A 72,089-nucleotide genomic window follows, 5' to 3' on the forward strand; every position below is an offset into this window, starting at 1 on the left:
TGAGACCTCAGTATTAGGGTAGTTGAAGGGAATATGCATATATATGTGTATATGTTTATGTATATATATATATATAAGTGAATGTGTATGTATGTATATATCTATGTGTATGTGTATGTACGTGTATGTATATGTATATATATGTGTGTGTGTTTATATATGTATATATATATACATATATATATATATGTAAAAGAGAGAGAGCAGACACAGGGTGAGTTGAAGATGAAGGAAAGATATCTAAAAGAAATAAAATGAAATTAAGGGATGAGAGAGCAACATACTGAGAGAGGGAGATAGGGAGAGATAGAATGGGGTGGATTATCTCGCATAAAGGTGGCAAGAGGAAGCAGTTCTGTGGGAGGAGGGGAGAGGGCAGGTGAGGGGGGGAATGAGTGAACCTTGCTCACATCAGATTTGGCCTGAGAGGGAATACCATACATACTCAGTTGGGTATCTTACCCCACAGGAAAGAAGAGGGAGGAAGATAAAAAAAAAATAAAAGTGGGGGATGATGGAGGGGAGGGCAGATGGGGGTGGAGGTAATCAAAACAAACACTTTGGAAAGGGGACAGGGTCAAGGGAGAAAATTCAATAAAGCAGGATGGGTTGAAAAGGAGCAAAATGTAGTTAGCCTTTCACAACGTAAGTATTGTGGAAGGGTTATACATAATGATACACATGTGGCCTATGTTGAATTGCTTGAGTTCTTGGGGAGGGTGGGTGGGAAGGGAAGAGGGGAGAGAATTTGGAACTCAAAGTTTTAAAATCAGATGTTCAAAAAAAAGTTATTGCATGCAACTAAAAAATAAGATACACAGGCAATGGGGCGTAGAAATTTATCTTGCCCTACAAGAAAGGAAGGGAAAAGGGGATGAGAGGGGAGGGGGGTGATAGAGGGGAGGGCTGACTGGGGAACAGGGCAACCAGAATATAAGCCATCTTGGAGTGGGGGGGAGGGTAGAAATGGGGAGAAAATTTGTAATTCAAACTGTTGCGAAAATCAATGCTGAAAATCAAATATGTTAAATAAATAAATTTAAATTTAAAAAAAAATTTAAAAGGTAAAATACAAGTTATCAACCACTAAAAAAAAAAGAAAAAAAAGAATTATAAAATATATCATAACAGATTTAAAAATAACAACAAAACCCTATGAAATCCCACAACATACAGCACATCATCCCAAGGGACCTGTAAAAAAAAAGAAATACTTTGCCAAAAATGAGTAAGACTACTAGATATGCATAGAGCACACAGGAAATGGGTCAAAATCCTACAGAGATGCTTTTGGACTAAGCAGACATCACTTTACTAAGCAGCAGCAAATGCTCATAACAGATAAATGTCACTGAATTTGTCAGATTTAATCAAAAGCAGTTTCTGGAAATAATCTGCAAACAAAGATACAAGAGTAGCAGGAAAAAGCCCTCATTTATCCACATGAACTCAATCAACAATATGTGGACAAAGAAATGTTGAACACATCACTGAGTTAGGTGAATTTGTTAGTGGTAACATGATAGCCTATGATGGATATTCAAGATCAGGTCATTGCTACAGGACTCCATAGAAAGATCATTAGGAAGCCCACACAGTAATCAGTGTAGCTCATGCAAGGAACCTGCAAGGACTGGAATACATCACTGAAGGACATAACCTAGCCCAAACCTAGTATGACATGCCCTCATACTTAGAATTGTCCAACAGAAACTCTCTGTCTTTCATAACCTAGCAGAGAAAAATTTCTCATACTATTAAAAAAATTCAAAAATCACGGAGAACTAAATCAACAAACCATACTGTAACTAGAATATTTGCATTGAATTAAGTTGGTGCTTACAATCTCCGAAGCTTTTTAGTCCATGTAGATTACAAAACAAGTATTTAGAGTGGCTATGTGTATTGAAAACTTGTAAAAATCCAAGACAACTAAATCATTAAACCATACTGTAACTAGAATATTTTCATTGAATTAAGGTGGTGCCTACAATCTCCAATTAGTCCATGCAGATTACAAAACAAGTATTTAGAGTGGTTATATGTATTAAAAACTTGTAGAAAACTAAGTATAGTCACCTGGGTGAGATTAAAATCACATGGGAACAATATGAGGCACAAATTACTCATTTTATCTTGTATTTTACTGCATATGTACCAATGATGTTGTCAATGAACCTGTAGGAGACTAGCTAACATCCTAATATTTCTAATTCACCTCAAAAAATGTTTTTTTCCCACCTGCACAGTAGCCTATCATACATTCAATATACAGGATTAATAGTAGAATAGAGGATTCTTAGATCTGAAAAAGAATAAGTTTGTTATAGCACTAATGACATTCAGACAGGCCTCTAAGACTGAAATACAAAGCAGTTGTGATCTGCATTGATAGAAGGAATTTCTTCCTTGGCACTTCCCTATATCAGTGAAATCACAGGTCCATTTTTCCCCCCAAAATCAAGTTCTGCAATGTGAAAAAGTAAAATAACAGTCAGAACACAGAAAAAACCCCAAAGATTTAATTATGCGTATGAACCAATTTTTGTGATTGTGTTGTATCATTTTGTGCTTTATTTCTTGATATAGTTTTATATGTAGGAAATGGAGTTTCTATAGCTTAATAAACCACCTAACCTGTATCAGCAGAGCACATGTTGGCATAGTGGTGTGCTGCAAGCACACTGACCATTTTTCTTTTAAAGTTGCATCATGTCAAAGCATCTTCTTTGAATTCCAATTTACCTCTTGATGATTCAGGTATTTCAATAAACCTAATCCTATAAGTAAGGATGTCAAATATTCATTCCACCAAGTGAGCTAGTCTACTGTGCCTAACGATGTAGAAAGCTTTTTAAAAGATTGTTTATTTAAGTTGCTAAACATTTGTCCCAAAATGTGAAACAGCTTTTTGTATGTGATTTCCCCCCATCCCACCCTCCCCCAAAAAAGGTAAGGTAGGAAACAAGAGGACAAAAATCTCTGTTACTAAACTTTCTCTACCTGGGGAAATTTTAAGAAGACAAATTGTTTATAATGCTTAATGCCAATTGTTTACTGTGATGTTTTGTATAATTAGGAAAGTCTGGCACAAAATGTTGTGTGCATGTTCTTTTGCCTTTTTTCTAAGATATATAGAAATATAAGATATAAGATATAAAATCGATATCCTAGAGAGTGAAGGTGGTGGTAGGGAGTCCCTTAATGTTTTGCCTTTCCCCTCTAGCAAAAGTAACTTTTGAGAATGTTGATTAATAATGCCCAAAATAAAGAAAACTGAAAAAATAGAAATTGCAGCAAAACTACAAGAGTTCAAAGAAAAGATCTTATAGTCAAACGTGAATTGAGAGGTCACAACAAGTGCATGTCATAGGGTACTCTCTTTATGAGTAATTTTTAAAAGTGACTTGATATTTAAAAGGTAACTGTACAGAGAACAGTAATCTACAGCTCTGCTCTCCATTAAGCCTAGGTACTCTGTATTGCCAAATTTATTTGCATTTTGGGAGGGGAAAAGAGAAGGGGGGGAGAAAATTTTGAACTCAAAAACTTGTGAAACTGAGTGTTGTAAACTAAAAAGAAAAAAAAAAGAAAAACATAGTTTTAAAAATTATTTGCATTTTGTTTTTATTTTTATTACTATTATTGATTGACAAATGAACAAAAACATAGAGAGAGGAAGACCTGGATCTTCTATTTTATGTCATCACTCTAAGAATAGTGCAATTATGAGCTATGGGATCAGAATTTTGCATAAGCTGTGAGAACATGGTTTCTGTGTCAGTTGGTTTGACTTAATGATTTGCCTTAGTTATTTGGGAAAGCCCTGAGAATGAGGTAGAGTATCAAGAAATGACTATAATGATTTTAATAAAAAACAAAAGGCATCAATAATGCTAGAAGGTGATCTTGGGTTCTTGGTGGACTAAAAGCTCCATGAGTCAACAGCATCATTTCATGACTGAGAAAGCTCCTGTAATGACAGACAATACTATAAATAGCATAGTGCTTATGCCTAGGACATGGTTCCACTTTGCACCATCTGGTATGTATTCAGTTTCAGGTCCCATGCTTTAAAAAGGCCGTTAATACAGTGAGGAGCATTTTAAAGAGAGAAATCAAATTCAGGAAATGCCTTGAGTGTGTGCTATACAAAGGCTGGTTAAAATGAACTGGGGACATTTAGCCTGGAGAAGACTTGGGGAGAATTCAATAATAATCAGGTGTTTGAAGGGCTATGTCATGGAAGCCTTGCCCCAGGGGGTAAAATAGGAGCAGTGGGTAGAGTTGCCAAGAAGCAAATAAATGTGGGCTACAGGTCAAGAGAAAAAAAACATCATACCAATTAAAGTTGTCAAAATCTGAATGACCTGCTTCAGGAGGTAGTAGATTCCCCTAACTGGAGGTCTCCAAGCAAAGGTTCAATGACCATTTACTTCTGTTCTATTTTAGAGGTGATTCCCATTCAGAGATGGCTCAACTAGGGAGCCTCATAGGTCCACTACAAAGAACTCTCTCCACCCATTCAAAGGCAGCCTCATTGTTCACCTTCTCAAAGATGCTCTTTGGGAGCATCTCAAGGGCAAGAACTGGCTCTGGAGTCAGTAGACATGGGTTCAAATCACATCTGTGGTGCCTACTGCCTGAGTAACGTTGGACAAGTCACTCACCCCACCCACCCACATCCTGCCCCTGACATCAGATTTCTCATCTGCAAAATGTGGGAAGTGTTCTAGATAACATGAGGTAACAAACTCAGAAAGTAGGAAGGGCAGTAAATCATACATAAGTATCTCTGTGGTTGCATATTAACTTAGGAAACCACAAATCAACACTATCTATGTTTCATTGTATTCTTTTGTGTGTATTTTTTGTTATTTGTATTTTCTTAGATGTTTCCCAATTGCATTCAAGTCTGCTTTAGGCCCCATTTGGGAATATTGTGGGCTGAATATAGCCTGTGACACTTCTGGTATAGAAGATCTCTAAGATGCCATCTCCATCTGTGATGGTAGAACTTTTTACTTTCTAGGCTCTGTATTATCAAGGTGCATCTGGTATCTGGCCTTCACTTCCTTCACTAGGCCCTCAGTCATTAAGCCTAATAAATATCTCACACTATATAAGGCTTAATTCTAACTAGGATTAGAATGAAGTTATCTTATAAAACTAATGGGGGGGTGGAGCCAAGATGGTGGCTGGAAAGCAGGGACTTGCATGAGCTGCCCACCAAGTCCTTCCCAAAACCTATAAAAATGGCTCTGAACCAATTCTAGAACTGCAGAACCCACAAAATAGCAGAAGGAAGCAGGGCTCCAGCCCAGGACAGCCTGGATGGTTGCTGGGTGAGGTCTATTGCTCACGGAGCTGGGAGCAGAGCAGAGCAGAGCAGAGCCCAGCATGGGCCAAGCGGACCAACCAGACGAGGAGTCAGGCAGAGTGGGTCCTAGTGCCCTAAATCAGTGAGCTGCAGCAGTTACCAGATTTCTCAACCCACGAACACCAAAGACAACAGAGCAAGTTTGTGGGAAAAGCTTCTGGGGATAGGGTGATAGAGTTCTCAGTTCAGCCACCCGCCCCGGGGGGCAGTGGAGGTGGGGCAGCTACGGAACTACAGCTGCAGTTGCTTCCAGCCCCAGGCCCACCTGATGGGAGGAATTAAGTAGCAGATCAGAGCAAGAGTGCAGAGCTTGCTGAAAATCAGAGTCCAGTCCTGGTTGGAGGTTCTTGGGGAAGGAGGAGTGCTGGTGTGGCAGAGCTGGCTGTAATAGCTCTGAAAACAATAGCACATCCCCTCAAGCTTGGAACAAAGTACTCTTTACTCTACAAGCAGTCATACCCCGCTGAAAAACTCAAGGTTCAAGTAAGTTGGCTGGGAACATGACCAGGCAGTGAAAACACAACCAGATTCAGTCTCAGACTTTGGAATCTTTCTTTGGTGACAAAGAAGACCAAAACATACAGCCAGAAGAAGTCAACAAAGTCAAAGAGCCTACAACAAAAACCTCCACGAAAAACATGAACTGGTCTCAGGCCATGGAAGAGCTAAAAAAGGATTTGGAAAAGCAAGTTAGAGAAGTAGAGGAAAAATTGGGAAGAGAAATGAGAAGGATGCAAGAAAACCATGAAAAACAAGTCAATGACTTGCTAAAGGAGACCCAAAAAATACTGAAAAATATACTGAAGAAAACACCACCTTAAAAAATAGACTCACTCAAATGGCAAAAGAGCTCCAAAAAGCCAATGAGGAGAAGAATGCCTTGAAAGGCAGAATTAGCCAAATGGAAAAGGAGGTCCAAAAGACCACTGAAGAAAATACTACCTTAAAAATTAGATTGGAGCAAGTGGAAGCTAGCAACTTGATGAGAAATCAATAGATCCAGGAGAGATAATTTAAAATTTTTTGGACTACATGAAAGCCATGATCAAAAAAAAAAGCCTAGATATCATCTTTCAAGAAATTATCAAGGAGAACTGCCCTGATATTCTAGAGCCACAGGTCAAAATAGAAATTGAAAGAATCCACCAATCACCTCCTCAAATAGATCCCAAAAAGAAATCTCCTAGGAATATTGTCACCAAATTCCAGAGCTCCTAGATCAAGGAGAAAATACTGCAAGCAGACAGAAAGAAACAATTTGAGGATTGTGGAAACACAATCAGAATAACCCAAGATCTAGCAGCTTCTACATTAAGAGATCAAAGGGCTTGGAAAACAATATTCCGGAGATCAATGGAGCTAGGATTAAAACCAGGAAAATTGAGTATCATGCTCCAAGGCAAAATATGGATTTTCAATAAAATAGAGGACTTTCATGCTTTCTCAGTGAAAAGACCAGAGCTGAACAGAAAATTTGACTTTCAAACACAAGAATCAAGAGAAGCATGAAAAGGTAATCAAGAAAAAGAACAAGAAAAAGAAATCACAAGGGACTTACTAAAGTTGAACTGTTTTGTTTACATTCCTACATGGAAAGATGATGTGTATGATTCATGAGACCTCAGTATTAGGGTAGCTTAAGGGAATATGCATATATATATATATATATATATATATACAGATATATATATATATATGTATATATATATACACACATACATATGTGTGTGTATGTATGGATATATGTATGTGTGTATATATATATATACATATATAGAGGGGGGGCACAGGGTGAGTTGAAGATGAAGCAATGATATCTAAAATAAATAAAATCAAATTAAGGGATGAGAAAGGAATATATTGAGAGAGGGAGAAAGGGAGAGATAGAATGGGGTAAATTATCTTGCATAAAAGTGGCAAGAAAAAACAGTTCTGTAAGAAGAGATAGAAAGCAGGTGAGGGGGAATGAGTGAATCATGCTCTCATCAGATTTGACCTGAGGAGGGAATACCATACACACTCAATTGGGTATCTTACCCCACAGGAAAGGAGGAAGAAAATAAAAAAGGAGGGGATGATAGAAGGGAGGGCAGATGGGGGAGGTGGTAATCAAAAACAAACACTTTCAAAAAGGGACAGGGTCAAGGGGGAAAACTGGATAAAAGGGGATAGGTTAGGAAGAAGCAAAATATAGTTAGTCTTTCACAACATGAGTATTGTGGAAGGGTTTTACATAAGGATACACATGTGGCCTATGTAGAATTGCTTGAGTTCTTGGGGAGGGTGGGTGGGAAGGGAAGAGGAGAGAGAATTTAGAAGTCAAAGTTTTAAAAACAGATGTTCAAAAACAAAAAAAAATTAGTTTTTGCATGAAACTAGAAAAGAAGATACACAGGCAAAGGGACATAGAAATTTATCTTGTCCTACAAGAAAGGAAGGGAAAAGGGGATGGGAAGGGAGTGGGGTAACAGAAGGGAGGGCTGACTGGGGAACAGGGCAACCAGAATATATGCCATCTTGTAGTGGGGGGTCGGGTAGAAATGGGGAGAAAATTTGTAATTCAAACTCTTGTGAAAATCAATGCTGAAAACTAAATAGATAAAATAAATTTTAAAAAAAAATTATAAAAAAGAAACTGATGCAATGATATGAATAAAACCAGGAAAATAAGTTATACAGTGACCAACATTATTGTAAAGGGAGATAACTCTGAGAGGCTTCAGAACTCTAATCAATGTAGTGATCAGTCATGACTACAAAAGACTGGTGAATAATATTTCCCATCTCTTGTCAGAGAAGTCATGGACTAGAGGTATTAAAGACATCAATTTTCAGACAAAAAAAACTAATTGAGGCATTCAGCCATCACTAATTCTGACCACTCCATCAGTATTGATTTAGATCAAGGTAGGCAAGGTTGTGGTCATGCCTTGTTTGTTACCAATGCCTTTAATTAAATAACTAAAAGACTTGGAGCTTTGTTCCCCAAAAGAAATCTTGAGTCTCATCATATGACCTAAAAGCTTCAGTCTCAAGACACTAGTTGTGTGAACTTTGGCAAGTCACTTAACTTCTGCCTCAGTTTCCTCATCTGTAAAGCTATCCCTACTTTATCCCAGATTTATCCCAGAGTTATTCAGAAGATAGAATGGGATATGTAAAGCATTTTACAACCCTTAAAGTACTATATAAATGCTAATTATTATTATAGAATTATAACAGCCCCTTGTTCGTTAATGAAGGACCTATTCGAAGCTTTTCCCATGACAGGGGCTAGGGAAAATATAGCCTTAAAAACAACACACAGAATAATTGGATGACCCCAAGCCTCCCTTCCTCATCACTCCATACTATCACCACTGCTACAGTCACCATGGACTTGTCAGGGCAGACACCAGCCCCAGAAACAAGCTAACTAAAGTAGTCTACCAATAAAACTATGTCCAAAGCACGTATGCCCAGCAGCTGATGTGGCAAGTTAAGAGCGTGAGTTTCATATATGGACTAAAGTACTTCAGCAGATGTCCTAGAGTGAGCTAAGGAATGGCATTTGAGAACATCATTTAAAATTATCATCAGAAGAGAGACCATTAATAGCAGTTAAAGAGCTACATCTGTCAATGGCTTTCCAACTCTAACAACTTCTCTTCATGAAGTATTTGGCATACTCAGACCTTGCTGAATCAAACAGAAGTCAACAAGCTCAGAATGCTTGATTTGGGTGGATCCATCTAAGCCAAGAACATTCCCAAGTAAACAAAATTTCAAATTGTCAGAGAGGCTGGTGCTTGAATCTCAAAGAATTAGAAATGTAGTTGTCACCTGGATACATAAAATAAAATGTATTGGAGGGAACAAGGGCTCAATAGTACAGCTCTTTGCCCTGATCATATAAAAGTTTGGTGGGGTTTAACAGACAGGAGTCTGATTCCAAAGTTGCTTGATCAGCTACTTTGTACAATGTCCAGCTAATTCCACCAAGGATAATAGGAAGGAAAGATGCCAGAAGGATACCTGTTGGACTACCTCTTCTATTCTATGAAACATATGAAACATCTTCCTGCCCAATCTCTATGATCAGAGACAAAAGGCTGGAAAGATCCTTAGTGTAAAATCCCAGTTAGGTTACTACCTGTGTCACCTTGGGAAAGTCATTTTATACCTCAATGATCATCTCATCTAATCCCCTCATTATATAGATGAAGGAACTACGCTCAAGACTGATAGCCAGTTAAGATAGAGAACACATAGACTGATGGATCTGGCATGCACACAATATCTCCCAGCCCTTTCCCAAGACACAGAATTACCAGAATTCCAGGGGTCAGAGAACATGTTGATGGGTCAGGTTTTGGTCAGGGCATGATCATTTTCAGCTCAAGGCAATGTTACTGGTGTTGCTTGAATATTTCATGACAAGAGCTAATGCCATCTGAACTGATAGGCACCATAAGTGTCAGAACGAGTCGGCAATTCCACCTACTTTGCACACAGAAAGTGCCTAATAGATGCCTTTTCGTTCATTCATGGAATATCATGAGATTGATGATTCTAAACTCAAAGGGAAAAACTGCAGAGCTTTGAGAGTATTTCTGTATGTGCTTTCTGTATGCTTTGGAGGATTGCTATAAGTCTTCTCCCAAACCCTTGTAAACCTCCTCATGTATCCATCAACTCTTCTCCACTTCCATTTAGAGATTTGTAACTTCCTATAAAATGGATAACTATAACTAAGGGCCTTTGAATAAGCTAATAACTTCCAATAAAAGGCAAGAAAATTATTATAAGTAGAACTTTGTTCCCAATATAGACAACTGTCCACAAGAACTACCAAGAAGAGTTGATGAGCTTTTCAGTTCCTGTATCTATGGAAAGCAAGGGGACTTTTGTATCAACCATCCAAGTATGTGACATTTGTCTTTCTACTATGACCATTCAATGTCCCTACCCTCCACCCCTGCCAAATACACACATGTGCATACTGGAGACTGATCTCCCTCTAAGAAGAAGGGATGAAAATGTGAGAGGAGAGCCTCTTTGTTCTCCATGGTATGGGGAAGAAAGAAGCATTCCTTGCCTTTCCTTTATCAAAAAAATGACTCAAATCAAAACGAAGAAGGATCTGAAGAGAAAGTGACATCTTGACCTGTGCTCAGATGTTGGAACACTGAAGAATGCGTCACAGAAGAGAAGATAGACCAATCAATACATTTCCAATAAGGGGGACACTGGTGGACTTTTTGAATATGAAGGAGTTTTCTAATGTTACCCAGTGCTCTAAATAATTTCCTAGAGCACAAGTGATGAGATCATCCTGAGAGATACGGAAGCATAAGAAGTGAGATGGTAGGTGACTCCCTGCTAAGGTGTATTAACACACTGTTTTATCAACAATGTATGAAGAGAAAAGTATCTTCATAGAGCACCCATCTAGGATATGACAGAGGCCCTCCCAAGATTTGTCAAACCTGAAAAGCACTACCTGGTTCTGGTGATTCATACCAAAGGATAAAATGACATTGACCAAAGAGACCTAGAGAGCATTGCTAGGGATTATGAAATTCTGGACAAAACCCCCCAAAACCTTAGAAATAAAGATGAAATTCTCATCACTACTACAAAGTCAAGGCAGGGGCTTCAAGGGGAGAAAAGGAAATCTATTAAAGAAAGGGACAGCTGAAAAATATGGTGTTTGAGAATGAGATTTATGTTTCTGGATTATGATTTTGAAATATAGGAATGAGGAGCTCTTAATCATAGATAGAGTGTACCTAATCAAAGATGATAAAATGTTTGCCTAAAACATTGCAGATTTTAGTTATAAACTCCCTACTCTTTATATTCCACTTTTACTTCCTAATTTGTACTTAGAAGTCCTTGAAGTCTCAAGGAAAATAAATATTGATTTCACTAAAAGGGGCATATGGCCCAAACCTCTAACACTTGGAATTTTAACTGGATAATATGAAATCAGTTATACCTCGAACTATGATGAAGACTTAGGCCTCCATCTCCTTTTCCCTCAAACTGATCCCATCCCTACACATCCATTCTTTCATGGCTCAGGTTTCTTTCCTTCTTAAGTCAGTTTTCTGCCTCACCTTAATCTTACTTCTACTTGGAGGTTTATATGGGGGTGCATTTCCAGGGAGCTCCCTCTAGGTTTGGGGAACATGTCCCAGGCTGAGACCTTTCTGGGAGGTGGCACTTTGAGAAGTCACCCTTCTTCCTTTTCTCTAATTGGGCCACGATCCAAAAACAAAAGTCAGGATTATCTGAAATGCTACCTTTCTACCAGGTTTTAGGGCTAAGCTATAACTTTTTTCCCAGCTCACTGAAAGAAAACAACTCCAAGGTGGGCCTCCAGCTAGCACACTCTTTCCTTGTTCCCTTAAGCCAATGCCTCACTAGTAACTTAAATCATGACATGGCCAGAAGGCTGTCTACCAGTATCCCAAATAAAAATTAAACGACTGCCTATCAGTCACATGTTAAGGTCATGTGTTGTTTTTTGAAGTTGTTTTTGATCACACAAGAATTATACCACACAAAATAAGTTCAAAAATTTCCTTAGCTAATCCTATAGCTCTGAACATGTCATGGATTAATTTCAGACCACAGGAGCACCTTGAAACAACATCACTTCAATCCAAGACCTGAATTTGGTGCTCCTACATGACCAGTTCCTGAGAGAACTTAGCCCCCTCTTCAATCAGGAGTTTACTTTAGTAGAAGTAGCTTAGATCTTGCCTAATTTGATTCCTTAGGTCCTCTAGTTTGTAAGCTGCAAGATGCCTAGGTCCATGTAGCTCTACAGGGGGAAGTCAGTTCCCTGAATAGATTAACTGCTAAATGTTCCATCTGGACATGAGGCAACACAATCCTCTGTCCATTGAGTGAATACAGGATCAAATGGCCAATTTTTTTCTAGCAGAGTATTAGATCATGATTCATTTTATTATTATGTTGAGTGAGTAGTTAGCTATGTAAGTACCTTTTCTGCCAAATGCCCAGTTACTCCATGAGGTTCCCTTCACAGTAGGGCCAGAAAAACTTTAATCATCACAACTTGTGATCTACCCATCATCACATTCAAACTGGCCTTCCTGCTTCTCTTCATCCTATTGTTCTCAACAGACAAACGTAGTATAAATTCAACTCCTATTCATGCACCCAAAGTCCCTGGGCTTAGCCCACATCCCACTCTAAGAAGAGGAACTATCACAGCCTTTAATAAACACCTTTGACCTGCGGTTCAAGCACTCAAACTCAGGATGTGCAAGAGCACCAGGGAAATACCAACAAGATCATTGTCCTTGAAGTCTACAAAATGCCTCTTCCCACAGACCTTAATAATTCAGAGCAGCCACCTTTGGTCTCTGAGTACTTATATCAAAAGTGCTTTCAACCACTTGGGTCATAGAGAGTGACATGTTTCGTCCAATTTGAAGTAGAGTGATGGGTAGAAAAACTTGTAGGTCCAGTTTCATGCTACTGCCTGGCAAAGTGTCTAGACTCTTTTATAGCCTTTCTTGTCTCATTATACCTAGGTATTTTTATATAATTGCTGAGGTCAAGGGGTCCTTAAACCAAAGTGTATCAATTATGATTATTGTCTCACATCCCCATCTCAGTTCTTCTCCCAATTGGCCGCTAGGTAGAGGACCCACTTTAACTACTAGATCCCTTCCCATCATACCAAAGCTGATACTGGTAAGGTCTAGCCAAAGACAAACTAGAATCCCCCTAAAGAAAGCCATGATACAAGACCTAAAGACAACCCTTAAAGGGTGGCCAAATCAGCTTTTAGAAAGGGTCTATCAGTCCATTTATTAGATTTTCTGAGCTCCAGGTGCCCATATCAGCAGCTCAGAGGAAGATGATAGAACAAGACAAATGTTTATAGAAGAGGATTGCCTACCAGTATGATTCACCTGGATATAGGAAGCCTTAGTACAAAACAGAAAACGTTTCCTTACTTCAGTAATTTTGGGTAAGGCAATGCACTAATGCATAACAGTTCTTCAAGAACACAATCAACTCAGAGAGCTGTCTCTGGTTCCAAGCCCCAGCCCAAATGGCAAACAGTAAGGACAAGGACCTAAACATCTGTACATTTGAATTAGTCTGCAGTCGATGGATAAACAGGGCCTTAGAAACATGCTGAAACCACTTGGCCATACCTCCCTATACTAGGTAATGATAATGGGAGAAATAATGGAATTGACATTCCCAAAATTAAGATACCAAAACCAAACAAAACTGTTATTAGAAATCAGGGAGTTTTTAAAACACCACTGAGAGTTTCTCAAATTTTAAGATAGTTTACGAATGGTAGATAGAAACAATAGAAGCCAATTGGATGGAAAAACATTGAAGAGAGAAGAGAAGGCTAGCTGAAAGGAGATATGATTCAGGCACCACGATTTTCCACATGTATTTTCTTCTTTGTCATGCTCTAAAGTTACAAATTCATCATCCAAACTTCTACTATAATTATAGAAAAGTTGTATGGGACTTCCTGTAGTCACTAGCGGGTCATCCCTCAGCCTTCCATTTGACTCCATTTTATTTAATCTTTTCTTGAGCTCTAGAAAAATCCAGGTATACATTTTGATATTTTCTAATAAAATATAAAGCTCTCATTAATCAGTTCTCAAATCCCTATACCAAATCATTAAATATTATTTAATAATTCAAAACATCTTCCCAATAATTCTTATTTCTCTATTTTTAGAAAATTTATAATAGAATAATAGATTCCTTGAAGAGATACATTTTGCTAACAAATGAAAAATCAATGGAAGACAGATCATTTAGATTTTCATTATGCAATTGATCACTGCCAGAGTCACCTCAAACTCTCACTATACCAGATGAATTCTCTTTTCTCTTGTGGAAAAAAAGTCTATTCCATTTCTCTCAAGATATCAATAAAATGTCTTCTCAAAAATCTTCTGAAAGATAAAGGCAAAACAGCAATTTCATGAAAGAAGTCTCCTTTTCCTTTCTGATTTTGCTTGTCATCACTTCAGAGAAAATCTCTTCCACTTCTCTTAACTATCCCTATTAATTCAGAATTCATACACTGTCTCTTTTATAGGGAAAACCATCTCAAAGCAAGATGTTTTTCAACTGTCACATCAAATTGCCAGCACAAACTCCCTTTTCTGCAATATTCCATATGGCCCTTTTTTTTAAATTTTTTTAAATTTTTTTAATATATTTAGTTTTCAGCATTGATTTTCACAAGAGTTTGAATTACAAATTTTATCCCCATTTCTACCCTACCCCCCACTACAAGATGGCATATATTCTGGTTGCCCTGTTCCCCAGTCAGCCCTCCCTTCTGTCACCCCACTCCCCTCCCATCCCCTTTTCCCTTCCTTTCTTGTAGGACAAGATAAATTTCTATGCCCCATTGCCTATGTATCTTATTTTCTAGTTGCATGCAAAAACTTTTTTTTTGTTTTTGAACATCTGTTTTTAAAATTTTCAGTTCCAAATTCTCTCCCCTCTTCCCTTCCCACCCACCCTCCCTAAGAAGTCAAGCAATTCCACGTAGGCCACATGTGTATCCTTATGTAAAACCCTTCCACAATACTCATGTTGTGAAAGACTAACTATATTTTTCTCCTTCCTAACCTATTCCCCTTTATCCAGTTTTCTCCCTTGACCCTGTCCCTTTTCGAAAATGCTTGTTTTTGATTACCTCCTCCCCCATCTACCCTCCCTTCTATCATTCTCCCCTTTTTTATCTTCTACCTCCTTCTTTCCTGTGGGGTAAGATACCCAATCAAGTGTGTATGATATTCCCTCTTCAGGTCAAATCTGATGAAAGCAAGAATCACTCATTCCCCCTCACCTTCCTTCTCTTCTCTTCCTACAGAACTGCTTTTTCTTGCCACTTCTATGTGAGAAAATTTACCCCATTCTATCTCTCCCTTTCTCCCTCTCTCAATATATTCCTCTCTCATCCCTTAATTTTATTTTATTTCTTTTAGATATCATTGCTTCATCTTCAACTCACCCTGTGCCCTCTGTCTCTCTGTCTCTCTGTCTCTGTCTCTGTCTCTCTCTCTGTATACATATATATATATATATATGTATATACATATATATATATATATACACACATATATATACACACATATATATACATACACACACACACACACACACACACACACATGCATATTCACTTCGGCTGCCCCAATACTGAGGTCTCATGAATCATACACATCATCTTTCCATGTAGGAATGTAAACAACACAGTTCAAATTTAGTAAGTCCCTTGTGATTTCTTTTTCTTGTTCTTTTTCTTGATGGCCTTTTCATGCTTCTCTTGATTCTTGTGTTTGAAAGTCAAATTTTCTCTTCACCTCTGGTCTTTTCACTGAGAAAGCTTGAAAGTCCTCTATTTTATTGAAAATCCATATTTTGCTTTGGAGCATGATACTCAGTTTTGCTGGGTAGGTGATTCTCGGTTTTAAACCTAGCTCCATTGACCTCCGAAATATTGTTTTCCAAGCCCTGCTACTGTTACTGCTGCTGCTGACTCTGAGGATGAGGAGGAAGAGAGTACTTGAGGATTACTAGCTACTTCCAGGCCAAAAGGGAGAATAGAGTAGGAAGGACAATGTTTCCCAGGGTTACATTCTGTCTACACCTCTAAATCCTTCTAAACTCTGTTAGGAATAGAAATAACTCATCAAAGCAGGGTCAGTGAATCCAGGCTCTCCAGATTCCTTCCATCTAAGCTAAGAATTTTGCCTTTAGTTTCTGGGGAATCAGAAAAGTTGGGAGGACTTGCTCAGGGTCACAGAGGCAGAAACTTGATCCTTTGCTCAAGATGCCAGGCCCATCTCTAAGCAATATTGCCTCTGCTTACAGATGCAGTTAGCAGGAGCTTGGCCTCAGTCAGGAAGACTTAGCTTCACATCCTTTCCTGGGCCACCTTTGGGTGTGTTACCTTAGGAAAATCACTTCTCATTTCACTATTTACACATTTCACATATTCACGTATGTTGGCAGCTCTAAGTATAGATTGGGAGAATAGGAAGCCCCTTCTCTGGGGTCCCTTTGGAACCTCCTTAATTTTGTAAGCTTCCCAAGGAGCTTGTAGGAGTTACTCGGGGGGAGGGGGGGGGAATGCTGAGGCTGACTTTTGCCCAACAACAATGGGAACCTTTGAGGCTAACTTTTCCCAGCAACTATGAGGGCCTCATCTGAAGGTACTTCGTAAGAGGAATCTCTGCCAGATAACAAAAACCTGGCTTCCTCAGCCCATACCCTGTGTATGGGATTAGTCCCCCATGCTTGGCCAAATGTTGGAAGCCAAGTTCCTTATTTTGGGATCACATCCTTGAGTTGGAACCAGCACACCTGCTTCCCCTTCCATACACCTTTTTACCTTCCATTTACTACTCACCTAGGAACTCTTGACTAAGGGCCCAAAAATCATATCTAAAATCAAGCCCCAGGTCCTCTGTAAACTGCTAGTCCTCCTTCCAGGGTGAGCCCAATGCTTTTGCCTCAATAAAGCTCCCAGTGGTTGGTTACAGAGGTCTAAGTGAATTCTTTCTCTCCACAACCAGCTCTCCCCACTCTAAACTCAACACTTAGTTGGGCAGGCAGGATCCCATCCCAACTGGGAACGGGAACTGAAGGCCTCAGGCTCCCAGATGGCTCCCAAAGCCCAGAGCATGAAGCTCACAAGCTTTCTCCTGTAGAAGACGATGCTCCCAATTGCAGGGAGAAGCTCCAGCACATTCAGAGTCACTTGAGGAGGCATCCTGAGGAAATCTGAGCAGCTTCTTGCTCAGGAAGAAAGACTTGTTGTTGGCTGACTCTGGCTGATCATAGGAGAATAAAACAAACCGCATGTCTTCCTGACGGAGGAAGAGTCCTGATGTCTTGAAAGGATGAAGGAAGATGAAAGGGCAAGCCAGGACAGAATAACCCAGCATATGCAAAATTGCTCCATAAAATGTTTCTGGGACTGAATCGGACATGCCTACCTCTCTGTTAAATGTAGGATACTAAGGGCATCTAAAGGGGGCTTCTCTCCTTACATCCTAATCCCCTGAAATTTTGATCCCAGACTGAAAAGCCAGCCTTAACAGCCCTCAACAGAATTTTGACGCAGTCCAGACCAGACCAGGCTCTAACCTGGGAATGGCCAGAGTTAAACAGAGCAGGCCAGAAGTAGATGTGTCAGGACACAAAGTGGCGGTATGATTTATTTCAGAGTGAGGAAGACACTTGCCAGCAAGGCAGTCTTCCTGAGGAGGAGGACTTAAGGTGTTGGGGTACAGGTAGGGCTTACATACATAAATGGGTTGGACTAGGACAATCACTCTTAGGTCTTCAGTAGCTGTTCCCATGGCAGCCTCCTGCACGTGGACAATGCTTGACCCTCTTAAGCTTAATGCACATTAGCAACATTTACCTCTTGGGCTTTCAAACTCAACGTGATTCCAAAAAGCTACTACTTGCTACAAGCAATATAAACAAATGAATTTATGCACAATACTCGGCAGAGCATATTTGTGGAGACACTTTTTTCAGGATCAACAGATTAGGAATCCCATGGCAATTGTTGACAACTTAAAGTGTGACTTTGGGGAGATACAGTTTCTGGTTAACTAAACAATCTATTCATGAGAGTAGCATTTTATTAGTAAAAGGAAAGGTCACTGGGCCATTTTTTGGAGCAAAGAGGAATCATGGTTTCTCACAGTTTCTATGCCAGTAGAAGGGCGGATGTTCCTGAGCATGGCAATCAACTCTGATCACCTAGAAATTGATGAGGGGACTGAATATTACAAAGAGATGTGGGATGATTCTAATGAAGGGATTGGGGATGTACTTCAAAATGGTTCAGCCCGAGGCCATCTAAAGTAACAATTTGTCCCCATCCAAACCTGTGTAGAGAGGGATGGGCTTCTCCACCTTTGCTGAAATTTCTTGGAATGTTGGGTGGGGTCTGAACAAGATTGAGGAGAGAATTAATTCTGTCTCCTCAGTCCCCCTTAACCCCTTCCTCTGCCCCTCTGATAGAAGGGGAGAACCAGGAACCCCAAAACCTTCAACTAAAGAGGGAACTCGGCTCAGGCCAAGTTATTTTGCCCCTGGACAGACAACTCTGAGGCACCCCTGTCTTTTTTCCTATCTGTATCCCCAGGTTAGCATAGTGCCTGACACATAGTAGGGCCTTCCTACTTATTGACTCCGGATGGATGAGTAGCAGGAGTGCCAGGGTTACTCCATGTTCTCTATCCCCGCTTCTTCTAATGGGCCTAGAGGCGAAGCAAGCCACTTTGAGAAACCCCTGAGGTTAGCATTTGTACACAATCAAAGGAAAAGAAAATTGAAGGCGATGACCAAGAATCTGGATACTCAGCACAAATCTAGCTTCTTTGGGTCTTGGGCAGCCCAGGTGCTACTGTTGTACCAGAAGCGAGCGAGACACACCACAGAGTATAAGTTTTAAGTGGAGAATTTATTAGCTGGCGGCCATCGGGGTACGGCACCACAAATCAATGGCAAATGTGTTGGGGTGATGACTTGGCTTATATAGGATATGGGGGTACAGAGTGGGGGGAAAAACAGGAACAAAGGTCCTGGCTGATCAAAAGATTCAATCAGGTTATCGTACTATCGGGATAATCTCATTTACATTCCTTGCTGGAGTCACAGAGTCCCAGGGATATCGCCCAGGAAGGGTCTGTCAAGTTATCTCTCAATGGGATGGTCCTATCTATTGACATTCCAGGAAGGAGCCAAGGAGTCTCAGGGATATCTGCTAGACAGGATCTGCCAGGTTATCTCTCAGTGGGATGGTCCTATCTATTGACATTCCAGGAAGGAGCCATGGAGTCCCAGGGGATTTGCTAAATACCAGGGATATCTGAGTCCATTCTTTCTGGGGGTGGGGGGGTGGGGCTTGTCAGTAGCTAGGGGTTACTCAGGGGTTCCTAATTTTCCTTGTATTACACTACCAGCCTTCTGATCTAGTGTTTCCTCATGCCCATCAATAAATGTCAAAAGGGCCTGCTGAGGTGTGAATCTTAACCAGGTTCACGCCTATCTGCCCCTCCCTCCTCCTCCCCTCTGCTCCCAGCTCCCTGCCCTGTGGTGGGACGGATAAAAGGGGCCTGGAGGAGTGGAACACACTCAATCGATTCCTTAGCCCGGCCGACCCGTCACATTCTGACCTCTGGCTGGGCTCCTCCCCTCCACCCTCTGTCCAGGTGGTGACTCAAGCAGCCGTGGGGCACAGAACCCCATCTTCCCCCTTCCTGCCAGCACTGACCCAGGCTTCCAGGGAAGTTATAGACTAGCAGGCTTCCTCGGCTCCCGCCATCGCTCCCCGCCAGCCTTCTTCTGCCCTCGGCGCCATCGCCAGTTCGTGCCTGTCCCCGCACGGCCCCGCGTCGAACCCGCTCCGCCGCGTCCCGCCGCCGCACCGCTCCCTCTGGACCATGGCCACCGTCTCGTGGGCCCTGGCGGTGGACGAACAGGAGGCGGCTGCCGAGTCCTTGAGCAGCTTGCATATCAAGGACGAGAAAATCAAACCAGATGCCCGTGGCACTGTCAAAACGGATGAGAATTCAGGGAAGACGGATGAAGAAGAGAAGGAGGACAGAGCTGTTCAGTCCTTGCTGAACAAGCTGATTAGAAAGAACCTGGTCCTTAACAGCAATCAAGTGGAGGTTCTTCAGCGGGATCCGAACTCCCCACTCTACTCAGTGAAGTCTTTTGAAGAACTTCGGCTGAAACCACAGCTTCTGCAGGGGGTCTATGCTATGGGCTTTAACCGGCCATCTAAGATACAAGAGAACGCACTACCCACGATGCTTGCCGAACCCCCGCAGAACTTGATTGCCCAGTCTCAGTCTGGTACTGGTAAAACAGCTGCCTTCGTCCTGGCTATGCTCAGCCAAGTGGAACCACTGAACAAATACCCCCAGTGTTTGTGCCTCTCACCCAATTACGAGCTGGCTCTTCAGACGGGAAAGGTGATTGAACAGATGGGCAAATTTTATCCGGAACTTAAGCTGGCTTACGCTGTCCGAGGCAACAAGTTAGAAAGAGGCCAGAAGATCAGTGAGCAGATTGTAATTGGCACCCCTGGCACTGTTCTGGATTGGTGCTCCAAGCTAAAGCTCATCGACCCCAGAAAGATCAAGGTGTTTGTTCTGGATGAAGCTGACGTGATGATAGCCACCCAAGGCCACCAGGATCAGAGTATCCGCATCCAGAGGATGCTGCCTAAGGGCTGCCAGATGCTGCTTTTCTCTGCCACCTTCGAAGATTCTGTGTGGAGGTTTGCTCGGAAGGTTGTCCCTGACCCAAACATCATCAAAGTGAAGCGAGAAGAGGAAACGTTAGATACCATTAAGCAGTATTACGTTCTGTGCAATAACCGGGAGGAGAAGTTCCAGGCACTCTGTAATCTCTATGGGGCCATCACCATTGCACAAGCCATGATCTTCTGTCACACCCGCAAAACAGCTGGTTGGCTGGCAGCTGAACTGTCCAAAGAAGGCCACCAGGTGGCCCTCCTGAGTGGCGAAATGATGGTGGAACAGAGAGCCGCCGTGATTGAGCGTTTCCGAGAGGGCAAGGAGAAAGTGTTGGTGAGCACCAATGTGTGTGCTCGAGGAATCGACGTTGAACAGGTGTCTGTGGTTATCAACTTTGACCTGCCAGTGGACAAGGATGGGAATCCAGACAATGAGACATACCTTCATCGGATTGGGCGCACGGGGCGCTTTGGCAAGCGAGGCCTGGCCGTGAACATGGTGGACAGCAAGCACAGCATGAACATTCTCAACAGAATCCAAGAACATTTCAATAAGAAGATAGAGAGACTGGACACCGATGATCTGGATGAGATTGAGAAAATAGCCAACTGAAAAGCATTGTCCATTCAAGAAATGTCCATTCAAGAACTGAGCCGTTCACATTCCCTACCTGGAAAGGCCGCCTTTTTAGCGACAGCTTGAATCCCTGCTGGTAGGAGGGGGCAGGTTTGAAAAGTACATGGTGCATTCACCTCTTGTTTATCCCCTGGACATGTCAAAAGGGGGAGTCTCAAGAGTATAAGAAGCAAAAGCAAGAGCAGGAACAGCTAGACCTCTCTGCTGGAGCCCAGAGCACCAGCTGAAAGATCCAGCATTGACTCGCCCTCTCACCAGACCCTGCCCCCGGAAGCTCACCCATTAAAAGCAGGTTCAAGCCAAGTGTCAAGAAGGCAGAGCATTACCTTTCCCAACAAGTGAAAGGCCCTGGGCCCCAGGGTTGGGGCGCACCGAGAACATCCCCCTGGCACTCTGGTCTTTTACAATGTTATCCAGGGCTCCCTCATTTAGAGGTTCTACGCTGTCTTCTTCATAGAGCCCACCACACCCATCTTTTCTCCTGGACCCCCACTTCCCGGCACAAAGACTCTAGGTCCAGGGGACTCTCATCTTTGTCCTGGCTGCTGTTGATTTTTCTGAGCATTTCTTCAGGGAGGAATTCTTAACCCACCCCCAGGCTCCCTGAATGTGGGCCTTCAATGGCCAGGCTTCCCCTGCTAGAAGGATGAGCGTCACCTCCTTCATGAGGAAGGACAGGCTCCCTGCTCACCCACTGGAGACTTTTCTTCCACAGTGTCAGCTGATTTGAACTCTTTCCAGTCGTCGCATCCCCTTGGAATTACTGTAAACCCGACTTTGAAATCTACTTGAACTGAAATGAAATAAATTTTATCCTTCACTGTGCTTAATACATATCGTTGTTGTTTTCCATTTGATTTCAGTCCTTTCTAATGCTTTGTCACCCCATTTGAATTTGGGGGTTATTTTTGGTGGGGGCAAAGAAGAAAGTTTGCCATTTTCTGCCCAACTCCATTTTACGGATGCGTAAACTAAGGCCTTGAAAGTGAACCCATGTTGACAGCCTTCCAGAGAAAGGGACCATTCATAATGTTGGCGCCTGAGGCATTGAATCTATTGAAGTTTTCCCCTCACTAGAGGAAAAGGGATGGAGGACAAAAGACTGGTCAAAGAGATCACTGAGAAAGGCCATGGGGAGAACTTTGCTCAGCACTGGCTATAGACTCACGGTCCATACACATGGACCCAGATTAGGCTTCAAATTAGGTTTGAAACACTGATATTAATCCATTTCCAGAATAATTGGGCCAGCTATGGATTATGATTCAGTCACATCCTCTAAGAAGAGTATGAAAAAATCCTCATTAGACCATAATTGGCACCTATTGGCAAACTCTCTGGATGCTAAAAATAGTCCACCCCAACCACTAGAATCATATCCTAAAATCACAGAAGGAATTGTAAGAATATATTACAACGTCCTCACTATACAGATGAAGGTACTGAACCCAAAAGGTAGAAAGTGAGTTATTCAGGATCCCACAGATAAAAAGTTTTCAAAAATCACAAGAATATCACATTTGCCCTGATGAGTCCTCATGTCTTAGAACAGATAGACTTGAGTGTACCTAGGGTCTATACCACATATTTCACTGTTTCAAAGCTCTCAGAGGTACCAGTGACTGTTTGTGTCCTTCATACTTGAAGAAAAAATCAGGCTCTGAAAGAGAGGAGTGACAGAGAGAGACAGAGAGACAGAGAGAGAGACAGAGAGAGAGAGAGAGAGAGAGAAACAGACAGACAGACAGACAAACAGATAGACAGAGACAGAGAGAGAGAGAGAGACAGAAAGAGAGAGAGAGAGAGACAGAGACAGAGAGAGACAGAGGGAGAGACAGAGGGAGAGACAGAGAGAGAGACAGAGAGAGGCAGAGAGTGACAGAGAGAGACAGAGAGAGAGACAGAGAGAGAGACAGAGAGAGAAAGAGACAGAGAGAAAGAGAAAGAGACAGAGAGCGAGAGAAAGAGACAGAGAGAGAAACAAAGAGATAGAGAGAAAGAAGGAGACAGAGAGAGACAAAGAGATAGAGGCAGGGAGAGAGAAAGAGAAAGAGTCAGATAGAGAGAAAGAGACAGAGAGAGAGAAAGAGAAAGAGAGAAAGAAAGAGACAGAGAAAGAGGCACAGAGAGTTAAAGAGAAAGAGGCAGAGTGAAAGAAAGAGAAAGAGGCAGAGAGAGAGAGACACAGAGAGAGAGAGAGACCGACAGAGAGAGAGAATATCTTAGGAAATAACTTCCTGGTTTCCATTACTCAGCCTAGTATTTCCAGGCTATAGGCGATGAGACAGCTCATTGATGGACAAAGTTCTGATCAAGTCATGTTAAATTTTAGCTCAGAGCAAGGTTTCTAGCATCATCATCTCCCTCTGTCAGGAACCAGCACCACCTCAGCATAAAAGGTCTACTTCAAGTGGGATTAAACAGGTATCCTAGCATTCTTCGTGTTCCCAGGCAGGCTAGATCTAGACTTCAACTCCAATTGCTCAGACTTAATAGAACTTGTCATGAAACTCACAGAACTAACCCAAGAGGGGAGTGAATATTCTGTATCCTCTCAAGAGTTACCATAAGTTTTCTGTAGCACTTGTTAGAAGAAAGGGAGCTCAGACCCACAGGGTAGGAGCCTACCTTGCTGTCATTCCATACACTAGCCTAGCTATCTTCAGATATGTGAATAGTTCCCTAAGACTCTACTGTACAGGACAGCAGTAAGAGCAGCCTAGAGTCTCTGATGAGCATCCACTGATACAAGAGGACCATCAAGTGACATGGACCTCTTAGGAAACAGAATACCAGGAATTAAGTAAATCAAACTTTTTGCTTTAAATCTGAAACCAGTTTGGGGCTGTGATGGCCTATAAAAAATCTTTTGACTCTATTCAGAAAACCTTATTTTTGTTGCTTTTTGCACCAGCCAATTTTTTTAAATTATATTTTAAACCAGATAATACGGACATTTTGCAGGATATTATTGCCTCTCTGATAGGCTTCAGATCTAGTCATCTATGTGGGCTACCAATATTTATTGATCTAAAAAGGAAAGTTGTGGTCACTAGTTTCCTTTGCATTGTGAAAACTGTAGAATTTAATCAAAAGACACCAACCATAGTTCATGTATCCCCAAGGATGTTGATTGGAAAGGAAAGGCTAAATGTGCAGTCCCTATTGGGGAAGAGCCATAAAACACAGTAAGAAGTGAAAGCTTTAACTTCAGCACTGACTGGTGAAAACCATGATTTAGATACTGTGACCATAACTTAGATAATGTAATGGTTAAAAGCCATAAAATGGACACAGTGACCAATTCACAATGAGTACACAACCCTGTGGTTTGGGCATTTACCCAATAGCCCTGGCTTAATGCCCCAAGCTTGGAAATGAGCTGATTGCTAATATGTAGCAATCCACAGTGAAGCACTCTATAGCTCCTCCTTTCTTTGTTTATAGTTATCCCTGTGCTGTCCTGGGGTTTTTGCAGGGGTCCAGCCACTATTGAGAATTTCATCTGGCAGCTGCCCCAGACTGGTCCCTATTGTAAGTAACTCATTATGAACATTAAACCGTGAATATGTGTATGTATATACATGTGTGTATATATGTATATATATATATGTATATATATGTGTGTATGTATGTATATATATGTATATGTATATATATGTGTGTATATATATATATCAAACTTGCCCCAATGTTTGGGGGAGGTACAGGGTTCCCTAGGTGGGGGAATTCTGGACCTTATATTAAGCAGAAAGGGGTCCCTAACGTAGTTTTGGTTTTCTCTCCTTCTGTTCTATGGTATCTCAATCACATCAATAAACCATATCACCACAAGTATGTGTGGAACCCTGTAAATCACACAATTGATCTAGGAAGAATGATAAAACATTGTATGGCTGGCCTAGACCCAAGCAGAAAATGGCAGCTCTCTCCAAAGTAGATTAATGCTAAGTTCCTGACATGCAGCTCCTCAGCTGTTACCTTCCAGATCTCAAGTTTGCAGAAGAACTGGACCTTCTGGTTCATTGGAGATAAGTCTCGAGGAGACCTCCCTCTGTTCCTTGGACAAATATTTTTGAATGACCTTTCAGAGTACAGCACAAGGCATGGACATTAGGTAGCCCAAGCATGTCCACTTCCCCCCAGCACACCTGCCCATTCACATCTAGCTCTAACTTGAAAGCAATGAAAAAGGTACTTGGTATGTGACAAAAAAGCACTATTGAGCTATGTGGAGATCCAGCTATACCCCATCAAGTAGGAAGCATGTTGGGGGTGGGGTGGGAAGGAAGAGTATTCATGGTTACTATCTACTTTTTCCATCATGCTGAGGAAAGCTAGGTATTGAGGTAGCAAGGTATTGAGCCAATCATTTCTATATAACCATCTGTAAAAGTCATCTGGGCATCTACTTGCTTTCATTTCTTTGCTGCCACAAGAAGTACTGCTAAGAATGTTTTGGTGTATGTGGGACCACTTGTCTTTGAGCTCCTTGAGCTATATGTTTAACAGTGAGGTTTGGGGGGAGGGGTCCTAGAGTAGAGACATTTTAATGACCTTATTCTAAATGACTTTCTGGAATGGTTGGATTAATGCTATAGTTTCAACAGTAACTTTGCCTCCTATCTTTCCACACTCCCTTAAATACCTGCCCTTTCAAAGTTGGAGCTGCCTTTGCTGGTTTGTTGGAATTGTTGGGATTTGACATGTCTTATTGGCAGTTTGGAGTAATTCTTCCATGTGGCCACTTTTAGTTCTAAGAACCAGTTGTTCTCTTCCTTTGATCCCTTACTGAATTTAGGAAGACTCCTAGGTTGGTGAGAACCATTGCTCAAGGCATCACAAAGAATTTCCTTGAGCTGCTATAATCCAGGTCAAATGTCATTTGATGGGCATAAGGAAGCACTGACTCAGAAGAATGGTAGGACTTGGGCTGCCTAGACACCAAGAAATGAGATTTGGTCTTATTATATGTAAGGGGCTGGTGCCGACCCCGGGGCTGTCAGGACCCTAGCACTTGGCCTGTTTCCTGGGTAAAACCAGACAGGCTTAAGAGGAGTTGGAATGGCAGGCACCCAGAGGAAGGGCCTCCGCCTTTAAGAGCCCCCTGTAGTCATCCTACACATGCAGGCAGAGTCCGTCCACAAGGGACTCACAAGCCCAGAAGGAGGAACCCAGCTGGCCATTACCTAATGCTCTTGAACCAGTGCCTAACATAACAATGCTTTGTTACTTTACTTACTGGAACATCTTTGATACTTTACAAGGACATCCTGCCTTGTGCCTCATGTAGCTCATACAGCTCTGATACCAGCTTGTAACGTGCTCAAGCCTTCCCATGCCTCCATAGATACTGTAGAACAGTATCCCCTTTTGTTCCCATACTCCTACAGAAACTATCTTGCAACAGTCCTAATCTTTCCCATACGCTTGGAGAAACCATAATCTGCAACCATCTAGATTCTTCCCACCCAATATCGATGCCCATATCTAATCTAAATGCAACAATATACTCATACTGCAACATTTCTGTTTTTTTCCTATGCTGTCACCCCCTTACCCCTTGGACACCTGCTTCTGCTCATGTAGTGCAAAACCCTATGAAACTGGATAATGTCTCCCAATAAATCGGAGTTGTATCCACTCTGACTCCCGCCTCATCATTGCGTCCCGAGATTGGGGTCCTTGCTGGTCGGGGACCCCCAACAATTATACAGACTCTTGGCCACAGTCTTCAATTTCCTCTTCCTTTGTGTTCAAATGCTAATTTCAGCGGTCTCTTTCAAAGTGGTTTGTCAGTCAAAATTGAAGTAATTAGGACTCAGTTGTTTTTAAATTTTGATTTGAAGAGAAAGACTTTTTTTTTAAGGTCCTATGAGGACTTTGATAAAGCTGTTCCATAATGTGCCCTTGAGTCAATACCTATTGAAACCCATCTTCTACATTTTTGGCAGCTAGTTACAAGATCTTCTGGGCCTGAAGTTGGAAAGACTCATTTTCCCAAGGTCCTATCTGGTCTCAGATACTTACTACCTGTGTGAGCCTAGGCAAGTCACTTAATTCTGTTTGCCTCAGTTTCCTCATTTGAGCTGGAGAAGGAAGTGGCAAACCACTCCAATATCTTTTCCAAGCAAACCCCAAATGTGGTCACAGACTCCCACGTGACTGAAATGATTGAACAAACAAACAAAAATACTCCTGGTCTTTTTTTGTACTAGTTGTTTGACTTTATACAAGTCACTTCCCCGTCTCTAATTAAGCCTTACTTTTCTCTTCTATAAAATGAGGATTTCATCTGCCCTGTGTACTCATGCAATTGCAGGCAATAGGATAAAATACAAATTCCTCTAGCATTTAAAACTTCACATTCTTGCTCCAGTCTTTTGATATTTCCCATTATTCCCCCTCACACAAATTCTCTAGTTCAGCTAAACTGGCTTATTTGCTGTTCTTCATAGGTGACATTCTATCTCCTATGTTTGCCTTTTCACAGACTGTCTTCCATACCTAGAATTGCCCCCTCCTCCCCCTCTTCCCCCTCCTCTCCCTCCTTCAGCTACGATAGATTGCACCACACATCTGATACTTTGAAGTTTTCTTAACTTGCTTCTTCTGTATATTTTCATAGGATTTAGTTCTGAAGGTAACCACAGAAACTATCTAGTCTCACTTTTCAGAGGAGGCAAATCAAGTTCAGTGAGGAGGAGTGATTTTCCTAAGGTCCCACAGCTAGTAGATAGGAAAGCCAGGATTTGAATTGAAGCTCATCTTACTGTTCACCATGCTGGTCCAACCCCATCTTGCTCCCTAACTAGATAGCACCTGCCTCAGGTACCAATTTCTGTAGCCCAATTTCTCTGTAACCCAGAACCTCATGTGACATTTACTCTACACATAATTGGTTCTTTCTGTTCCTTTTTAGGATTCCCCATGTGGGAGTTTATGGTATATTCATGAAACAAAATGAGGGGGTGAAATGTGGTAAAAAAAAATATTGGCAAAGAGATGATGTACATAATAACCTGCAGGACAGCATTCACTCCAGATCATCAGTAGCTGTAGATATCCTTAATGCTTTTGTAAGACTTTTATATAAATTTGCAACTCAGAAACAAAACCAAAAGAAAAAGAGATGACATTGGCCCTAGGTAACTGGAATCAATAGATTATTGAGCACCTACCATTGCAGTGAGAATGTGAACATTTATCATTAAATTGTGCATCATATGCAGGCCTGCGTGCAAGCTTGTACTTACAACTGAATTTATTAGTCATGGGAGAAAAAAGTCTAAAATCCGGTAGGTTATGAATCATCTGCACAAGCAGAGAGAGAACTTGATAGCTTTGCCATCTTGGGGACTTGAGTTTTGGCCACCTTTTATGATAGCAAGGTGATTCATTCTATATTTGTTCAGATGTATCCTGAGGCCAAGGAACCACCAGGCAGAATGAGAGTTAACATACTCCATTGATTCACAAAAGTGAACCATTCAAAACATCCTAGTGTCTAACAAGACCAGTTGAACTCACTCTAAGAGGGAAGGAGACAGTGGGAACAGGGAGGGAATACCCAATCTCTTTTTCCAGTTTAGCTAAACCAACTTACTAACCACACCATTATACATTCATCACCAACAGCTCAGTTCAGTTGTTTCAGTGAACAAACTTTGACTGGCCATGGAATCAAAGCAAGTTGATCCACACTTCAGGCTGCCAACTTCACCCTGATCTCCATTTTGGCATGACTAGCAGAGGTGCTCTGGGTGGTTGTTTTGTCCTCCTTTTTTGAAGAGGACCAATATCATACAGATATTGGTCACACAGGGTGATATCTTGACTCGTTTTAAGTGAGGCAGAGTTGCACAAAATTGTCAGCTTTACTCTCTCTTCATATTTAGAGCTTTGTATTTATTGACTATTGATGGATTGGCAACAGTAATGCCAGGGTTACTCAATCTGCTCTGCCCTAGCTTCTTCTATTGGGCATGGATGCAAAACAAACTACTTTGAAAGAAGCCCCTGAGATGAGCATTTGTGCACAAAGGAAGAGAAAGTTGAGGAGGATGGCCAAGAATCTAGATACTCAGCCCAAATCCAGGTTCCTGCTGTCTGGGCAGCCCAGGTCATACCAACCTTCTGAATCAATGCTTCCTCACACCCTTCAACAAATGTCAAATGGTCTCCTGAGGTGTGAATCTTAACCGGGTTCGAAGGACTCAGCCCCTCCCCCTCCCTCCGTCCTCCTTTCTGTAAACCCAACTTGGAGATCTATTTCATATAAGATGAAATAAATTTTATCTTTCCCTCTGCTTATACATGTTTTTGTTGTTTTTCATTTTGTTTCAGTCCTGTCCAACACTTTGTGGCCCCATTTGGGTTTTTTGTTTGCTTTTTTTGTGAGGGGGCAAAGATGATGGAGTGGTTTGCCATTTTCTTCTCCACCCCATTTTGTGGATGAGAAAACTAAGGCAAACAGGGTTAAATGACTTTGAAGGGTCACAGTGTAACTAAGTGTCTGAGGCTAGATTTGAAGTAAAAAAAAAGACCTCCTGACTCCCTGACTAGGCATTTTATTCCTTCTTCCCCATCAAGCTGTCCCTTTATCAACATCAGAAATAAATTTAATTTCAAAGGGATAATAAAACTTTATTTTTGTAAGTATTTCTTGGAGTTTAGTTTTCCAGGATCCATGGTCATAACAATCTCCTGTTCCCAGGTATTTTGCCCTACCAATCAGGTGCTGAGTCACATAGGCTTTGTAACCTGGTGGCACTGAGCCAAGTAGGTTTTCTAGGCTTCTGGCTCTTAGAAAGTGCAGATATTCTTAGATACTGGTATTTTGCCTCTGCGACTCATGGAAAGAATCTTTGATTTCCCAGACTGGACTTTGGGTGGCCATTTGTTAAGGACAACCCCTCCAACCGCTTCCCCCAGATGTTGGTGCTTCCAGGTATTGTGATGAACTTAAATGTTAAAGTATGTAGCAAGATTAGTAAGACAGTTGGAGCCCTGTCTATTGGGTAACTCATCAGTCTCTGCACTAATTTCTCTATGTCTCTGTTTTTTCTGCATTGTTGAATTAAAGTAAGATTACTAAGCCCTTTCAAGCTGTCTTTCCTTAGAAAAGCAGACCAAGAAACTGTGCTAGCAGCTCACTTTGGGTGCTAGTGTGGTTGCTAAGACTGTATGGGAATGACTATTAAAGGGCAGTTCACTGTTGAGTGTCTGTTCCAGAGACCAGAATCTGCGTAGAAGATTCTAGTATAAATTTCAGAAAGAAATACTCTCTTTCTCCACCATGCATTGGGTTTGAGTTTCTATTCTCAATTTTCACTCATCTCTAGCATTAGTTTCCAGCCTTGGAAGGAAGGCATAGTATGAATATGACTTCATTCCTGCTATACTGATTCCTCCTCTCTTCGTTTGGGTCCCAGCACCAAAGCAATGGGTGAGAAATTCTACATGATGGGAGACAAACCAACCCCTGTTTTCTGTGAGCAGAGTCTCCAGGACTCTGGCTGGGGCTCTTTGGAAACGTGGAGTTGCCTGATGAAGATGATGCTTCTTCTGCTGCTGCTGCTGCTGTTGCTGTGGCAGCTGCTGCTGCTGACTCTACTTTCAGGGCAAAAGAGAGAACACAACAGGAATGGCAATGTTTCCCAGTGTTACATTCTGTTTATACTTTTAAGTCTTTCTAAACTCTGTTATGAATAGAAATTACTCATCAAAGCAGGGTCTGTGGATCCAGGCTCTCCAGATTCCTTTGATCTATGCTAAGAGTTTTGCCTTCAGTTTCTGAGGAATCAGAGAAGTTGAAGGATTTGCTCAGGGTCACAGAGACAGATAGTTGATCCCTTCTTCAGGATTCCAGGGCCAACACTCTAAGCTTTAGGCAATATGGGCTTTCCTTACAGATTCAGCAAACAGGAGCTTAGCTTCAATCAGGCAGACGTAATTTCACATCCTTTCATGGGTCCCCTTTGGGTGTGTTACCTTATTCCTATTTCAGTGCTGACATATTTTGGTAGCTCTTAGGGTAGGTGGGGTGAATAGGAAGCCCCTTCTCTGGGGTCCCTTTGGATCTTCCCTAATTTTGTAAGCTTGCCAAAGAGCTGGTTTGGGTTATCGAAATCCTAAACAAGGAAGTGGCCTTTCTAAGAATTTGCAAGTATATAGAAATGATCTCTAGGGATTGGCTTTTGTATGAGGAGAAATTGACATTTGAGACCTAACTCTTAGAAAATCTTTGATTAGTGAAACTTGCCATCTGAGGGAAAGCCTCATGGGACCATAGGGAATTGTGTTTTGAGATATCTGATAGGTAATAAAAATCCATCCACAAGCAATAGTCAATAATCCACCATCTGAGAGAAATGCCACAAGCTACCCAGAGAGAATGTGACTGATACAAGTAGAGGTCTGCATCTGGAAAAGTTGGGAGGACAGTCTTAGGCTCCACCAAGGGTGGGATCCTCCTGTCTCAATTTTCCCATTGTATTCCTTTGAAAAGGAATCTTCCTGATTCTGGCTATGAGATTGAATTGATGCTCTCTCATTGGAAAAATTATGATGTTTTATTTCATCCAGTCCTTGCTTTTCCTTTTGATGGCAAATTTCTGTAATCCAAGCAATTGGTCAGTAAAAGATGTGGGCACAATGCAAGTACGTGAAATCTTGCTGTTTTCAATCTGAATGTGTAGTCATCCCATATCCCAAAGAGGTGAGTAAATTGGTACTCTTGCATAATCCTGTGAAAGATTAGATCCCTGGAATAGAGCATTCTTACTGAATGACATGGGAAGAATTAGACAAAGGGAAAAGAAGTTTATGAAACAAAGGTACAAACACAATGTTAAATTCATTATCCCATAGACTAAGCCTGGGATACATCTGAGCTACTATAATAAAATGTATATTGTTGCCATCTTAAGGTGTAAATTTTCCAAGGTTGGGGACATATAGATTCCTGGTAATTAATCATTTTGTCAATAATACTAGCATTTTATTAATAAAAGGAATGTCATTTGGCCATCTGTGGGACCAAAAATGAATGATGGTGGTGGGCTCACAGTTTATATACTCTTGGAAGAGTGGGTATTCTTGAGGGTGGAAGTCAACGTTGATCACTTAGCAATTAATGAGAAGACTGAATATTACAATGAGAGGTGGCATTATTCTAATGAAAGATTGGGGCAGGGGCTGGCATATACTTCCAAATTGTTCAGCCTTAGGCAATCTAATCAAAGAATTTGTCATCTCCAGCCAAACCTGAGTAGAGAATGCTAGGCTTTCCCACCTTGGATTAAATTCCTTGGAATGTTGGGTGGGGTCTGAACAAGATTAAGGAGAGAATTCTGTCTCCTCAGTCTCTCTTAGCACCTTCCTCTACTTCTTGGAATGGGAGGGCAGAAGCAGGAACCCAAAAGCCACCAGGTAAAGAGGGAGCTCGGCTCAGGGCATCTTGTTTTTCCTCTGGCCAGGCCACTCTGAGACATCTGTCTTTTTTTTTCCTATTTTCATTCCTAGTTTAGCACAGTGCCTAACACTTAGTAGGGCCTTAATGTTTATTTAATATTGATGGATTGGCAGCAGGAGTGCCAGTGTTACTCCATCTCTTCTGCCCCAGCTTCTTCCCATGGGCATGGAGGTAAAACAAACCACTTCGATTATACAGAAATGATATCTTCACAGGATTCTTTCAAAGGAAGAGAAAATTGAAGAGAATGGCCAAGAATCTGGATACTCACCCAAATCTAGCTTCCTGGTGTCTGGGAAGCCCAAGTTCTACCAGTATTTAGAGTCAGTGCTTCCACCTACCCATCAACAAATGTGAAAGGACTTCTTGAGGTGTGAATCTAAACCAGTGAATTTGGCTAGGCCCCTCCCTTCTCCTCCCTTCCCTGTGGTGGGGTGGATAAAAGGGCCTAGGAGGAGTGGAACACACTCAGATCCTGAGTGCAGCAGAGTGGAGCCTCCTGGCACCTGGCTTGGCTCCTTCCTTCCCCTTCAGTCCCAGCGGCGACTTAAGCAGAAGTGGAACAGAGAACCTCAATTTTCCCTTTCATCAAAGCCCTGACCCAGGCTCAGCAAGGCAACTCCAGTGAAGAGAGGAGAAGAAAGAAGCTTGCCCCATCCACCCTCCCTCCAGGCCCAACCAGGGGATCCTGCACTCATCTTTCAGGCAGCATGGCAACTTCATCAGAAGAAGTTTTACTGATGGTCAAGAAGGTGCGGCAGAAGAAGCAGGATGGAGCTCTGTACCTCCTGGCACAAAGGATAGCTTGGGCACCTGAAGGCAAAGACAGCTTTACAATCAGCCATATGTACTCAGACATTCGATGCCAGAAAATCAGTCCCGTTGGAAAAGCTAAAATCCAACTTCAGCTGGTCCTACATGCAGGAGACAAAATCAACTTCCATTTTACCAATGGAAGCACAGCTCTAAAGGACCAAAATGCTGTGAAAGACCTTTTCCAGCAGCTGCTGCCCAAATTCAAGAAGAAAGCTTATAAAGAACTGGACGAGAAAAACAGAATGCTGCAAGAAGATCCTTGTTTGTTTCAGCTTTATAAAGACCTGGTTGTGAGTCAAGTGATTGGCGCTGAGGACTTCTGGGTCAACTGTCAGAGCAGGAATAATGTGGAGAGCCCTGCAATATCCAATCACAAGCAAAATGTGGGCATTTCTGCAGCATTTCTGGCTGATGTCTGCCCCCAGACAGATGGCTGTAATGGCATAAGATATAACTTAACTTCTGATATCATGGAATCCATATTTAGGACCTACCCAGCAGTAAAAATGAAATATGAAGAAAACGTTCCACACAACATGGCAGAAAAAGAGTTCTGGGCTCGATTTTTTCAATCACATTATTTTCATAGAGATCAGCTTCATATAGGGTCAAAAGATCTCTTTGCAGAATGTGCCAAAATGGATGAAAAGAGTTTCAAAACAATGGTATCCCTGGGAGTGAAAAATCCCCTACTAGATTTGACGGCACTGGAGGATAAATCATTTGATGAGGGCTACGGGGTTTCCCCTGGGCCATCTACTTCCAACTTTTCCAGATCCATAAAGGAGACCAGCAATGCCGCGATCATCAAGAGATTTAACTATCATAGTGCTATGGTCCTGGCAGCAGGTATCAGAAAACATGAAGGACAAAACGATCACAACAGTGAAAACAGGAGCACAGATGGGAACTCTCTGGATTCAGACTTCTTTCAGCCCCCAGTCAAGAGGATGAAGTTACAGGAATCCATTGAATATGAAGACTTGGGGGGAAATAATAACATTAAAACCACTGCACTAAGCCTGAAGAAGTCAGATAGGTATTATCATGGCCCAACTCCAATTCAGTCCATCCAGTATGCAACAAGTCAGGATCTTATCAATTGCTTTCAGAGTATTAAGCAAGAGATGGAAATTTACACACCCAAACTAACCCAGGTTCTTTCAAGTGGTGCTGCAAGTAGAACCCTCACAGCTTTATGCCCTGGAGGAGCACTTATGCAGGGAGGACCACTGCAAGCCATAAACCACATGGTGCCAAATGACATTCAGTTAGAACTCAAACACTTGAATGTGGCAGTAGGGGAGTTGCTGAGGCAGTTCTGGTCTTGTTTTCCAGTTCACACGCCATCCCAAGAAGAAAAGGTAGTGAGGATGAAGAGTAACTTGGAACGATTCCAAGCTACAAAGCTCTCCCCATTCCAAGAAAAAATTCAGAGACGGTATTTAAATACAAATTTGGTAAGTTACATAGAAGAGATGCTGCAGACAGCCTTTGATAAATTTCACACATGGCAGTCTCGGCAATTGCTGAAGAAGATGTGAAGGAGCCCCAGGGGTTTCAGGCCTTGGTCCCTGGGATGTTCTCTACAGCAGCTGTGAGAATACACCCTGAGCAACTCCAGCATCCCAAAGAAGGTGCCGCAGGGACCTCTGCCACCAATAGACTTAGGAGCAAATGCTATGGAACTTGCTCATCCTGGAGTGAAGGAGCTGTGGTTAAGATTGGAAATGGGGAAGTAAATTAGGGCCGAACCAAAACAAGCAGAATTGGGGAGCTCATACACTCAGCCAACTGTTCATGATTTTTGTGAGCAAAGACTTTCAAGGAAATACTCAAAGATAAACTTCATCACCTCTTGTCTGTTGATCAGCAAAGAAAATATGGCCTGAATGAAGTTGTTTGCGCCATTGTACTATTTGAAAATCAAAAATATACCCAAGGATACCTTGGTGGATGATACCACCTTATCAGATTCATCTTCTGAGAGTTTTGTATGATAAGATGCTTGATGATGGCCCAGCAGGCTTTAATTAGCCTCTAAAGTGAACTTATGTGCATACAACTGTGTGGAAGGAACTGTGTCCACACAACTTCCTGAGATAGCCAGAAACTATTCTTCACTACCCAGCCCACTCCTGCTTGCTCTCCATACATTGAGCAGTAGCTCAGTGCCTCTGTGGTATTCCAAAATTCTGTAATAACAAAGAATTGTTGGTATATATTTTGAACAGTTTTTAAAGATGGAAAAATATTTTTGAAAAATGTTTTGTAAAACCTTTTGTATAATTTTTAGAAATCCTGCTGAATTTCCATTTGTAAGCTAATTAGCTGCAGTTCAAACCTACTGTGAATTTTCTGAGTTTCTGGGTGAGAACCTTATATGTGGGGGATTAATGCTTATATACTGGCTTCTATACAGGCCTTGGGGGAGGGTGGTTAAAGATGGGTGACAAAATAGGTGAGACTGGGAGTTTTATGATCCAGGATAAGAGGGAAATTCAAGATAAGGGGAAGAGACTCTGGGCCACTTTCAGGTTAGAGAATGAAGTAGGAAAAGGAGCCATTCTTAACCCTCAGGGCATTGTTTCCTCATGTGTTTTAAGTACATTAAGAAAGTCCCATTTAATGCCTTAATCCTGATTTTTGAGTAAGGAATTTTGAAACAGCAGTCTGTGCATTCCCTACTCCTCCCTCCCCCTTAGTCTAGACAAGAAGAAAGCGCTTTACCTTTCTCCACCTGGCAAAAGGGAAGGAAGGAGCAGGGGCTACAGAGAAGGCCTGGCAGGCCTTCTGGGCCTATAGGACTACAAAAGCCTGGAAACAACACAAAACTAGAATGCAGCAGGAGGCTACAAAGCAGTATGCCTCAGATATTGATAAACTTTGTTAAAGTTGGAGTTTCTATGTAAAGTGTATCCAACAAAATTGAAGTGTATCAAATTGGTAAACTTTTGTATATGGAGTTACTAAGGGAGGAACTTGATTAACTGAGAATTTGCAGATGACCTCTAGTGACTGGCTTTTAAGAAAAAAAAAAAGAAAATTGAAGATGTGAGTCCTGGTCAATCTTTATTGCTTATTGCAATCTCCATGAGAGTAAAAGCAACTGTATTTGGCTCTAAGCTGTGATTAGTGAGACTTGCTGTTTAAGGCAAAAGGCACTTGGGACCATAACTAATTTAGTTTTGCATTTAAATTTGGATATAGTTGTCTGAGAGAAACATAATATCTGAGAGAAATGACACAAGATAAGCTACTCAGAGGGAATGTGATCCTGTGCGGTTAACAGGTGGAGGTCTGTATTTGGGAAAAAGCCGAGGGGGCAATCTTAGCCTCAATCTCGTATGGGATACTCCTGGCTCAGTTTCCCCACTGTGTTCCATTGGAAAGGAATGTTTTCCCACCTGACTATTCCTGAGTTTAGCTATGGAAACAGATACTGCATAATTGAAGAACTGTAACTATATCTGAATTTAAACATAGCCAAGGATGTTTTATCCTGTCATATTGGGTAGGGCACATGTCCCTGCTTTTTTCCCTTCTATAGCAAATCTCTGTGATCTGAGAAAGTAGTCAGTAAAAGATATGACCACCTTAGTGTTATTTTACTGGGAAATCTAATATTTTTATCTAGAACTAGAACATGTGCAGAAATTTATGCAAACTGCTTAAGACTCACCTTAAAATGTTCTCTTTGTTTAAAAGGTTTCTAAGACCATTAGTATTTTTTTCCATGTAACACCATAGGACTGGAATTAGTGTTCCTGTATAAGTTAGGGTCTTCTAATTCCTGGTAATGGCATGGAGACAATTAGGTCAAGGCCTCGTGAGAATGTTATTTGTTTAATATCAAGCTTCTCTAAATTCATTAATAATGTTAAAAGGAGTAGTAATGTTAAAATAAGAATGGCTTGTGGTTGATTTTGTAAATACCATCAGAGAAACATGGCATGACTAGAAGTTTATGATGTTATATGTACTGTATTAAAAATTGATTATTTGATGTATTTATGTATGTACTGGAAGCTGTTGTTGATTCCTTAGTGAAATCTCATCCTCCTGGTGAGGAAATTAATAATGGGCTAATGTAAAATGAAAACAAAACTGGGTTCTGATGTGAATTTCTTGAACAGGACAGTGGGTAAAAGTTCCAATTTTGAAAATGTAAAATGACTAGGGTATAAGGATTAGAAATGGGAGTTTAAAATCATGCTAAGGTGACTTTTGTAGGAGGATGGACAGAAAGCTGGTTCCTACAAGGAGACAAGAGGAAGAAGATGCTGAAGATGGCTGAAAAGATTCCAAGAAACAGGGGACCTCACTAACAATTACATTGATGTTTTTCCTTTGGGTCTCTGTATCTGTATTACAAAGGGGACTGCTCCCTTTGATTTGTCAATGCTTCGATCAATCCTTCCCATATTTACTAAAAGGGGTGATAGTGAAGGTGAAGAATTCAGATGTACCAAGACTGATGTGAGAGGTCTTCAATGAACAAGTGAGAGGAAGAATTGAGTGGGATGGTGAAGCCCTCTCATGGAATCTGGCTCTTAGCCTTTCTGTGAATTGAGTGGGATAAATGGAGGTGGGGACTTTTTGGAATGGCTCAGCGCTTCTGATTGACAGCTAGGTCTAAGTCTCCAGTTACTGAGAAATCACCTGACCTATAGAAATCCAGAACTTAGAGAAGCTGGACCCACTTCCTCCCCACTACCACCTTAGCACAAGCCTCGCCAAATAAGGATATGTGTTCTTAAAAATTGTTACTGACCCAACTAGTGTTTCCATGTCCCTTGTTCCTGGGTTAGATTTTTCACCAGATTGTGAGCCTGAACTCCACCAAAAAGGTCAGTGGTGGGGTGGGTTGTTTGCTCTAGTGCATAAAGGCTAAGATCTGCCCTCTGGGCTCCACCTCTCCCTACTGATTTTCCATAGTTTCAGAGACTACCCTTTCCCACAGGATCATAATAAAATTACTTTCTATTTTCTACTTGAGAAGCTTCTGTATTTAATTTTGGGTTTAGTTTTTGTCCCCCACACAACCCTCAAAAATTGTCAAAGGGCCTCCTGAGGTGTGAATCTTAACCAGGTTCACAGGATTCAGCCCCTCCCCCTCCCTCTGTCCTCCTTTCTGTAAACCCAACTTGGAGCTCTATTTCATATAAGATGAAATACATTTAATCTTTCACTCTGCTGATACATATTTTCATTGCTTTTCATTTTGTTTCAGTCCTGTCCAACACTTTGGGATGCCATTTGGGTTTTTTGTTTGTTTTTTTTTTTTTGTGAGGGGGCAAAGATGATGGAATAGTTTGCCATTTCCTTCTCCACCATATTTTATAGATGAGAAAACTGAGGCAAACAGGGTTAAATGACTTTGCAGGGTCACAGAGCAACTAAGTGTCTGAGGCTAGATTTGAAGTAAAAAAAAAAAGAAAGACGCCCTGACTCCCTGACAAGGTATTTTATTCCTTCTTCCCCAACAAGCTGTCCCTTTATGCACATCAGAAATAAAGTTAATTAGAAAGAAATAATAAAATTTGATTTTTGTCAGTATTTCTTGGAGTTGAGTTTTCTGTGCAAATGGCTCTGTCTTCTCTTCTCGTAGGGTTTCAGACGTCATCAAACGTCATCTGAATGACCAGAACTTAGGCGGCTATGATTGGCTCTTGAGTTAGCACTACCCCTTGGTACCCTGGGAGTTTCACACCCACATAGGTTTTATACCTAATAGGGGTTTGGGCCTGGGTCTTAGCACCTAGTAAGACTCAGGACAGGCATGGCTCTGGAGTTGGCACCTCCCCTTAGTTAGCCCCACCTTGGGCCCCACCTTAGTTACCAATCCACACACACATAGGTTTTACACCTAATAAGTGTTTGGGCCTGAGGCTTAGCACCTAGTAAGACTCAATGAAATACACTGAATTACTCAAAGGAAACAAAAGCCAAACTCTTCAAGGGCACTTGGTTGAACTAAGTGCTAAGAGCCCATTTTGCTTACCAACACAACTGCCCATTCCTTAATCTCACTCTGACCACCTAATTAGCCTCCCGGACATTCCACCTTGGCATCCTTGTCACTCCTGGCCCATCCTAGACTACTTACTATTCCTTAATCCCTCCCCCCCCCAGATCACCTAATTAACCTAGTTCACTTGAGTTTCCCTGTCCCATCTGGCCTACCCAGACTGCTTCCCCAGATCCTTTTAGTGTCCCTTTTGTATATAAACATCAGCATAATCCTCATTAGTTTGCAAGTAATGAACTTTGTCTCTTGATTTGTTATGTGTGATACCACCTAATTGCAATACTGTTACCCTTAGGATTCTTAAAAGCTTACAAAGTCAAGTCTACCCCAATACCTTTTTGGTTCTAGTTTACCTAAACAAGTTCTGACTTTTGCAAAAGAATGCAGTGCTAATGATGCAGTGTGGAGTGCTGACAAAGTTTAGAGGTGCTGGGACCCCCAAAATGTCAGGGAAAGAATTCACACAATGAAAACACCTTCCAATCAAGATGAATACCTGGTGCTGGCTGGCCAAAGCAATATACTTTGTGTTCTGAATGATCTCAGTCTCTGGCAAAGGATTATTGTTATGTCAAGCTCAGGGCATACCTGCTTGCTGGGCCTTAGCTCTGGGAAACAGGGTACCTACAAAATATTTTCACATTACCCCCCTTTGGCCAAAGGGAAGGGGTCTGAAGGAACCCAGGGGGTTAGGTCCTTAAGGGGACCTAATGGGGAAGTGGGTCTCTGCCACTACCCTCCAACCCTCTAGCCATTGTTTGCTTGAAAGGGGCAGGGCTACACACTTGAATCCAGGTCTTAGTGGTTGGGCACTTAGTGGGTAGTGGGTAGTCCCACAGGGCTAGGTTCAAACAATGCAATAAAATTATTCACACCATTCTGATGTAGGACATAATTACATTAAATCATATACAGATCAAACAACTTACAGGGTTCCTACTGGACTGGTTCTGAGGAGGAATATTCACATATCACAACGATAACCAAGAATACTTAAACATTCGTATGAAGTCCCGTCTTACAGAGTCAAGGAGCTAACCAAATACCATCTTAAGGTGTGATGTTTAAAAAGTTCAAACATGGTTTCCGGGTAATTAATCATTTTATTATATTTATCGTTAAAGCATTTTATTAATAAGAGTAATGGTCATTTGGCCATCTCTTGGACCAAAGATGAATAACGGTGATGGGCTCACAGTTTCTATACCCTTGAAACAGTGGGCATTCCTGAGGGTGGCAATCTACTTTGATCAGTTAACAATTAATAAGAATATTACAATGAAAGGTGGGCCCATTCTAATGAATGGCTGGGGATGTACTTCTAATTTGTTCACCCTTAGGCTATGGAATCAAAGACTTTATCCCCAGTCAAACCCGTGTAGAGAAACATGGGCTTCCTCACATTTGATTAAATTCCTTGGAATGTTGCTTGGGTTCTGAACAAGATTGAGGAGAGCATTAATTCTGCCTTCTCAATCCCCCTGATGATCTTCCTCTGCCCCTCTGATAGTAGGGTTGAAGGAGGAACCCAAAAGCCTCCAGCTAAAGAGAGAGCTCAGCTCAGGACATCTCATTTCTCCCTTGCCCAGGCCCCTCTGAGGCATCTGTCTTTTATCCTATCTGTATTCCCAGCTTGGTACGGTGCCTGACACTTAGTAGGCCCTTCATATTTATTACCTACTGATGGATGAGCATCAGGAGTGTCAGGGTTACTCCATCTCCTCTGCCCCAGGTTCCTCTAATGGGCAGGGAGGCAGAACAAGTCACATTGAAAGAGGCCACTGAGACTAGCATTTGGGCACAATCAAAGGAAGAGGAAATTGAAGAGGATGGCAAAGAATCTGTATACTCAGCCCAAATCTAGCTTCCTGGGTTCTGGGCAGCCCAGGTCCTACCAGCCTTCTGAGTCAGTGCTTCCTCATGGCCACCAACAAATGTCAAAGGGCCTCTTGAGGTGAGAACTCTAACCAGGTTCACAAGTCTCTGCCCCTCCTCACTTCTGCTCCTCCCCTCCCAGTTCCCTGACCTGAGGGTGGGATGGATAAAAGGGGCCAGGAAGAGTGGAACACACTCAGATTCCTGAGACCAGCAGGCAGTCAGACTCCTCCCCTCAGTCCACTGTCCCCTGGTGACTTAGGCATAAGCAGGGCACAGAACCCCTTTTTCCCCTTCCCAGAATCCCTGATTGGAGATGAGCCAGGCTGTGCCAATGAGGAGAGGAGCTGAAAGAAGCCTGCCCCACCCACCCTTCCTCCAGGCCCAGGGTTCCTGCACGCGCCTTCCAGCCAGCATGGCACCTTCATCAGAGGAAGTTTTACTGATGGTAAAGAAGGTGCAGCAGAAGAAGCAGGATGGTGTCCTGTACTTCATGGCACAAAGAATAGCTTGGGCACCTGAAGGCAAAGACAACTTTACAATCAGCCATATGTACCGGGATATTCAAGGCCAGAAAATCAGTCCAGAAGAAAAAGGGAAAATGGAGCTTCAGCTGTTCCTCCATGCTGGAAACACAATCACCTTCCATTTTGCTAATGGAAGCAGAGCTGTGAAGGACCTGGATGCTGTGAAAGACCTTCTTCAGCAGGTGCTGCCTAAATTCAAGAGGAAAGCCAATAAAGAAGAGAAAACCAGAATCCTGCAAGACAATCCTGGAAGAATACCAGGAAGAAGACCAGGACATTCTAATGATAGTGCCATGGAATCAAGAGGGAGGGAAAGAGAAAGAGATTCTGATCCCAGAAGGGACAGAAAAGCTCCTTCCCCAGGTAGAGGGAGCACAAAAAGAGCAACAGCTCAGAACCCATCTGCTCAGGATGATCCTCCAACAAAGAAGAGGAAAGAGGACATGGAGGCAGGGAAGATGGCAGATGTGCTGAGCGTCCTGCGCCAATATACCATCCAGAAGAAGGAGATTGTGGTGAAGGTGGATGAGGTGATCTTTGGCCAGTTCTCTTGGCCCAAGAATGTCAAGACCAACTATATGATTTGGGGGACAGAGAAGGAAGGCCAACCCAGTGACTACTACACTTTGGATTCTATCTTGTTCCTGCTTAATAATGTACATCTTTCTCATCCTGCCTATGTCCAGCGTGCTGCAACTGAAAACATTCCTGTGGTTAGAAGACCTGATAGGACTGATTTACTAGCATATCTAAATGGGGAAATGCCAACATCTCCAAGTATTGACAGAAGTGCACCCCTTGAAATAGGTCTTCAACGATTCATGCAAGTAAAAAGAGCAGCAGATGAAATATTAGCAGAGGCCAAGAAACCACGCATTGAGGATGAAGAGTGTCTGCGGCTTGATAAGGAGAGATTGGCTGCTAGCTTGGAGCGTCACAAAGAAGGGATTATACAGACAGAGCAGATTAAGTCCTTATCTGAGGCTATGTCTGTGGAAAAAATTGCTGCCATCAAAGCTAAAATTATGGCCAAGAAAAGGTCTACTATCAAGACTGATCTAGATGACATAGCTACAGTTAAACAAAGAAGTTTTGTTGATGCTGAGGTAGATGTGACCAGAGACATTGTGAGTCGAGAGAGAGTGTGGAGGACAAGGACTACCATTCTGCAAAGCACAGGAAAGACTTTTGCTGAGAATATTTTTGCAATTCTTCAATCTGTAAAAGCCAGGGAAGAAGGATGTGCACCTGAGCAGAGGCCTGCACCTAACAGGGCACCTGGGGATCCCCCATTGTGGAATAAGCCACCTATTCCAGCTGTCTACAACAGATATGACCAGGAAAGATTCAAAGGAAAAGGACAAACAGAAGGCTTCAAAATTGATACAATGGGCACCTACCATGGAATGACTCTAAAGTCTGTAACAGAGGGGGCATCAGCTCAGAAGACTCAAACTCCAGCTGCACAGCCAGTACCAAGACCAGTGTCCCAAGCAAGACTGCCTCCAAACCAGAAAAAAGGATCTCGAACACCCATTATCATTATTCCAGCAGCTACCACCTCTTTAATAACCATGCTTAATGCAAAAGACCTTCTCCAGGACCTAAAATTTGTCCCATCAGATGAGAAGAAAAGGCAAGGCTGCCACCAAGAAAATGAAATACTCATTCAGAGAATAAAAGGTCAGATGCAGCCCGGGGGCACTGCCATAAGTGTAACAGTCCCCTACCGAGTAGTAGATCAGCCCCTCAAACTTTTGCCTCAAGACTGGGATCGTGTTGTGGCAGTTTTTGTACAGGGCCCTGCCTGGCAGTTCAAAGGTTGGCCATGGCTATTACCTGATGGATCGCCAGTTGACATATTTGCTAAAATTAAAGCCTTTCATCTAAAGTATGATGAAGTACGCCTAGATCCAAATGTACAGAAATGGGATGTAACAGTATTAGAATTAAGCTATCACAAACGTTATTTGGACAGACCAGCGTTTTTACGTTTTTGGGAAACATTGGACAGGTACATGGTGAAGCATAAATACTATTTGAGATTCTGAATTACTTGGCTACCATTTTCCCCCTAGAAATTTGGATTAAGAAGCATGAAACTGCTCCATTCTGGGGACTGAGGCTCTTGAGGAAGGATTTTGTCAAGGACTTTACAAAGGAAGGTCACAAATGTATCTTTTTTTCTAAGACTTTATTTGCTGCTTCATGCTTTGACAGGCTGATATCTGTCATCAGTATAAACAAAAATTTTTGCTTATAGGTATGTTTTAGTAATGAAAATAATGATAGCCTGCTAGTCTGTAATGGAAATTGTATATTTTGATACAGGTTTTCTCCATTGTTTAAATTAGCATCACTTAAAAAGTTTTGTTCCTCCTTAGAAGATAAATACAGGTTACAAACACACACACACATACAGCAGGCATGAGGTGAGTTGAATATGAAGGGATGATATCTAAAAAAAAATAAAATCAAATTAAGGGATGAGAGAAGAATACATTGAGACAGGGAGAAAGGGAGAGATAGAATAGGGTAAATTATCTCACATAGAAGTGGCAAGCAAAAGACTTTCTGTTGGGAGGGAAGAGGGGGGGCAAGTGAGGGGGAATGAGTGAATCTTGCTCTCATCTCATTGCACTACAGTAGCTATGTTAACAAAGGGTAATAACTTACGAGCTATCTTGTCTTATGTTTGAAATGTAAAGGAAGGCTGAATAATGGGTAGTTTCAAGTTTTAAATACATAAAAATGTTTAAGGCATTAAATTTGTATAGTTTAAACATACATTTGTATGGTTTAAATGTTGTTAAGAATTGTACTATCAGAGAAAAATGATGAATGGGTTAAAAAGCTGTTATTGTTCAGTTAAAATTGTTTTGCTATCACTTGATATAATTTGTGAGATTGTTAACAAAGACTTCGTGAGATCTTCTCTTGTAATTTTTATGTACAGGAGGTTTTGTGAATAGAAAATTTGGAAACTTTGTGATATCTAGAAATTCTGTCATAACAAGGAATTTCATTGTTATAATACTTTTGGAATTTATGAAAAAGCAATTTTTCTTATAATCTAGATGTTGTTAGATTAAGAATTGTACTTAATCAAGAATTGAGTCTTAACTAAAACAAGGATTTTGGACCTAAATTCTTATGAACCCTGTGTGAAGTCTTGATTTATGAGTCCCTGGATGGGACCAGGGATAGAAGATAAGGCAGAGACGGGAAATTCTAAAGGAGTTAAAGTTTAAAAAGTTAGGACTGCTTTGAAAAGCCGGTCTCTTCCCCCATTTCCCCTCCCTTTATTTCTAGATAAGCTGGTTTTATATCTTTTTCAGGGTCAAGGGTGAGTCACACATGCTACTCACCAACGTGACCTAGAATCGTCACAAAGAAATGACTTAAACTGATGTGGTCTGAAAGCCTCTGATGTCCCAACCGTGTCACTCAAACTCATGTGTAAACTAGGCCCTCCCCTGAGGCAAGGAGGTCATCCAGGACTCCCAGATCTAACCAGGGAAACAAAGACCAAACTCTTCAAGGGCACTTGGTTGAACTGAGTGCTAAGAGCCCATTTTGTTTACCAACACACCAATGAGTATTGTTTATTCCTAGACAATGTAAGTATGTTTCTCACAGCTGCTTGCTGCTCTTCCTGTCTCTGAGTATTTCTCCAGAGAGGAATTCTCAACCCACCACCAGGATGCCTGACTGTGGTCATTCAACTTCCAGCTTTCCCCTGCAAAAGTATGAGCATCACCTCCTTCATGATGAAGGACAGGCTCCCTGCTCACTAATTGCAAGTGAGCAGTGCACTTTCACAGTGCAAGCTTATTTGGACTTTTTCCAGTCTCATTCCCTTGGAATTTCTGTAAACCCTACTTGGAGCTGCATTTTATATAAAATGAAATAAATTTTATCTTTCAATGAGCTTATACATATTGGTGTTGTTTTTCCATTTCTTTTCATTTCTATACTGTCCAACACTTTCTGACTCCGTTTGAGTGAGCCAAGCCCTTTTGTGCAGGTTCACACCCTATGCTGAGAATTAACCTGAACCAAGGCTTATTAGTTACTGTGCATCCTAGGACCAAGGAACCATGAGATCGAATGAGAACTAACAAACTTCACAGACTCATAAAGGTGAGACATGCAACATATGCTCCAGTCTATCTTTGCCCCATTTAAGCAGGAAAGAGTCAGGCAGAAGGGGAGGGATGTAGGAGAGGAGGGAAGAAGTATGAGAATATGTCATAACTTCTCCAGTTTAGCTAAACAAGATGACCAATGGCAGCATCATATGCATTCTATCACCAGGCCAGCCACAGTAAAGCCAAGCCAAATACAAAGTTTATACCGGCCCTTTCCTTCTTCCTCAGTCCCCTGCCCCCAACTTGATCTGTGACTCACTGATATCACACTTATTAACCCCAAAGTTCCCAGGCAAGTGATATTCACCTCTCACATTCCTTATCAAATTCATGACTAATTACAGGGATGTAGAAATGCATCCCATCCTCACTCTCCCCCCTTCCCTGCTCCTGCTTCGTTCAACAGAAGTAGATACCATGACCATAAACTGGAGGAACACTCATGCATTCTCATGCTCATGTTTCTTGGTCTGGACCTGAGTTCATTAGGAAAGGGAGCTCCAGGTGAAGAAACTTCTTCCATCAAAGTGGATAGATAATTGCTCTGTAAATTAACCACTCAGTGCCCCCCAAAAAAACTCTGAGATTAAGTCACTTGCCCAGAGTCACAGAGGTAGTGTGTATCATGAAAGATCTGAACCCATTTTTCTGATTTTAAGGCTGGTTCTCTATCCACCATGCCGTACTGCCCTTCAAGTTTGTCTAGAGAGGTTGAGCACTTATTGAAAGAGTGAAAGAAGTGTTTGAAGGAGACAAGAAAAGATGTGCAGGATAGATGGCATGCCAACACATGAGTGCACAGTAATACATAAGAGAGAAAGCAAACCAAATTGAGATTGCTTATTATGGTTGTTCTAGATCTGGAAAGGAAAGAGGCTACTCAGATCCACCATACAAGCAGAGGTTTATTTTTTTCCCACAGTCTTAGTAAGTCTTCTTTAGATTAGGTTCCATTTTCCAAAGACCAATCTAGAAGGGACCAAACATTCATAACTTTCAAGCATTTCTTGCCATCAACCTTATTCTTCAGTGTGGTCTTGGGTACCTAGGCTTCCCTGGTATTAGAACACCTGGGAACATGAAGAAAAGCCCCCATTGCCAAGAGAAATTATGGACCACTGCAAAAATACAATGACAATAACGTCCAGAAGTCAGAAAGCCTGAAAGAAGAAAAGAACCGAAGCAGACTTTTTTCAGCACAGCTCTAGAGATCTCAAAACAAGAGGATCAGAACCATGGTATTGGTAAAGCCACAACAGAGAATAAAAGAGTAAGAATGGATTTCTGAGGCAGCAGATTATGGTAGAGTATGCATGTTCCTGGTTTCAGCCAAGGACGTTTTATAAATTTTTGACAGTGTTAGTTGAGGGACAAATGTAGAAAAAAACAACTGGTGCACTAATTGGTGCAAGTCCAAACTCACACAGGCCACTGTGTCTGGCAGATTCTAAAACTCAGGGCCACAGGATATGTATTACTCATCCTTTGGGCTTTCATCCATCATTGGTAAAAGACAAAAAGAAACAGTTAAGCCCACCTCAACTCCTGTAGATATCTTCAGGGTTTTGACACAAGACACACCATTAAAGAAAGGTTTCTATCTTCAACTGACAGAAGAAAATTAGAAATTATGTACCCAGCTTAAGAACTCCCAATGTGCCCCACTTACTCTCCAATGCTCCATTAGACAAAGAGTTTGAGGGAGCATAAAAAAAAGCCTCAATCAACTTCTTGACCCCAAGGAAAGCAGGAAGACTGAATGACTTCTCGCCCACATGACCAGAATGGCCATCCATAGAACCAACTCTTTGCGCTCAAGAGCAGAGTCTTACTCAGAGTCTTCCAATCGCCATTGGAAGAGTGGATGTTCCTGACCATGGCAATCAATTCTGAGCACTTAGCAATTAATGATAAGACTGAATATCACAATGAGACATGGGCTGATTCTAATGAAGGGATTGGGATGTACTTCAAAATTGTTCAGCCTGACACAATCTAAACTAAAAATTTGTCCCCATCCAAACCTGTATAGAGAGAGATGGGCTTCCCCACCTTTGCTGAAATTTCTTGGAATGTTGGGTGGGGTCTGAACAAGATTGAGGAGAGAATTAATTCTGTGTCCTCAGTCCCCCTTAGCCCATTCCTCTACCCCTCTGATAGAAGGGGAGAACCACGAACCCAAAAGCCTTCAACAAAAGAGGGAACTCATCTCAGGGCATCCCTGGCCAGGCCACTCTGAGGCATCTCTGTCTTTTTTCTTATCTGTATCCCCAGGTTGGCATAGTGCCTTACACATAGTAGGGCCTTCATTTTTATTGACTACTTTTGGATGAGCATCAGGGGTGCCAGGGTTACTCCATGTTCTCTATCCCAGCTTCTCCTAATGGGTCTAGAGGCAAAACAAGCCACTTTGAAAAACCCCTGAGGTTAGCATTTGTGCACAAAGGAAAAGAAAATTGAAGGGGATGGCCAAGAATCTGGGTTCTCAGTACAAATCTAGCTTCTTTGGGTCTTGGGGAGACCAGGTTCTACCAGCCTTCTGAGTCAGTGTTTCCTCATGCCCATTAATAAAATAAAGCGCCTACTGATGTGTGAATCTTAACCAGGTTCACACCTATCTGCTCCTCCCTCCTCCTCCCCTCTGCTCCGGGCTCCCTACCCTGTGGTGGGTTGCATAAAGGGGACCTGGAGGTGTGGAGCACACTCACACTCCTTAGCCCAGCATACCATCACATCTTGGCATCTGGCTTGACTCCTCCCCTCCAACTTTGGTGCAGGTGGTGACTTAAGCAGCAATAGTGCACAGAACCCCATTTCTCCCCTTCCTGCCACCACTAACCTAGGCTTCAAGGGAAGTTATACAGTAGCAGGAATTGCTCTAATTAAAAAATACTATGGAAGGAGGAAGGAGGAAGATGGCTGGCAACAAGGATGTTCTGTCATTGCTGGTGGTTTATGCAGAAGAGTCAGAGCCTGAGTCAGACAGTGGGGCTGTAGTGGAAATGCCTGGGAGCTCCCCTACAGCAGAGGGAAAAGGTGGCTTAGTGTCTGAAGGCTATGGAGATGATTTTTCTCAACTTGAGGGAGATGAAGATGGCTATGAGGAAGAGGAGGAAGAAAACAGCAGACAGTTGGAAGATGATGATTCAGAGACTGAAAAACCTGAGACTGATGATCTAAAGGAGTTTTCAGAACTGGAACATCGAGATCCTCAGGAGCTGGCTGCCTTTTTCTTTGAGAGAGTCAGGAACATGTCTCCTGATGAGATTAAAATCCCCCCAGAGCCACCTGGCAGATGCTCAGATCACCTCCAGGACAAGATACAGAAATTATATGACTGGAAGATAAAGGAAGGGATGGATATGAATTATATTATCCAGAGTAAGAAGGAATTTAAGAATCCCAGAATCTATGAGAAGCTTATCCAGTACTGTTCAATTGATGAGATTGGCAGCAATCATCCCAAGGAGTTGTTTGACCCCTATGGATGGTCCGAGGATTCCTACTATGAGGCTTTAGCCAAAGCACAGAAGATTGCAATGGACAAATTGGAAAAATCCAAAAAGGAGAGAAGAAAAATTGAGTTTGTGACAGGCACCAAGAAGGATACCACAACCAATGCCACCACCACTAGGACCACCACAGACAGTGCCACAGCTACACATGCTCAGAAGAGAAAGAGTAGGTGGGATTCTACTATGCCAGTGACGATGATAGCTCAATCTACCATCCTCACAACCACAGCTACTCTGCCAGCCACTGTCACTGTGACAACTAGTAGCAGTGGCTTCAGGACCACAGTCATCTCAGCCGGGGGCACCATTGTGAAGAAAGCCAAGCAATGAGAGACCTGGTACAGGGTTGGACATACTTCTTATTGAAGGACAGGAAATGTTACCCCAAGACCTTGCCAAGGCTGTGACCCAACATGTGGAATGCCCCCTTGGACATGGCAACCCATGCAGTCACTGGACCAAGGTTTTCCAAAGAGCTTCCCATCACCTACCCATGGGTTTCTGTCTTCCCAACCCTCACAAAACATTCTCTTTCTAGTCTTAGTGAGAGAATCTGTTGCCCAGTCATCCAGATGGACCCTTTTTGATGATCAGGCAGTACAGACTATTCGTAGTCATGTTAATTTGGCATCCATTACTCTATTAAAAGTGCTATATCAATACAGCCCAGCATCCCAGGCAGTTTCTTGTTCTCCAGGCTCAGTCTTTAAACAAATGTGAAATTTTGCCCTGGAGTCTTTGATGATGGATAGAGGAGGCACCATTTGTGCTCCCATAGTAGGTGTAGGGGTGGAGGAGGTGGTTCTGAAGACAGAATGGCTGAGTCCTAGCACTGCTAGGGAGATGAGTGGCCCAGGTAGTTTCCGTAGAAACAAATGAGGATGTCTCTGCCCCTATTACCAACTCTCAAGTTCAGGATAAGGAAGAAAGTGTAGCAGGAAGCACGTACAGATCCATGATCCTTCTGCCACTGAATACCCTGAACACTGAACTTTGTCAAGGTAGATATTCCTGGTATTCCCTACCCTTTTTCCCTCTCTCTCTGTTCTCCCCACCTGTGGGGGACATGTAGAAGCTCCCTTGGCCACATCTCAAGCTCACAATTTAGGCTTCCCAACTGTTAGTCAAAGTTGTTACTGACAGGTCAGGTATAATTTGGGGGAGGGGGACTTCAACTACAGCTCCAGTTGAAGGGTGTGGCACTCTCTCCATCACTGATGTTGCTTTCCCAAGCCCTTTGCTACCCACCATGCTCCTGGCCTTTCAGGCTCTAAAGCAGACAGGAAGATGAATCACCTCCCCTTTGGGGGGCACTTGTTCCTCCTAGTACATAAAAATATCAGAATTCCTAAACCCCCTTCTCTCCCCTTGTTATCTCTACCCTACAGCAACCTCTAGGGCTGCTCCCTGTTTTAAACTAGGTTTCACAGCCTAATCCCAGTGGGAAATTTTGTATTTTTATTTTTTTCTCTGGTAAGGAAACTTTGCACTTTGTGGGGAAAGCCGAGTGTCAAGCAAAGGAAGCTACATTGTGAAGAATAGTATCATTTCCATGATGCAGAGAGCCCTGCTTAAGACCTGGGTACTTTCCTGAAGCAGGTCTTATGCAGTACTCAGAGCCAGAGCCCTGTCTGGCACCTGACTCTAGTTTCTGACTCCTGTCACTCTTTCCCTATTCAAGTGATGCCCATGGTCACTTGTCATGTACCAGCCTGGCCCGGAAATCTCTCTTGAAGAACTGATACAGCTGAGTACCTCTGTCTGCCTTGTATTAAGTGACTTGACTCATCTTTCAGCTGCTACCTTGTATGGAGGCCAGCAACTGATGGCAACTGCCCTTCCCAGTTACTGAAAACACAAAGGGCTATAAATTGTTGCCACCTTATCTCAGAGTTACTAAGGAATACAGGGTTGATATCAATACCTCACAAGAGACTGCTGAAAGCATGAAGAAGAATAAATAGAGTATTGAAGATATTTCCTTAGATTCTGGTGGAGAATTGATACAGAAGCTTAGAGATCTTTTCAATGGTCCATTGAAATGTAGTTTTGTGGTTACCAATGGCCTTGGTATTAATGTTTTCATGAACCCAATTGCTGATCCCAACAAAAGGTGGGAAAAGGGCAGGCTATCTCTACATAGGACACCTAGTAGACATTTTCTTACCCCTGAGGAAGGAAAAGGAAATCCTGAAGAATGTGGTCATGATCATCTCCATACTGTCTTCAAGAATGGGAAGTGACAAAAAGCTATTCATTTGATGAAGTCAGGAAAAATGCCCAGTTGACTAGTGACCTGGAAAGGGCACCTCATTAAGCTTTGTTCTCTGTGCCTGTATGTGATGGATAGATAATATTGTACAAATCTGTGTAGGGGGTTTAGGTGTTTTATGATACATTACAGACACATTATTTGTTAGTCTATAAACACACAGCCCTGTTTTATTTCATTTATTCTTTAGCTAGTCTTTATAAGATCTCAAATTAGGAAATGACACTTTACTCTGAAAAAGATTTAATGCTGAAGTAAGTTTTGTAGGGATTTTGGCCAATAGAGTGTGATTCAATCTGGTGTTAATATTTTCACAAATAAGAGAACTGGAAAAACATTGTTATATATAACAATATCACATAAAACAGATTTACATAAAATTGTCATGATTGCTTTATATTTCTATTTAATTTGTATTTTTGTACAAACAATATTGTGTAAGATATATTTGAAATTTCAGTGATTTGTTTCTTTCCAACTGCTCATGATTTTATGAGCACAGACATATAAGAAAATACTTGAAGATAAACTTCATTGTCTTTCCTCCATTAATCATAAAATAAAACATTGCCTTAAGGAAGTTTTTGTGTTTTGTCTTCAGTGTCTTTAGAGTGTTTATGCCTTGTCAGTTCCTGTTTGTTCATCTCTAGCACTCAGTTTTACCATCAGTAAAATGGAGGAATAGTAAAATGCATAGTTTCTCTAAAGTCTTTTCCTATTCCAAATCCTCTTGCATTAATAGCCTGGCAATAAAGTGTTCTGGAGTGTACAAAAGGTCTTCAAATTGGCCCTTGTTTGGGGGTAATAAGGATTTTTTCCTCTTCTTGAAGTCAGAAAGGTGCAATCAGATTTTTGAGTAGCCAGATGAATAGTTTCTTCTTGGTTTGTTTTTTGTTGTATTTATTTTTTGCTTTATACAGATGATTAATGCCTTCTAGGCCTTTGACATTTGTTGATGGGTCCAAGGAAGCACTGACTGAGAGGGTCAGTAGGACCTGGGTTGGTCAGACACCAGGAAGCCAGATTTGGAATGAGTGTGGAGATACTTGGCCATCCTCTTCAATTGTCTCTTCCTTTGAAAGAGTCACCTCACTTCACTTAGCTACAGGGGCTCTCAGGGGCCATCTAATTGAGTCCCTTCATTTCACAGATGAAGAAACTTTGTTCCAGTGACAGTGACTCCTAGTCCTGAGGTTGACTCCTGGGCCCTGCCAATATTTTGCGTTTTACCAGGATCACATCCCCTCAACCATGGAAGTGTCTGCTCCACACTTGTTGAGGAAGAATTGGAATTATTAGCTGGTGCCAGTCTTATTGGGGCTTACAACTTCTGTGTCAACATCCACTTTAGACTTGCCCCATCTCTTCTCCTTCATACATCTGGCCTCTAACTCAGTACATTCTAGCTATATTCCTGAACAAGGAGAATGGTGGAAAGAAGAAAAAGGAGAATCTTTATAGCCTATGGAAGTAGTCACTGAGGAAAAGAGAGGGATCTTTGAACACCATGGAGATCTTTTTATATTACATATGTTTCCAAAACATACCCAAGTATGCCTGTCCAATTGATCACAGCCTCTTGTCTGATTCATCTCCTGAGACAGTTTTGCACTAGAAGATGATTGCAGATGCCCCAGATGGCTTAAATTAGCTTCTAAAGTGATGATCCCCTCCAAGGAAATATGTCCACACACATTCCTAGCACATCAGGAAACCAATCCTCATATCTGGAATCCACAACACTCAGACCACTTCTGCTGGCTCTCCATTACAGTAAGCTTCAGTTCAAGGCCTCTTCTGCCCCATCCTTTCCTTCAGTTCAGACACCCTTAACTTTGATCAAGACCACACTAACAAGAACAGTGTTGAAGTTCCAGGCAATAGAGTTGAAATTCAGCGATTAATTGCATTTCAAGAAGGAGCTCAGCTCAGAACATGTCATTTCTCACCCAGTGCACTACTCTAGTACATCTAACTGTCCCCCCATTACCCAGAAAACCCATTGGAAAAATCTCATTATTCTAGAGGATCCAATAAGCCTTGGGAGTCCCCCTCATCAGGAGAAGCTGTTAAAAAAAAAACCTTCATAGGATGAGTGTATCAGGTACACATTAAGGTTACACTGGCCAAAGTAGGCCATGGAACTAAAGAAAACTTGGAAATCCCAGGGCAGCATGCTTTCCTGGGTCAGCTAATATGTAGCCAAAGCCTATAAAGAGTCTCTTTCTACCTGGGATTTCCGACTGGAGGCCCAATAACATGATACAAAAATTATTTAAACTGATCCTGTGAGAACTCCTACATGTCTTAGACAGGTAGATGGCCCATTCAGCTAAGAAAGATTGCACCACACATCTGATGCTTTGGAATTTTCTTGACTTGCTTCTTCTGTATATTTTCATAGGATTTAGATCTGAAGGGAACCAAAGAAACCATCTAGTCTCACTTTTCAGAGGAGGCAAATAAAGGTCAGTGAGAAGGAGTGATTTGCATAAAGTCGTACAGCTACTAGATAGCAAAGCCAGGATTTGAATCCAAGCCCATCTTATTGTTCGCCATGCTGCCCCACCCCCATCTTGCTCCCTAACAAGGTAGCACCTGTCTCCAATACCAACAGTTCCTTCAGTTTCTAGCCCAATTTCTCTGTAACCCAGAACCTCATGTGATATTTGCTCTACACATAATTGGTTCTTTCTCTTCCCTTTCAGGATTCCCCATGTGGGAATTCATTGTATATTCATGAAACAAAGGCACAAAATGAGGGGTTGATATTTGGTAAAAAAAAATATTGGCAAAGAGATGATGTACATAATAACCTGCAAGACAGCATCCGCCAGATCATCAGTAGCAGTAGATCTCTTTAATGCTTTTGTAAGACTGTTATATAAATTTGCAACTCAGAAACAAAACCAAAAAAGAAAAGATGACACTCACCCTAAGTAACTGGAATCAATGGATTCTGGACCACTACCTTTGCAGTGAGAATCTGAACATTCAACACTAAATTGTGCATCATAAGCAGGCCTGCCTGTAAGCTTGTACTTACAACTGAATATATCATTCGGAGGGGAAAACATCTAAAATCCGGTAGGATATGAATCATCTGCACAAGCAAAGGTTATCACTGGGTCTAGTAGAAGTTGATAGCTTCACATTGGGGAACTTTGAGTTTCGACAACTTTTATGATAGCAAGGTGATTCATTCTATTTCTTCAGATGTATCCTGAGGCCAAGGAACCACCAGGCAGAATGAGAGTTAACATACTCCATTGATTCACAAAAGTGAACCATTCAAAACATCCTAGAGTCTAACAAGACCAGTTGAACTCACTCTAAGAGGGAAGGAGACAGTGGGAACAGGGAGGGAATACCCAATCTCTTTTTCCAGTTTAGCTAAACCAACTTACCAACCACACCATTATACATTCATCACCAACAGCTCAGTTCAGTAGTTTCAGTGAACAAACTTTGACTGGCCATGGAATCAAAGCAAGTTGATCCACACTTCAGGCTGCCACTTCACCCTGCTCTCCATTTTGGCATGACTAGCAGAGGTGCTCTGGGTGGTTGTTTTGTCCTCCTTTTTTGAAGAGGACCAATATCACACAGATATTGGTCACACAGGGTGATATCTTGACTCGTTTTAAGTGAGGCACAGTTGCACAAAATTGTCAGCTTTACTCTCTCTTCATATGTAGAGCTTTGTATTTATTGACTATTGATGGATTGGCAACAGTAATGCCAGGGTTACTCAATCTGCTCTGCCCTAGCTTCTTCTATTGGGCATGGATGCAAAACAAACTACTTTGAAAGAAGCCCTTGAGATGAGCATTTGTGCACAAAGGAAGAGAAAGTTGAGGAGGATGGCCAAGAATGTAGATACTCAGCCCAAATCCAGGTTCCTGCTGTCTGGGCAGCCCAGGTCATACCAACTTTCTGAATCAATACTTCCTCACACCCTTCAACAAATGTCAAATGGTCTCCTGAGGTGTGAATCTTAACCAGGTTCGAAGGGCTCAGCCCCTCCCCCTCCCTCCATCCTCCTTTCTGTAAACCCAACTTGGAGATCTATTTCATAAGATGAAATAAATTTTATCTTTCCCTCTGCTTATACATGTTTTTGTTGTTTTTCATTTTGTTTCAGTCCTGTCCAACACTTTGTGGCCCCATTTGGGTTTTTTGTTTGCTTTTTTTGTGAGGGGGCAAAGATGATGGAGTGGTTTGCCATTTTCTTCTCCACCCCATTTTGTGGATGAGAAAACTAAGGCAAACAGGGTTAAATGACTTTGAAGGGTCACAATGTAACTAAGTGTCTGAGGCTAGATTTGAAATAAAAAAAAAGACCTCCTGACTCCCTGACTAGGCATTCTATTCCTTCTTCCCCATCAAGCTGTCCCTTTATCAACATCAGAAATAAATTTAATTTCAAAGGGATAATAAAACTTTATTTTTGTAAGTATTTCTTGGAGTTTAGTTTTCCAGGATCCATGGTCATAACAATCTCCTGTTCCCAGGTATTTTGCCCTACCAATCAGGTGCTGAGTCACGTAGGCTTTGTAACCTGGTGGCACTGAGCCAAGTAGGTTTTCTAGGCTTCTGGCTCTTAGAAAGTGCAGATATTCTTAGATACTGGTATTTTGCCTCTGCGACTCATGGAAAGAATCTTTGATTTCCCAGACTGGACTTTGGGTGGCCATTTGTTAAGGACAACCCCTCCAACCGCTTCCCCCAGATGTTGGTGCTTCCAGGTATTGTGATGAACTTAAATGTTAAAGTATGTAGCAAGATTAGTAAGACAGTTGGAGCCCTGTCTATTGGGTAACTCATCAGTCTCTGCACTAATTTCTCTATGTCTCTGTTTTTTCTGCATTGTTGAATTAAAGTAAGATTACTAAGCCCTTTCAAGCTGTCTTTCCTTAGAAAAGCAGACCAAGAAACTGTGCTAGCAGCCCACTTTGGGTGCTAGTGTGGTTGCTAAGACTGTATGGGAATGGCTATTAAAGGGCAGTTTGAGGAGGACCAATAGCATCACAGGGTGATATCTTGACTCATTTTAAGTGAGTCAGAGTTGCACAAAATTGCCAGCTTTACTCTCTCTTCATAATTAGGGCTTCATATTTATTGACTATTGATGGATTGGCAACAGTAATGCCAGGGTTACTCAATCTGCTCTGCCCTAGCTTCTTCTATTGGGCATGGATGCAAATCAAACTACTTTGAAAGAAGCCCCTGAAATTAGCATTTGTGCACAAAGGAAGAGAAAGTTGAGGAAGATGGCCAAGAATCTGGATACTTAGCCCAAATCCAGGTTCCTGCTGTCTGGGCAGCCCAGGTCCTACCAGCCTTCTGAGTCAGTGCTTCTTCACACCCTTCAACAAATGTCAAAGGGCCTCTTGAGGTGTGAATGGTAACCAGGTTCAAACTACTCAGCCCCTCCCCCTCCCTCCGTCCTCCTTTCTGTAAACCCAATTTGGAGCTCTATTTCATATAAGATGAAATACATTTAATCTTTCACTCTGCTGATACATATTTTCATTGCTTTTCATTTTGTTTCAGTCCTGTCCAACACTCTGGGACCATATTTAGGTTTTTTGTTTTTTTTTTTGTGAGGGGGCAGAGATGATGGAATGGTTTGCCATTTCCTTCTCCACCCTATTTTATGGATGAGAAAACTGAGGTAAACAGGGTTAAATGACTTTGCAGGGTCACAGAGCAATGAAGTGTCTGAGGCTAGATTTGAAGTAAAAAAAAAGACGCCCTGACTCCCTGACAAGGTATTTTATTCCTTCTTCCCCATCAAGCTGTCCCTTTATGCATGTCAGAAATAACATTAATATCAAAGGGATAATAAAATGTGATTTTTTCAAGTATTTCTTGGAGTTTAGTTTTCCAGAATCCGTGGCCATAACAATCTCCTGTTCCCAGATATTTTGCCTTGCCAATCAGGTGCTGAGTCATGTAGCCTTTCTAACCTGATAGCACTGAGCTAAATAGGTTTTCTAGGCTTCTGGCTCTTAGAAAGTACATAGATTCTTAGAGATTGGTATTTTGCCTCCAGGGCTCATAGAAAGGACCTTTGATTTCCCAGACTGGACTCTGGGTGGCCATTTGTTAAGGAGAACCTCTCCCACCCCTCCCCCCCAGACGTTGCTCCTGGGCATTGTGATGAACTTAAATGTTAAAGTATGTAGCAAGATTACTGAGACAGTGGGAGCCCTGTCTATTGGGTCATTCATCAGTCTCTGTGCTAATTTCTCTATGTCTCTATGTTTGTTCTGTATTGTTGAAATAAAGTAAGATTACTATCCCCTTTAAATCTGTCTTTCCTAGGAAAGCAGATCAAGAACCTGTGCTAGCAGCCCACTCTGGGTGCTAGTGTGGTTACTAAGACAGAATGGGAATGGCTATTTAAGGGCAGTTCACTTTTGAGTGTTTGTCTCTTCCAGACACAGTGAGAATCTGGGTAGAAGGTTCTAGTACAGATTTCAGAAAGAAATACTCTTTTTCATCACCATGCATTGGGTTTGAGGCTCTATTCTCACTTTTCACTTATCTCTAGCATGAGCTTCTAGCCTTGGAAGGAAGATATACTATGAATATGACTTCATTCCTGCTACAGTGCTTCCTCTACTCTTCATTTTGGATCCCAGCACCAAAGCAATAGGTGAGAAATTCTATATGATAGGAGACAAATCAACGCTTGTTTTTTGTTAGCAGACTCTCTAGGACTCTGACTGGGTCTCTTTGGAAACATGAAATTGCCTGATGAAGATGATTCTTCATCTTCTTCTTCTTCTTCTTCTTCTTCTTCTTCTGCTGCTGCTGCTGCTGCTGCTGCTGCTGCTGCTGCTGCTGCTGCTGCTGCTGACTCTGGGGATGAGGAGGAAGAGAATGCTTAATGATTATTAGCTATTTCCAGGCCAAAAGAGAGAATAGAGTAGGAAGGACAATGTTTCCCAGTGTTACATTCTATTTATACCTTTAAGTCCTTCTAAACTCTGTTATGAATAGAAATTACTCATTGAAGCAGGGTCTGTGCATCCAGGCTCTCCAGATTCCTTTGATTTAAGCTAAGAGTTTTGCCTCCAGTATCTCAGGAATCAGAGAAGTTGGAGGACTTTCTCAGGGTCACAGAGACAGAAACTTGATCCCTTCTTCAGGATTCCAGGGCCAACACTCTAAACTTTATGCAACATGGGCCCTCCTTACAGAGGCAGTAAACAGGAACTTGGCCTCAATCAGGAAGACCTAATTTCACATTCTTTCATGGGTCAACTTTGGGTGTGTTTCCTTATTCCTATTTCAGTGTTCACATGTTTTGGTAGCTCTTAGGGTAGATGGGGTGAATAGGAAGCCCCTTCTATGGGGTCCCTTTGGATCCTGCCTAATTATCTAAACCAAGGGGGGAGGAGTAAGGAATGTACAGACTGCAGTTTTGAACCTCCTTACTCAAAATTCCAGAATAAGATATTGAAAGCGCCTTTCCTGAGGTACGTAAAACTCATGCTTTAACCACCCTCCCAAGACTTCTATAGATAAGCATTAATTCTCAAGTATAAGATTCTCACCCAGAAACTCTGAAAACTCACAGTAGGTTGAACTGCAACCAATTAGCTTACAGGTGGAAATTCAGCAGGCCTTCTGAAAATTATACAAAAAGATTTTACAGAGTATTTTCAAAAGCATTTTCCCATCTTTAAAACAGTTTAAAATTGATCCTGATATAAACAGGGATTGTCACTAAACTTTCAGGAAGAAAATTATTTAGAAGGTTTAAAATGATATATAGCTCCCTCTTTCTCCTTAAAGCAAATTATCCCTTAAACACTGGACTTCATTAACCAAGTTGGTGAAAAATGTCCTCATTCTCAAATATTGCACAGAATTCCTAGATATTACAAAGTTCCTTCCTGAAAAAGGTGTTGTAAGGTAGAGGACACCTAGTTTCTATAATTACATACCCAATTAAATTAACCTTATCACAATAACAAAGTTTACCAGGACTTTAAAAAACTTTTTCATAGGAATTCCTCTTGAATGGGACAGATGATAGATGGTAGGTGAAGACTTAGCAGAAAGGAAGAAACACATAAACAACTATGTATTTCTTCCCTTCCCAAATGAATTTATAAAGGCTAAGGGATTATAGATAAGATATTGGGATCTGTGTGAAATGTAAGGGCCAAATTACTACCAGTCTCCTTCCTGCAGTCTCCTCAGAATTAGCATGATAACTCAAGGGAAGGTTCACCATGATTTGCATTTAACAAGGATGAAAGAATTGGCCCCTTCCTCCTCTCTCTCTTCACGTCTCCCCCTAGCTTTTTGGATGCCACTTGAGGAAAGCATGAACGGACCGAATCCACCTGGTTTTTCCTAGTTCTCTGTCTAGTTCTTTTCTTGCCTAGACTGAAAGCCCGCCTCTCGAGGTTGTATCCAATAAATTCACTTTGTTTCACCTTGAGACGACTCTCCTATTATTTAAAATTCATACTCTACAAAGAAAGCTTTGCGTTATTTTTCTAACAGCAAAAGTAATGCAATGTTAACTAATTTACATAATATAACAAATTTAGAAATATAAGTACACCACAAGCAATTGTCATGTATTTCAAAACTTGGAACAGATTCTAATTAGTTACCAATCTAGTGATCATAACTGAGTTGGATAAGCAAATCAAGTCTGAATTCATAATCACTAGTGGTAACATTTTAATTTCTAAGACCCAATACTTAGCATTGTAAAAGAAAAGATTATTGTCTATAAAACCACATTTTCAATATTGCTGATACATCTGTTTGTCAAATTATACAATTTAGAAATGTAACAATGCCCTAAACACAATTATGCATTTTAAAAACTTGAAACAACCCATTTATCAATTTAGGTGAACGCATTTCTAAACCTCCATGCACAGAGAATCTTTCATCTCATCATTTGAGACTATAACTTTAAACCACCAAATATATTCTCATAATAAAAACTTTTTCACATGGAAAGTCTGTTCTCATGGTTAAATATCAGTAATATTAATTATTCACTTGTTATAACCACATATAACAGTTCCAAATTGTCAAATTTTATCACATCCCTTTAAAAACCCAATTCACATATATCAAAATCTCATTAAAATTGCTATAACATCATTTCTTACCACACAATGGTTTTCTCAAATTTCACAATCTAAGAGAATTTTAGAAATACAATGCAATTTTAGAAATACAGAAACAATAAATTTCAGATGACATCAATTGCATTTCCAGATTATCACATATAGAAATTACTCAACTTATTACTTTCAGTTATTTAAAAACGCTTCAAAAGTTAACAATTACATTAAATCAGAGAGAGATAATAATAATGTTGTGTCTAACATACACAAGACTTTATGTTAAGCATGTTACAATCATTACCATTTTGATCCCAAAACAACCATCATTATTATTTTCCCTTTACAAATCAGGAAACAGGTCAAACAGAGATTAAAATACAGTTTTGCAATTGGAACAAAGAAGTGTGAAGTTACCTAGAGCAGAAGCTGGTATCCCAGTGGTGACAATTCTGGGAGGCAGAAAGTCCAAATTCATCTACCTCGCCCTTCCCCCACAACTGCAGAAGTTGCTGAGCCTAGAGCAGTGTGCAGCTGCTGGGGACAGAGTGGGTGGAATGCATAGGACCTGGATGACATTTCCAAGCTTTGCCAAAAGAATGGGCTACAAAGACACCCAGGGGCACAGGACTGTCAGGATACTGTCAGTCTCTGAAATTCTGTCTTTCTCCTTTTGCCAGGAGGGGAAGGGTGATTCAAGTTTTCCCTACAGTTCTCCTGCATTCTCTTCTAATCTGATCTGGGAGGAGAGGAGTTTTTTTTTTTTTTTAACTGCTTTAACTTTTACTGCAGCCCTGGCTCAGTCAGAGACAGGACAACAATGGTGAAAGTTCTCAATGATTGTAATTCAAGCAAACTTCACCTTTTGCTCACTCCTTAAAATTCTTTTTGCACTTAAATCTAAGGGAAAAGATTCCCTCCTAACTTTGGGAAGGGAGTGGATAAGTGATCAGGGACAAAGGAGAGTCAGACTGAAAACTTTAACCAGATTCCGTATTCATGGATAAAGAGAGGTTTTTAGCCAGAGGGCATTCATTGGGAGGAGGTGTTTCAGCAAGAGTGAGCTCCTGGAGTGATTTTAGAGTTTCAGGAGTTCTCTCTACCAAAATCCAACTAACCAGTTTCCAAACTTTTAACAATTAAAACTCAGAATTTGCCAAAATTTTAATCCTATTTCCATTGTAATTCCGAGTTAGCCAGATAAGGAACCATAAGGAGAAGAGTCTTTGTTTCCCTAGTTGCAGCCTGAAATCTCTGGCTGCCTGCATTTCAGATTTTACCAAAATATAGACATTTCACATTTTTTAGACACAGACACATGGACACAGACAAATTCAGAACGTACAGAACACAGAACAGAAAACCAACAGTGTGGGTCTAATTGAAAGCTAAACCGAGTCCCCTCAGAAGAAAGAAAAAATAAACCAGATTTCTTTCTTAGGGATAAAGGCCTCCAATCTTCCTCACACCCCAATGGTAAGACGACAGTGTCCCATACTTCCCCCCCTTATCTGAACACGCATGTGCCTGTGTCCAGGTAGCATGTTAACAGAAACCAGATGGCTAGCCCAGAACAGAAACCTTACCTCTAGAGGTCTGAAAACCAGAATTCTCCATAGGCCAAAAAGGGACAAGTCAGCAGAAAGCACGAACTCCAAAACCTTACCCCAACATCAGAGTCCTAGGAAAGGAAATCCCAGGTGCTGGCCCTCCGAAGTGAGAGAAGGTGGTTCGGGGCAGAGACTCCCTGCTGAGGTCTGAAATCCTGTGTGTGTCTCCGGTGTGATAACACAAAATACCGCCTCATCTCGCTGGGGCCTCCATTATGTTATACCAAGAGTGAGTGAGACACGCCACAGAGTATAAGTTTTAAATGGAGAATTTATTAGCCGGCGGCCATTCGGGGTTCCACTCAAATCAGAATGGCCAGGAGTTGGGGTGGAGAAGTCAAATTTATACAATAGAATAAGGAGCAGTGGTTAATTATATCTTGAAACTTCCATATGTTATTTTAGCAGGCTCAGCAAGCCTTTGTTATTTCACTTTTATGATCATGACACATGAAGAGGAACCTCCTGAATAGATTGTAAGTATAGCATATCAGACAGCTGACAGTGTCAACTGAATTACAACCCAGGATCTCTGTGTCCAATTTGCCATTTATATCCCACAACATAAGGCAAGAATAAGGAAAAGTCACTTAATTCAAGAGAATTTCTGGGGCTGAGGCCTTCATCCTTCAAGGCCACAGGCAGACCAAGGGACACTCCAGCTGGGTTTGTTGACACAAGATAGAGACATCTCTTAGCCCACTCAGGAAACATAAAGAGATTATTTGAGCATCAGGCCAACTGGTCCACACTTCTCGAAACAGTCACAGAGCCCAACGACACGCCAGATGGCAGGAATTAACTCTGTTTTTCTTATGGAAACTGGGGTTTTTCAGTTAGGGGCTGGGGGCAGGGGTATCCTTAATAATAACTAATTTCTCTAGCACCACACCTGAGCTCCCCAAGATCCAAAGAAGCTAGATTTGTACTGAGTGTCCAGATTCTTGGTCATCCCCTTCAATTTTCTTTTCCTTTGATTGTGCACAAATGCTAACCTCAGAGGTTTTTCAAAGTGGCTTGTTTTGCCCCTAGGCCCGTCAGGAGAAGCTGGGATCGAGAACATGGAGTAACCCTGGCACTCCTGATGCATATTCAAAAGTAGTCAATAAAAATGAAGGCCCTACTATGTGTAAGGCACTATGCTAACCTGGGGATACAGATAGGAAAAAGACAGAGATGCCTCAGAGTGGTCTACCCAGAGACAAAACGAGATGCCCTGAGATGATTGCCCTCTTTAGTTGAGGGCTTTTGGGCTCCTGGTTCTCCCCTTCTATCAGAGGGGTAGAGGAATGGGCTAAGGGGGACTGAGGACACAGAATTAATTCTCTCCTCAATCTTGTTCAGACCCCACCCAACATTCCAAGAAATTTCAGCAAAGGTGGGGAAGCCTATCTCTCTCCATACAGGTTTGGATGGGGACAAATTTTTAGTTTAGATTGTGTCAGGCTGAACAATTTTGCAGTACATCCCAATCCCTTCATTAGAATCAGCCTTCTTCTACCCTACTATCAGAGGGGCAGAGGAAGGTCATCAGGGGGATTGAGAAGGCAGAATTAATGTTCTCCTCAATCTTGTTCAGACCCCAAGCAACATTCCAAGGAATTTAATCAAATGTGAGGAAGCCCATGTTTCTCTACACAGGTTTGACTGGGGATAAATTCTTTGATTCCATAGCCTAAGGGTGAACAAATTAGAAGTACATCCCCAGCCATTCATTAGAATGGGCCCACCTTTCATTGTAATATTCTTATTAATTGTTAACTGATCAAAGTAGATTGCCACCCTCAGGAATGCCCACTGTTTCAAGGGTATAGAAACTGTGAGCCCATCACCATTACTCATCTTTGGTCCAAGAGATGGCCAAATGACCATTACTCTTATTAATAAAATGCTTTAACGATAAATATAATAAAATGATTAATTACCCGGAAACCATGTTTGAACTTTTTAAACATCACACCTTAAGATGGTATTTGGTTAGCTCCTTGACTCTGTAAGACGGGACTTCATATGAATGTTTAAGTGTTCTTGGTTATCATTGTGATATGTGAATATCCCTCCTCAGAACCAGTCCAGTAGGAACCCTGTAAGTTGTTTGATCTGTATATGATTTAATGTAATTATGTCCTACATCAGAATGGTGTGAATAAGTTTATTGCATTGTTTGAACCTAGCCCTGTGGGACTACCCACTACCCACTAAGTGCCCAACCACTAAGACCTGGATTCAAGTGTGTAGCCCTGCCCCTTTCAAGCAAACAATGGCTAGAGGGTTGGAGGGTAGTGGCAGAGACCCACTTCCCCATTAGGTCCCCTTAAGGACCTAAGCCCCTGGGTTCTTTCAGACCCCTTCCCTTTGGCCAAAGGGGGGTAATGTGAAAATATTTTGTAGGTACCCTGTTTCCCGGAGCTAAGGCCCAGCAAGCAGGTATGCCCTGAGCTTGACATAACAATAATTCTTTGCCAGAGAGGGAGATCATCCAGAACACAAAGTATATTGGTTTGGCCAGCCAGCACCAGGTATTCATCTTGATTGGAAGACGGTTTCATTGTGTGAATTCTTTCTCTGACATTTTGGGGGTCCCAGAACCTCTAAACTTTGTCAGCACCCCACACTGCATCATTAGCACTGCATTTTTTTTGCATAAATCATAATAACAGAACTTGTTTAGGTGAACTAGAACCAAAAGGTATTGGGATAGACTTGTCCTTGTAAGCTTTTAAGAATCCTAGGGGTAACAGTATTGCAATTAAGTGGTATCACACATAACAAATCAAGAGGCAAAGTTCATTACTTGGAAACTAATGAGGATGATGCTGATGTTTATATACAAAAGGGACACTAAAAGGATCTGGGGAAGCAGTCTGTGTAGGCCAGATGGGACAGGGAAACTAAAGTGAACTAGGTTAATTAGGTGATCTTGGGGGGATTAAGGAATGGTAAGTAGTCTAGGATGGGCCAGGAGTGACAAGGATGCCAAGGAGGAATGCCTGGCAGGCTGATTAGGTGGTCAGGGTGAGATTAAGGAATGGGCAGTTGTGTTGGTAAGCAAAATGGGCTCTTAGCACTTAGTTCAACCAAGTACCCTTGAAGAGTTTGGCTTTTATTTCCTTTGAGTAATTCAGTGTATTTCATTGAGTCTTACTAGGTGCTAAGCCTTAGGCCCAAACCCCTATTAGGTGTAAAATCTATGTGTGTGTGTGTGTGTGTGTGTGTGTGTGTGTGTGTGTGTGTGTGTGGATTGGTAACTAAGGTGGGGCTCAAGCTGGGGCTAACTAAGGGGAGGTGCTAACTCCAGAGCCATGCCTGTCTTGAGTCATACTGGGTGCTAAGCCCCAGACCCAAACCCCTATTAGGTGTAAAACCTGTGTGGGTGTGAAGCTCCCAGGGTACCAAGGGGTGGTGCTAACTCAAGAGCCAATCATAGCCACCTAAATTCTGGTCATTCAGATGACGTTTGATGACATCTGAAACCCTGTAAGAAGAGAAGACAGAGCCATTTGTGCAGAGCTCTCACTCTTGGTGTGGAGACTGTGGGCAGCTGTAGCTAAGAAGCCCTCCAGCTTGTAAACCCAGATGCTGAGACTTTGTTAAACTCTGGTAACTATGTATTGGGATTTGGATCAGACAAGGGCTATCTGTTGATGTTTGTACTTTGTTTGTATTTTGCTCTGAAATTCAGGGTGCCGGCTTTTCCCCTGAACTAAGTGAATGATATTTGTATGCTAAATTAAAGTAAGTTTGTCAACCCCTTAATGTAGCCTTCCTAAGTTAAGCAGATCAAAAGAACCTGTGCTTTTGCAGCGTGCTAGTAGCGTTCTTGCTGTTGGGCTTATTTTGGTCTTTCACCCCCACAACAGCTGCTAGCCGGATTGTTGAAATAGCAGTATATGCAAGTAGTCTGGGATGGGACAGGTACTTTGGGCTAGGAGCTAGTAGTCTGGGCTGCTGAAAGGTATGGGAAAATTCAGGCAGTCAGAGATACCTTTGTTAAAGGGAGAAGATAGTTCTGTTTAAGCAAAGGTTTGCCAGAGGTATGGACTGGGACCAGAGGTTCTGGCACCCTCTGCCTACACTGATATCTCTTATGTGAAGAATTATAAGGTTAGGCCTGTATGTGACTGGGTTCCTTCCAGAGATTTAGTAATTTTCTTTACTTTACATCAGTATCATAGAAGCTTCTTCCAATTTAAATTTTACTTATATTTAAATTGCTCCATTATTTAAAGAAGTTTCTCTTTTTTCATAGTCAAGAAAGAGTTGATAATAGGTAGTTCAGAAATTTAAACTGAAAATCTAATTTTGTCCTTCAGTTCAGAATTTCACTGATACCACTTTCAAATTAACTTCAGTTCCCTTTCTTTTTTTCTAATTGGTGAAATCACCTCCTTCCCTTGCAATAAAATAGCAAATCTATCACTCTGTGCTAAGATATCTGAAGTGCTGTTTCCATATATCTTTCACAGTATTTTATTCTTGTTTTCTCCTTAAATTCTACACAGCGATACCCCAAAATTCCCTGAGATATGTCAACATTTACTTGAAAAATTCAATCCACAATTTGGACATTTACAGAGCAGAAATTGCATTTTAGTCAAAAATTAAGTCACTACTTAGTTTTTTGAATTCCTGCAGACTGGGAACAAAGATCCCTTCTTGTCATTCTTTATCTCTGCAATCCAACCTATAAGTGAGAGAGAAGCAGTAAGAGATAGATAGATACATAGATAGATAGATAGATAGATAGATAGATAGATAGAGAAAGAGAGAGAGAGAGACAGACAGACAGAGAGAGAGAGAGAGAGAGAGAGAGAGAGAGAGAGAGAGAGGATATCAGAGTATCCCAGGACAGGTGGAACTTTGCTGAGGAAGTCCTCTGATAGAAATCTTCACCAGAACACCCCAGGGCAAAGGTCAAGCCATCACACAGACCCACAATCTCAATCCCTTCATTGTTGCCAAAACTATTATGGGGGGGGGGGGGCGGTGTACAAATGATTACATAAGTGGGTTGGACTATGACATAATCACCCTTAGATGTTGAGTAGCTGTTCCCACAGCAGCCTTATGCATGGACAATGCAAGTGTTCCTGGGTCCTATGTAAACAGTCTCCAAATCGATTGTCTCACAGTGGGGCACAGTACCAGATTCTGCTTATTGAGCTGTTTCAAGGAACAGTGATTGTGAGCAAGTCAAGCAAGGTGATGGATGGCTATCGGGTCCCTCGGAAATAAGGGGAGCTAAGTCCCTCAATCAAGACACCCAGATGTCAGGAGGCCCATCTTCAGGAACTCTATAGGCCAGGGGTAAGGCACTGTACCCAGAGAGGTTATCAGAAGTGGGGCCATATTTCACTATGGCAGAAGAAAAGAAACGAAAGTTAAGCAACACTGTGTTGCCCTTAGAGTCAATGAACGTTATGGCAGAATCGATGGGCATTGCTCAGATGTCTGAAGAGACCTGCCAGCTATTAATGGATGAAGTTACTTATCTTATTAAGGAGATGCCATGAAGTTTATGCCTATGGGGAAGCAGCAGAAGCTCACAAAAAGTGATATCAACCATGCTCTGAAGTACAAGAATGTTGAGCCTCTCTGTGGGTTCCATGCCCAGGAATTCATCCCATTCCAGTGTGCCTCTGCTGGAGGCCCAGAATTTCATTTCTTTTTTTTTCTTTTTTTTAAATTAATTTATTTATTTAACATATTTAGTTTTCAGCATTGATTTTCACAAGAGTTTGAATTACAAAATTTCTCCCCATTTCTACCCTCCCCCCCACTCCAAAATGGCATATATTCTGGTTGCCCTGTTCCCCAGTCAGCCCTCCCCTCTGTCACCCCACCCCCCCCATCCCCTTTTCCCTTCCTTTCTTATAGGGCAAGATAAATTTCTACACCCCATTGCCTGGGTATCTTATTTTCTAGTTGCATGCAAAAACTTTTTTTTTTGTTTTTGAACATCTGTTTTTAAAACTTTGAGTTCCAAATTCTCTCCCCTCTTACCTTCCCACCCACCCTCCCTAAGAAGTCAAGCAATTCAACATAGGCCACATGTGTATAATTATGTATAATCCTTCCACAACACTGTTGTGAAAGACTAACTATATTTTGCTCCTTCCCAACCCATCTGCCTTTATTGAATTTTCTCCCTTGACCCTGTCCCCTTTCGAAAGTATTTGTTTTTGACTACCTCCACCCCCATCAGCCCTCCCCTCCATCATCCCCCCCCCTTTTTTATCTTCTTCCCTCTTCTTTCCTGTGGGGTAAGATTCCCAATTGGGTATGTATGGTATTCCCTCCTTAGGCCAAATCTGATGAGAGCAAGGTTCACTCATTCCCCCTTCACCCGCCCTCTACCCTCCTCGTACAGAACTGCTTCGTCTTCCCACCTAATGCCACCCCATTCTATCTCTCCTTATCTCCCTCTCTCAATATGTTCCTCTCTCATCCCTTAATTTGATTTTATTTCTTTTAGATATCTTCCCTTCATCTTCAACTCACCCTGTGTCTGAGCTCTCTCTCTCTCTCTCTCTCCCTTCCTCCCTCTCTCCCTCTCTCTCTATATATATATACATATATATATACACATAGATATATACACACATACACATTCACCCATATATATACATAAACATATATGTATGCATATTCCCTTCAGCTACCCTAATACTGAGGTCTCATGAATCATACACATCATCTTTCCTTGTAGGAATGTCAAAAAACAATTCACCTTTAGTAAGTCCCTTGCAATTTCTTTTTCTTGTTCTTTTTCTTGATTACCTTTTCATGCTTCTCTTGATTCTTGTGTTTGAAAGTCAAATTTTCTATTCAGTTGTGGTCTTTTCACTGAGAAAACTTGAAAGTCCTCTATTTTATTGAAAATCCATATTTTGCCTTGGAGCATGATACTCAGTTTTGCTGGGTAGGTGATTCTAGGTTTTAATCCTAGTTCCATTGACCTCTGGAATATCGTATTCCAAGCCCTTCGATCTCTTAAAGTAGAGGCTGCCAGATCTTGGGTTATTCTGATTGGGTTTCCACAATACTCAAATTGTTTCTTTCTGACTGCTTATAGTATTTTCTCCTTGATCTGGGAGCTCTTGAATTTGGCGACAATATTCCTGGGAGATTTCTTTTTGGGATCCGTTTGAGGAGGCGATCGATGGATTCTTTCAATTTCTATTTTGCCCTGTGGCTCCAGAATATCAGGGCAGTTCTCCTTGATAATTTCTTGAAAGATGATATCTAGGTTCTTTTTTTGATCATGGCTTTCAGGTAGTCCAATAATTTTTAAATTATCTCTCCTGGATCTATTTTCCAGGTCAGTGGTTTTTCCAAGGAGATATTTCACCTTGTCTTCCATTTTTTTTCATTCCTTTGGTTCTGTTTTATAATATCTTGATTTCTCATAAAGTCACTAGCTTCCACTTCCTCCAACCTAATTTTTAAAGTAGTATTTTCTTCAGTGGTCTTTTGGACCTCGTTTTCCATTTGGCTAATTCTGCCTTTCAAGGCATTCTTCTCCTCATTGGCTTTTTGGAGCTCTTTTGCCATTTGAGTTAGTCTGTTTGTTAAGGTTTTGTTTTCTTCAGTGTATTTTTCAGTATTTTTTGGATCTCCTTTAGCAAGTCATTGACTTGTTTTTCATGGTTTTCTCGCATGCTTCTCATTTCTCTTCCCAATTTTTCCTCTACTTCTCTAACTTGCTTTTCCAACTCCTTTTTGAGCTCTTCCATGGCCTGGGACCAGTTCATGTTTTTCTTGGAGGCTTTTGGTGTAAGCTCTTGCACTTTCTTGACTTCTTTAGGCTGTATATTTTGGTCTTCTTTGTCACCAAAGAAAGACTCCAAAGTCTGAGACTGAATCTGGGTGTGTTTTCGCTGCCTGGCCATATTCCCAGCCAACCAACTTGACCCTTGAGTTTTTCAGTGGGGTATGACTGCTTGTAGACTAACGAGTTCTATGTTCCACGTTTGGGGGGGAGATGCCAGCTCTGTCACACCAGCACTACTCTTTCCCCAAGAACCCCCAACCGGGACTGGGCTTTGATCTTCGGCAGGCTGTGCACTCCTGCTCTGATCCACCACTTAATTCCTCCCACCAGGTGGGCCTGGGGCTGGAAGCAAGAACAGCTGTAGCTGCCCCACCTCCGCTGCCCCCGGGGCTGGAAGCTGAACCTCGAACTCCTTCTACTCCCACAGCTTTTCCCACTAACCTTCTCCGCGGTCTTTGGTGTTTGTTGGTTGAGAAGCCTGGTAACTGCCGAAGCTCACTGATTCAGGGCGCTAGGGCCCCCCATGACCAGCTCCTGGTCTCTTTGGTCCATGCTGCTCAGGCTGGGCTCTGCTCCACTCCGTTCCCAGCTCCCAGCTCCCAGCTTCCAGCTCCGTGTTGGATAGAGAGCAGGGCTGGAGCCCTGCTTCCCTCTGCTGTTTTGTGGGTTCTGCCATTCTAGAATTGGTTCAGAGCCATTTTTATAGGTTTTTGGAGGGACTCTGTACGGAGCTCACGCTAGTCCCAGCTTACTAGCCACCACCTTGGCTCCGCCCCCCCCCCCAGAATTTCATTTCTATGAAGAGAAAGAGGTTGATGTGAGTGACATTATTAACACTTCCCTACCCCGTGTTCCCCTTGATGTCCACCTCAAAGCTCACTGGCTGAGTATTGACAGTTTTCATCCAGCTATCCCAGAGAACTCACCCCCAGACCCCAAAGAGCAGCAAAAGGCTGAAGCAACAGAGCCCTGGAAGTCTGTCAAGCCAGGACAGGAAGAGGCTGGACTACTGAAAGGCAAAGGTCAAGGAGCTGTATCTGCAGAGAATAAAGGGAAAGGAAAGAAGGCTCCACCCCTGCTGGAAGGCCCCCTGCTGCCACTGAACCCAGGAGCATCCTGGAGTTGTCTGTGGAGCAGACAAGAAGGTATCTGAGACCTGTGTAGGGACACATGAGGCCAAGAGAGCAGAAACTCTCCAGAGCATTGCTGCAGACCCTGGCCTTTATCAGATGCTGCCCGAGTTTAGCACTTTCATCTCAGAGGGGGTGCGGGTGAATGTGGCTCAGAATAATCTGGCCCTGCTTGTCTACCTGACATGAATGGTGAAGGCCATGCTGGGTAATCCAACGCCGTACCTGGAGAAACATGTCCATGAGGTGATTCCTGCTGTGATGACTTGTGTTGTGAGCCACCAGCTGTGTCTTCCACCAGATGTAGAGAGCCATTGGGTGCTCAGGGATTTCACAGCTGGCCTGGTAGCTCAGATCTGCAAACATTTCAGCACAAGGACCAACAACATCCAGGCCAGGATCATAAAGACCTTAACCAAGAGCTGGCTACATGAGAAGACTCCCTGGATGAACCGCTATGACTCTTTTGCTGACC

At 41.9% G+C, this 72,089-nt stretch overlaps 4 protein-coding genes and 1 pseudogene across 5 annotated transcripts; all 5 read left to right on the forward strand.

Moving 5' to 3' along the window:
- Positions 1-19,866: 19,866 nt before the first annotated feature.
- LOC118851451 (ATP-dependent RNA helicase DDX19B-like) lies at positions 19,867-21,303 on the forward strand. Of its 2 annotated transcripts, XM_036760911.1 has the most exons (2): positions 19,867-20,159; positions 20,253-21,303. In XM_036760911.1, exons 1-2 carry the CDS (start codon positions 19,867-19,869, stop codon positions 21,301-21,303), a joined length of 1,344 nt encoding a protein of 447 aa, XP_036616806.1. The 2 variants fall into 2 exon arrangements, with proteins under 2 accessions (XP_036616806.1, XP_036616805.1); XM_036760910.1 differs by having other exon boundaries at positions 19,867-21,303.
- Positions 21,304-33,513: 12,210 nt separating this feature from the next.
- Positions 33,514-35,163, forward strand: LOC118850856 (general transcription factor IIH subunit 1-like). Its single transcript, XM_036760500.1, has one exon. The coding sequence runs from the start codon at positions 33,514-33,516 to the stop codon at positions 35,161-35,163; it is 1,650 nt and encodes a 549-aa protein (XP_036616395.1).
- Positions 35,164-42,510: 7,347 nt separating this feature from the next.
- On the forward strand, positions 42,511-44,171 carry LOC118852274 (parafibromin-like). Its single transcript, XM_036761981.1, has one exon. The coding sequence runs from the start codon at positions 42,511-42,513 to the stop codon at positions 44,101-44,103; it is 1,593 nt and encodes a 530-aa protein (XP_036617876.1). The 3' UTR covers positions 44,104-44,171.
- Positions 44,172-49,118: 4,947 nt separating this feature from the next.
- LOC118849527 (SAP30-binding protein-like) lies at positions 49,119-50,048 on the forward strand. The gene has a single exon (XM_036758412.1). The coding sequence runs from the start codon at positions 49,119-49,121 to the stop codon at positions 50,046-50,048; it is 930 nt and encodes a 309-aa protein (XP_036614307.1).
- An 18,019-nt stretch (positions 50,049-68,067) lies between these two features.
- LOC118850857 overlaps positions 68,068-72,089 on the forward strand; it is an 8,806-nt pseudogene continuing 4,784 nt past the window's right edge.

This window comes from Trichosurus vulpecula, chromosome 5 (assembly GCF_011100635.1).
Source record: "Trichosurus vulpecula isolate mTriVul1 chromosome 5, mTriVul1.pri, whole genome shotgun sequence".
NCBI lineage: Eukaryota > Metazoa > Chordata > Mammalia > Diprotodontia > Phalangeridae > Trichosurus > Trichosurus vulpecula.

What these genes read in the sequence shown, in the direction of transcription:
- LOC118851451 (XM_036760910.1), top strand. Translation starts at nt 19,867, where the DNA reads ATGGCCACCGTCTCGTGGGCCCTGGCGGTGGACGAACAGGAGGCGGCT.
- LOC118850856 (XM_036760500.1), top strand. Translation starts at nt 33,514, where the DNA reads ATGGCAACTTCATCAGAAGAAGTTTTACTGATGGTCAAGAAGGTGCGG.
- LOC118852274 (XM_036761981.1), top strand. Translation starts at nt 42,511, where the DNA reads ATGGCAGATGTGCTGAGCGTCCTGCGCCAATATACCATCCAGAAGAAG.
- LOC118849527 (XM_036758412.1), top strand. Translation starts at nt 49,119, where the DNA reads ATGGCTGGCAACAAGGATGTTCTGTCATTGCTGGTGGTTTATGCAGAA.